Source organism: Anabrus simplex, chromosome 11 (genome assembly GCF_040414725.1).
Source record: "Anabrus simplex isolate iqAnaSimp1 chromosome 11, ASM4041472v1, whole genome shotgun sequence".
NCBI lineage: Eukaryota > Metazoa > Arthropoda > Insecta > Orthoptera > Tettigoniidae > Anabrus > Anabrus simplex.
In genome coordinates this window covers 110099681-110171769 of record NC_090275.1, presented here as the reverse complement: position 1 = coordinate 110171769, position 72089 = coordinate 110099681, and the positions used below count along the sequence as shown (strand labels likewise).

The 72089-nt window shown below is 41.1% G+C and overlaps 1 pseudogene; it reads right to left on the bottom strand.

The window, feature by feature from the left end:
• Positions 1 to 23091: 23091 nt before the first annotated feature.
• Positions 23092 to 46365, bottom strand: LOC136883166 (uncharacterized; annotated as a pseudogene).
• Positions 46366 to 72089: the final 25724 nt, after the last annotated feature.

Below are 72089 nucleotides of genomic sequence, written 5' to 3'. Positions count from 1 at the left end.
ACTTTCAGGTACGGGAATGGTCTTCAACACTACCCCTTCACAGCCTTTTCCTACTTTTAGGTACCGGTGTGGCCTTCAACGCTACCCGTTCACTCTCTTCCCCTACTTATAGGAGCCGGAGTGGCCTTCAACACTACCCGTTCACTCTCTTCCCATACTTTTAGGTACCGGAGTGGTCTTCAACAGTACCCCTTCACACCCTTTCCCTACTTTTAGGTACCGGAGTGGCCTTTAGCACTATCCGTTCACTCTCTTCCCCTACTTTTAGGTACCGGAGTGGCTTTTAGCACTATCCGTTCACTCTCTTTCCCTACTTTTAGGTACCGGAGTGGCCTTTAGCACTATCCGTTCACTCTCTTCCCCTACTTTTAGGTACCGGAATGGCCTTTAGCACTATCCGTTCACACTCTTTCCCTACTTTTAGGTACCGGAGTGGTTCTCAACAGTTCCCGTTCACTCTCTTCCCCTACTTTCAGGTATCTGAGTGGTCTTCAACACTACCCCTTCACACCCTTCCCCTACTTTTAGGTACCGGAGTGGTCTTCAATATTACCCCTTCATACTCTTCCCCTACTTTTAGGTACCGGTGTAGTCTTCAACACTACCCCTTCACTCCCGTTCCATACTTCTAAATACCGGAGTGGTCTTTAACACTACCCGTTCACTCCCTTCCCCTAATTTTAGGTACCGGAGTGATCGTCAACACTACCCGTTCACACTCTTCCCCTACTTTTAGGTACCGGAGTGGCCTTTAGCACTAAGCGTTCACTCTCTTCCCCTACTTTTAGGTACCGGAATGGCCTTTAGCACTATCCGTTCACACTCTTTCCCTACTTTTAGGTACCGGAGTGGTCTTCAACAGTTCCCGTTCACTCTCTTCCCCTACTTTCAGGTATCTGAGTGGTCTTCAACACTACCCCTTCACACCCTTCCCCTACTTTTAGGTACCGGAGTGGTCTTCCATACTACCCCTTCACACTCTTCCCCTAATTTTAGGTACCGGAGTAGTCTTCAACACTACCCCTTCACTCCCGTTCCATACTTCTAAATACCGGAGTGGTCTTTAACACTACCCGTTCACTCCCTTCCCCTAATTTTAGGTACCGGAGTGGTCTTCAACACAACCCGTTCACACTCTTCCCCTACTTTTAGGTACCGGAGAGGCCTTTAGCACCATGCGTTCACTCTCTTCCCCTACTTTTAGGTACCGGAATGGCCTTTGGCACTATCCGTTCACACTCTTTCCCTACTTTTAGGTACCGGAGTGGTCTTCAACAGTTCCCGTTCACTCTCTTCCCCTACTTTCAGGTATCTGAGTGGTCTTCAACACTACCCCTTCACACCCTTCCCCTACTTTTAGGTACCGGAGTGGTCTTTAACACTACCCGTTCACTCCCTTCCCCTAATTTTAGGTACCGGAGTGGTCTTCAATACTACCCGTTCACTCCCTTCCCTTACTTTTAGATACCGGAGTGGCCTTTAGCACTAAGCGTTCACTCTCTTCCCCTACTTTTAGGTACCGGAATGGCCTTTAGCACTACCCGTTCACACTCTTCCCTTACTTTTAGATACCGGAGTGGCCTTTAGCACTATGCGTTCACTCTCTACCCCTACTTTTAGGTACCGGAATGGCCTTTAGCACTATCCGTTCACACTCTTTCCCTACTTTTAGGTACCGGAGTGGTCTTCAACAGTTCCCGTTCACTCTCTTCCCCTACTTTCAGGTATCTGAGTAGTCTTCAACACTACCCCTTCACTCCCGTTCCATACTTCTAAATACCGGAGTGGTCTTTAACACTACCCGTTCACTCCCTTCCCCTAATTTTAGGTACCGGAGTGGTCTTCAACACTACCCGTTCACACTCTTCCCCTACTTTTAGGTACCGGAGAGGCCTTTAGCACCATGCGTTCACTCTCTTCCCCTACTTTTAGGTACCGGAATGGCCTTTAGCACTATCCGTTCACACTCTTTCCCTACTTTTAGGTACCGGAGTGGTCTTCAACAGTTCCCGTTCACTCTCTTCCCCTACTTTCAGGTATCTGAGTGGTCTTCAACACTACCCCTTCACACCCTTCCCCTACTTTTAGGTACCGGAGTGGTCTTTAACACTACCCGTTCACTCCCTTCCCCTAATTTTAGGTACCGGAGTGGTCTTCAATACTACCCGTTCACACTCTTCCCCTACTTTTAGATACCGGAGTGGCCTTTAGCACTATGCGTTCACTCTCTACCCCTACTTTTAGGTACCGGAATGGCCTTTAGCACTATCCGTTCACACTCTTTCCCTACTTTTAGGTACCGGAGTGGTCTTCAACAGTTCCCGTTCACTCTCTTCCCCTACTTTCAGGTATCTGAGTAGTCTTCAACACTACCCCTTCACTCCCGTTCCATACTTCTAAATACCGGAGTGGTCTTTAACACTACCCGTTCACTCCCTTCCCCTAATTTTAGGTACCGGAGTGGTCTTCAACACTACCCGTTCACACTCTTCCCCTACTTTTAGGTACCGGAGAGGCCTTTAGCACCATGCGTTCACTCTCTTCCCCTACTTTTAGGTACCGGAATGGCCTTTAGCACTATCCGTTCACACTCTTTCCCTACTTTTAGGTACCGGAGTGGTCTTCAACAGTTCCCGTTCACTCTCTTCCCCTACTTTCAGGTATCTGAGTGGTCTTCAACACTACCCCTTCACACCCTTCCCCTACTTTTAGGTACCGGAGTGGTCTTTAACACTACCCGTTCACTCCCTTCCCCTAATTTTAGGTACCGGAGTGGTCTTCAATACTACCCGTTCACACTCTTCCCCTACTGTAAGGTACCGGAGTGGCCTTTAGCACTATGCGTTCACTCTGTACCCCTACTTTTAGGTACCGGAATGGCCTTTAGCACTATCCGTTCACACTCTTTCCCTACTTTTAGGTACCGGAGTGGTCTTCAACAGTTCCCGTTCACTCTCTTCCCCTACTTTCAGGTATCTGAGTAGTCTTCAACACTACCTCTTCACTCTCTTCCCGTACTTTTAGGTACCGGAGTGGTCTTTAACACTACCTCTTCACTCCCTTTCCCTACTTTTAGGTACCGGAGTGGTCTTCAACACTACCCGTTCTCGCCCTTCTCCTACTTTTAGGTACTGGAGTTGTCTTCAACACTACCTCTTCACTCCCTTTCCCTACTTTTAGGTACGGGAGTGGTCTTCAACACTACCTCTTCACTCCCTTTCCCTACTTTTAGGTATCTGAGTGGTCTTCAACACTACCCCTTCACACCCTTCCCCTAATTTTAGGTACCGGAGTGGTCTTCAACACTACCCATAACTCCCTCCCCTAATTTTGGGTACCGGAGTGGTCTTCAACACTACCTCTTCACACTCTTTCCCTACTTTTAGGTAACGGAGTGGCCTTTAGCACTATGCGTTCACTCTCTTCCCCTACTTTCAGGTATCTGAGTGGTCTTCAACACTACCCCTTCACACCCTTCCCTTACTTTTAGGTACCGGAGTGGTCTTCAACACTACCTCTTCACTCTCTTCCCGTACTTTTAGGTACCGGAGTGGTCTTCAAGACTACCTCTTCACTCCCTTTCCCTACTTTTAGGTACCGGAGTGGTCTTCAACACTACCCGTTCTCGCCCTTCTCCTACTTTTAGGTACTGGAGTTGTCTTCAACACCACCCGTTCAGTCCTATTTCGTACTTTTAGGTACCGGAGTGGTCTCAACACTATCCGTTCCCTCCTTTCCCCTACTTTTAGGTACCGGAGTGGTCTTCAACACTACCCGTTCCCTCCTTTCCCCTACTTTTAGGTACCGGAGTGGTCTTCAACACTACCCCTTCCCACCCTTCTCCTACTTTTAGGTACCGGATTGGTTTTCAACACTGCCCCTTCACACCCTTCCCTTACTTTTAGGTACCGAAGTGGTCTTTAACACTACCCGTTCACTCCCTTTCCCTACTTTTAGGTACCGGAGTGGTCTTCAACACTACCCGTTCACTCCCTTCCCCTACTTTTAGGTACCGGAGTGGTCTTCAACAGTACCCGTTCCCTCCCTTCCCCTACTTTTAGATACTGGAGTGATCCCAAATACTTTAATACACCAATACCGGACAGCTCTATCTCAACAGCATTGAGTCGAGTGCGAACAGAGATGGTGGTGACATCTAGCGTGTTGGTGTGAACTGCATACTCGTCTATGCTACAGCTGAGAGGAATGCACTACACTCATTGGAAATATTTTTGTTAAAATAATAAATTGATTAATCATAATAATTAAGAATGACATTTTAAAATATGAAATGCCTCTTTCATAAACCTCCAAAAGAGCATTATGTTAGCCGTGCCTTTCGCTATGTCTTGAAAATTAAAAGCAGCATTTGTTTGAGGATCCAACCATCCTCTGGGGGAAATATTTAACAACTACCTACTCTCCCCAGTTTGTTCTAGCCTGGCGAAGGACGTTGTATGGACTTAGCCTAGTTTTGCGGCCGGATGCCTTTCCTACCACCAATCATATGTGGAGGGATATATATTCACTACCTCGTGTTTCTGTGGTTGTTTCTCGTGTGATGTGTTGTATATATTTGAAGATGCGTATGAACACGAACACAAACCCGTAGCCCCCGATCTACAGGAATTAACAGACGCGAATAAAATCTCCGACTCAGTCGGGAATCGTACCAGGGTCCTCTGAACCGAAGGCCAGTACGCTGACCTTTCCGTGGTGGTGATTTTTTTTTAAGAGGAAGTACAACTGGCCAGCCATCCTCTATTAACACTAATCAGAAGGGAAATGGAAGAGATCCAACACTCCGAAGAATGAAGGTATCATAAAAACGGGGGGCACGAAGCGCTAACCATTCAGCCAAAGCGCCAGAGCGGGCAGATAACTTAACAACATCCATGATTTATTACAATTTTGGGAAAGAGAAGCTGTAATTAAGGAACAGGAGTTTTGATCCATTATTTTGACTTCTTCTTCTTCTTCTTCTTCTTCCTCGATACGGCCGATCTTCCCGAATGCTACAGGAGAACTCAGCTCACGATGCTCTCTCGTTTTTGCTGTAACTTACTTTGAATTTTCTGTTTTACCTGATTACCTCTGAAGACAGAAATACATAATATGTATAATACATTGGGGTTACGGTGAGTGAACTAGGATGTTCTTGACAAGGAAGAAGTGTTCAGAATTTCCTAAAGTCTCTTTCACAAATTTAGGCATGAAGCATTACCATACACACGTATTAAATTAGTTGGACTGGTGCTCAAGCCTATGCCTGTAATACACTGAAATAATTGTCTTGCCCGCTTCTGTGGTGTAGTGGTTCATATCATTAGCTAATACCCCGGAGGCTCGGGTTCGATTCCAGGCTCTGCCACGATAATGAAAAGTGGTACGAGGGCTGGAACGGGGTTCTCTCAGCCTCGGGAGGTCAACTGAATAGAGGTGGGTTCGATTTCCACCTCAGCCATCCTGGAAGTGGCCATCCTTCTCCAGGCAAATGCCGGATGGTACCTAACTTAAGGCCACGGCCGCTTCCTTTCCTCTTCCTTGTCCATCCCTTCCAATCTCCCCATGCCCCCGCAACGCCCCTGTTCAGCATAGCAGGTGAGGCCGCCTGGGCGAGGTACTGGTCATCCTCCCCAGTTATATCCCCCGACCCAGATTCTGAAGCTCCAGGAAACTGCCCTTGAGGCGGTAGAGGTGGGATCCATGGCTGAGTCCGAGGGAAAAACCGACCCTGGAGGGTAAACAGATAAAGAAGAAGAAGAATTTTCTTACGCCGGACTGAGTGGCTCAGACGGTTGATGCGATGGCCTTCCGATCCAATTTTGGCAGGTTCGATCCTGGCTCAGTCCGGTGGTATTTGAAGGTGCTCAAATACGTCAGCCTCGTGTAGGTAGATTTACTGGCATGTAAAAGAATTCCTGGGGGACTATATTCCGGCACCTCGGCGTCTCCGAAAACCGTAAAAGTACTTAGTGGGACGTAAAGAAAATTATTATTGTACCGGGCGGTACACCTCCACTCCGCTAATTTAAAATTTGCGCCAGTTGAAACTCCTCTGCTGGAGGAAGTCTGAACTTTATCTACGCTATTAATTCTTTACCTTCTCAGATGTCACCACGTGGAAAATTTTGAGTTTTTGAACTGTGTCATTTTTGATGTGTTTTTGTTTCGCTTGAAGTAAGAAGTGTGAACTTTCTCTTCTAGAGGACACTACTGAAGATCAACAATAGTGCACCCTAGTGCGAAGTCAAAGAACTATTTTGTTGGAGAAATTTTTATTTCAAATGTTTGTCTTTGCTAAATTTTTTTCAGTTATTGTATAAGTTGGCTGTATACCCCTCTCTCTCCCCTTGTTTTGCATTTAACCAATCCTGAATTTCTTTGAGTTATTTCCGACCAATCCGATGTATCTTCCCCCAACTTGGATATGTTTCTGTACCCGAGCCAATAAAAAGTTTGTGGGAGGATGTTTTCATTCCCCTAACGCCTAGAACCTTCCGCGAGAGGATATAAACTGCTGATTTTAGGGTCTCCGGGCCACTTCTGTTACATCTTTCAGTGTATAAAGTACATAGCAGGAGGCGGGAAGCGCCTCTTTCCTCGGCAGCGGTCATCAATAAGGTAATGGCCGATTAATAAATTCTTTCTTTGCTAGCTCAGCAGTTTAACTCTCGGGGCGGGTGCGAAGCGTTCCTCCATGTAACCTTTTCCTAAAATGTAACGATCTTTTCTTCTATTCTCTTTTAAGCTGCATATTGGGATAGAGAGTGCTAACCCTCTCGAGCTCCCACTCACATTGTCTTGAGGTGAACTTATTTTCTCAACCTATTCTTCGTTAATGTAAAACAAATTGTTCTTTTCTTAAGTCACCTCTTTAGCATGGGATTAGCCCTTGTATTAACGGCCTAGTGCCAAGTAGGTCTTAATCAAAGTGTATTAGGAGTGCAAGTTCGCCTCCTCTCAAATTGTTATTTTAGAGGTCATTTAATTAACCTGCTTTTCATTTAATAGACCTCAGTAGATTGGGTATTTTACCCCTGTGTTTATGTCCGTTGAGGACAACTTGAAGGTGGAGTTTGGTGTGGCCTGGGAGAGGCTTAAATTTTGAGAGCGAGTGGCTCTTTTGAAAAAAAAAAGGTGTTGTATGCCTCGTGGAGGCTTTTCTGTGTAATTTGGAGCAAGGGCTCCTAGGTATGAATGGGGTTTTCTGCCCCTCTGTTAAAACTCGTGTTTGGGGTAAAATTGAGCTGATTGCCCAAACAGTGTAAAATCAGGGCGCGAAGCCCAAATCCTGTAAATATTGTAACTACCCTTTTTGATTTGCTACCTTGTACCTGCCATGCTTGTATTTCTTTGTTTTAAAAAAGAAAATATAACCTTATTAAATTTTAAATTAATTTTGCTTTCGTAGCTGGAGACCTATTCACACCCGCACCTTCTTTCACCTCTACCTACCACGGAAAAGCTCCGTAACAATTATTATTATTATTATTATTATTATTATTATTATTATTATTATTATTATTATTATTATTATTATTATTATTATTATTATCTTACAGTAAAAAACTGACTGGATTCGAAACTCGTGGCCTTCAATTTTCAATTTCAAGACTACCGCAATAACCGTTACGCTACAGGCCCACAAGTTTTCGTTTGTGAAATTTATGGTACTGTTTAACAATGTGGACCCTCAAGTTTGAGTATATTAGAGTTCCATATATGTTAATATTATTGTTTTTACGTCCCACTAACATTTCAGTAGAGTATTTGATTGGTTTTCTTAATATAAGGGTCATGGAATGTAACCTCAACACAGATGTGAGGTCATAACTTTTTTAATACTTGCTGTCCTTATCAGTTCCCATGCCCATTAGCTTGTGGGTAATTTGTTCAGCGCATAACACTTTTCTTGGAATATAACTGCAATGTAAGATTATTTAGTGACAAACACTGATACATTATAAACAACACGGCAGTGCGCCAAGAATCATACAGATGGCAATATGTCATTGAAGAGTTGGTCACACCAAGCCATGCAGGTAGCAGCATTATCGACTTTCTCACTGAAAACAGCAAGCTGTCCGGTATTATCATATTAAAGTATTTGGTGATCCTCAGCACTACCTGTTCACTCCATCCCCTCCTTTTCAATACTGGATCGGGGCAGTGTTGATTGTTTATGTCGGGACACCATTTCTGCGCATGCGTGTACAAGTGTATCTCAGAAGCTGCAGGATATAATCGGACGTTGGAATAGATATCATAAAATACTGCCGAAATTAATGTGGATTTAAACGCAACTTCTCAATTCCCTGTTCTCTGATCTGTCTGTATTAATCGCCTTGAGTTTCTGGCTGAATATATAATAATATTTAGCCGCATTACTACTTTCAAGATATGCCCATTTACGATACTTCGACAGAGACATCTTGACAACACACTGTAGAAGCTGCGATTAGATTCAGTAAACTCTAAGACACTGGGCAGTCTTCTGTTATCTGTGCACAGCACCGCTCGACTAGGGCCTATAAACACTAAGCACTCTCCGCTTTCCTGTTCTCGCTCTTCGCCGCTCCATTATAAACGCAGACTAACGTATTTGAGCATCTGAGCCGGGATCGAATCTACCCGAGGCCACCACTCTACCGTCCTTGCTACTCAGCCCGGCATTCATTCAATTCGTGTCGATGGCATGCGAATGTGAAGGCCTCCCTTCTCAACCGGGTGAGGAACGACACAATTCGGCAACAAATCTGTGTCGCGTCAATTTGGGAACACATGAGACAGAAGAGCCGTCGATGGTACAGCTACCTGTCTTCTCCGTCCTTAATTTCGTCGTGGAACGCTCTGTGATCGTACTTCAGATACTTTATTCGAAAGTCGAGAGTAGTTTCTGTCTGTCTGTGTTTTACGAAATCAACAAGAAAATAGTCCAGGAATAACTGGGTTATGTCTACGCTATATATATATTGTAATTTGCTTTATGTCGCACGACACAGATAGGTCTTATGGCGACGATGGGATAGGAAAGGCCGAGGACAGGGAAGGAAGCGGCCGTGGCCTTAATAAAGGTACAGCCCGAGCATTTGCCTGGTGTGAAAATGGGAAACCACGGAAAACCACCTTCAGGGCTGCGGACAATGGGATTCGAACCCACTATGTCCCGGATGCAAGCTCACAGCCGCACGGCCAACTCGCCCGGTACTCTATTTATTACCGGTATCTGATTTATGTATACTTTATCTCTGAATCCGTTTCCCCTCCAGGGTTGGTATTTCTCTCAGACTCAGCGAGGGATATCACTCCTACCACCTCAAGGGCAGTGGCCTGGAGCGTGAGACATTGGGTCGGGGATACAAGTGGGAAGGATGACTAGTACCTCGCCCAGGCGGTCACACTTGCTATGCTGAACAGGGTCCTCGTGTTGGGGATGAGAAGATTGGAAGGGATAGGCAAGGAAGCGGTCGTGGTCTTAAGTTAGCTACCATCCAGGAGGAGAAGTGGGAACCACGGAAAACCACTTCGAGGATGGCTGAGGTGGAAATCGAACCTCCCTCTACTCAGTTTACCTCCCGAGGCAGAGTGGACCACTTCCAGCCCTCGTACCACTTTTTAAATTTCGTGACAGAGCCGGGAATCGAACCCGGGCCTCCGGGGGTGGCAACTAATCACGCTAACCACTACAGTATAGAGGCGGACTGATCCTATTTACTATCTACAAAGTATTTGGAAATTCTAAATGGACTATGAATATATCTTATGAATAAAAGTTACACTTTCCAAGTTTTATATGGCATTCGAATCGAATCGAAACAGGTATTATAGCCATACTGAGTGCAGCTGTGGCTCGGAGTTGTACTTTGACGTCTAAGGATCTGCGTACTCTCGAGGACACTACATACAACTGTCCAAAACGAATCGCCATCAACAGCGACATATTCCCTCACTCCATATGAGCACTTCGGAGACGTTTGAAATTTAATCCAAGTTTTTGGTGATTAGTGATTACAAATTGTATAACATCACCTCCCCTACTCTGCTGGCCAACATTCTGACGGTTAAAAAATTTTCAATGAGCGGGACTCGAACCGGCTTACCACGGTGTCAGATCATATCAGCCTAGACTCACCGCCGTTTCGATCCTCTCATACTACCTGCTCTATGCCACTAGTTTCACCGTGTATAATAGCGTAAGCAACGAGTTTAACACAGGAAGGCACGACTACCAATACTTCTTCAAGTCGCCGCAAGAGTGCAGTCGTAGCCGCACAATCTTCGCGGTCAGTGTGGGTGTTGCATTGTGTTATTGATGCATGCGTATGTGTGAAAAGATGAGTAAACTTGCCTGTTTACTTTCGTTTGTACAAGTGATATTTTGTATAGAACTGTGAAATGAATTAATCATGTTACGGAAAACTACCTCACTCCTCATTTCCCTGGTACGCCTCTTCAGTGATGCTTAGGCCATCTATGACACCTGATGGCGGAGGTGTTGAGGATCCAGCCAGCCTTAGGGCTGAAGATTGAACATACACACATACATATGCTTATAGATATTTTAAAAGTTGTTTTAAAGTGCACTTGTTTTCTTCCGTTTGTGCAAATTCACACCGAAATGTTCAATTGTTTTGTACCATTTTAAAAATCTCGGCAAGGTGATTCGCAGTCAAAAGAGATACGATTCCATGAAATACCGTCTAGAAGGTAATTATGAGAAAAGTGGCTGTCGGCTATATCTAGGCAAGGTCCTAATAAAGGAAGTAGTTGAATATCCTCAGATTACTCTCGCATCTGTAGCCTTTACACCTTATTTCAAAAGTCGTGTCCTCTTCTCGGCCCCATGGCTAAATGGTTAGCGTGCTGGCCTTTGGTCACAGGGGTCCTGAGTTCGATTCCCGGTAGGGTCGGGAATTATAACCACAAAACTGGTTGATTCCGTCGGCAGGGGGCTGGGTGTATAGTCGTCTTCATCATCATTTCATCCTCACCATGACGCGCAGGTCACCTACGGGTGTCAAATCAAAAGACCTGCATCTGGCGAGCCGAGCTTGGCCTCAGACACTCCCGGCACTAAAAGCCATTTCATTAAACTTATTTCAGAAGTGATTAAAGTCATGGAGGATAGTGGATTCCTTGTGATAAGAATTGTGACGGACAATCACAAAACAAACGTCTTCATGTTTAGACATTTTGGACAACTTCAAATATCCAAATGATATGCCCCAGTCAATCTACAAACCGAAAATCAAATCCTAATTTGCGGGTACTTGGCTCGTGTTCTTGAAGAGAGAATGGAGTGTGACGTTTGCGTCAGCAACATCTCATTGCCTAGAGGTTCGACACCGCTAAATGGAACGAGGACTTCGATACCCAAAATCTTGTTTTGTTGCTCTGATGAAGCATCTGCAAGAGTTTGCTGAATCTGCTGTGCCCTACTGTCGGAAGTCCTCAAACGTACGAGCGTAATACGAGTACTTGCTACTTCTTCTCTTTCAGAATGCGTTCTGTTACAGTGTGAGGTCAAAGAATATCAGCAAACTGTTAGTGATATTATCTGTACCGGGGGTACACCTCCTCCGTTCATTTGAACTGCGCGCCTTCTGGAAGGTCATCTGTGCTGTGAATTATAAACTATGTGTTACGGGGATACCCGTGGAATGCAGAGGTGAAAGAAGGTGCGGGCTGGAATGAGTCTAACTACAAGTCCGAAAGATGAATTAAAATTTCAATAAAGGTTATATTTTCAAAACAGCCAAACTTAACGGGTTTGATATAGACTTTGAACATACAACAAATAACAACAAGTTAACAAATCAGGTACAAGACCAGGAAATTCAAGATATAGAGATATTTTAACGATCTGGGCTTCGAGCCCCACCTTTTACAATTCCTGAGCTATCAGCTCACAACCACAAATCACCAAAGGGCAGAAAACCCCTAATTACATGGAGCACTTGCTCCCACCTGGTGATGTCAAGCCTCCTAGAGGCACCTTTCAAAACACCAGAAAGAGCTGACTCGCTCTCAATCTTTCAAGCCTATTAAAGGCAACAACCAACATTACTATCAACTGCTCTCAAGGCACATCTACAAAGAAACAGGGGTATCTTGTACCCAACCTACTGGGCCTCAGTGGAAAGGAACAGAATAATTAAATGGCCCAAAATACCAAGATGAATGGAGGCGTTGCTTGCACTCCTACATGAAACCTTATAAAACCTAAGGGGCACTAGGCCGATTAAACAGGGGATATTCCCACACTAGGGAGGTGACTCGTATAAGAAAATTTTAATACATTAAGAGTAGAAAATCGGTTATGAAAACGTCGTCACCTCAAATCAAAATGAAGGGGAGCTCGAGAGGGTAAAGCACTCTCCATCCCCGATTTACAGTTAAAGTAATAAGAAAATTTTACATAAACCGGCACTAAGTTACATTTTTAGACAGGTAGGTTACATTGAAAAGGTTTCGGACGTTCCCCGACGGTTAAACTGCTGAGCTAGCAAGAAATAAAGATGTTAAATGGCCATTACCTTTGTTGAAGAGCTGCTGCCCGAAGGAAGTGGCGCTACCCGCCCCCTGCTATACTTCCATACACTAAGCTAGACGTTGTTGAAGTGGCGGAGAGGCAGGAAAATCAGCAGTTTTTATACTCTCGGGGAAATTTCGAGACCTTTCATGAATAATTAAGACACACCCCCCCGTCGTTTATTGGGTAGCTTACAGTAACACATCAAAATTTGGAGAAGAAAGACACAATTGGCTGAAAACTAATGACAGAAATTATTGACTGGCTTACTTCAAAACTGGCGGAAAGAAAAGATTTATATTGCCAACCCACAAATGAAAGAACGAAATTTAGTAAGGAACAAACTTATGAATACAAAATTTCTTCAAATAAAGTTCTACCACTTCGCACCAGGGTGCATGGTCATAGTTTTTGTAGAGTCATCTATCAGAGAATGTCCACACTCCTTGATTATTAGTAAACAAAAGCAGTTTGAAATTAACACAGTGACATCTTCTGAGAAACTGTTGAGATAATTCAGTTTTTTAAAGTTCCGAGTTTCTGCTGTAGGGGAGTACTTTAAGGCGGAAAATTCAAAATTGCGGCGTAGAGGTGTACCAACCGGTACACTATGTATCACAAGATACTTGGACCTTTAATCTTTAGATGTCTCTACTATCGGCTTATGTGCTCCCTCTGACGGGAGGACGGACAGTTAAGTTTTTAAAGGGAATGTCTATTGTCTGGGAGGACGGTCAGTTAAATTTTTACAGATAATTTTCTATTATCTATGTTTGTAAAGCTTACGTGTTTCTCAATTGTTTTTTATGTGCTGAGGTTGTTAGCACTACTACGGCTTCCTTCTTCTTTAATTTATTAACCAATCAGGAATTTTTGTGTATTTTTTCCCTAGGCAAATTGAAATTGGGGGTGTGTACAGGCGTTCTGCCTAGCTCAAGAGAGTTCTGGAACTTTCCGATCTGAGTTGCTATAAAAGCTGGGAGCTTTGGAGCCGTATTGTCACCTTCATCGCTCCGGTCTAAGTGTGTGTACGGTGTAATAGGAGGCGGGCACAACAACCCAAGGTAATGACAGACATCTTTTAACACGTGCTAGCTCCAGGCAGTTAACTTGAGGGGAACGTTTCAAACTTCTTGCATTAACGCACAGTTCTAAAGACTTAGTTTATATATAAATTTTCGGCAAGTCTGAGGACTTTGTTCAAATCCCTGCTGGGAAACATGTAATTTAGGAAATGAAGAGTGTTCACGCTCTATTAATTCCCATTCAGCTTGGTATGGTGGGGGGAGGGGTGTCTAAGATTTTCTAAATCTCTAAATTCTTCACTCTACTTTGGAACTTAATATTTTGCAGCTAGTCACCTCCTTAGCCTCTGCAACTTCCGGCCATCAGCCCATGTAGGATCTTAAGTGTCTTTCAAAAGGACTGCAAGTGTTTCGCCTCCTACCATTGTGTTCATGGCTGATCGTCTTGGACCTTAAGGCCGTTTAGAATGGCCACCCATTGCCCCTGTTTAAAATGTCATTATTTATCGACGAGTGTGGAGCAGAAATGACAGTAAACACAGTTTTTGAAGTTTATCTAGTGTAAATTTGTGTAAGAAACGGGTGTCTCCAAGAGGCTGGATTGTATTAACGTTTGAAGCTCAAATACTATGAAATAGTGTACCTTTAGAGCTATATTACTCATCCCTTGTAAATTTTTCCACTTGTACCTGATTTTAGACTTTAATCGTTATTTTTATGATGACTCACAAGCTCATATTTAACTCTTACTTGTTGTTGTTGGTTCAGATTTTATAACTACCAAATTTTAAAATCAAAGAAAAACATAACATAAATAAAATTTCAGAAATTAGTGCTTTAATTTATACTCTGATCATTTCACTGTCCACCCATTCACCTCGGCACTTTCTTACACCGCTGTGGTCGACAAAAGCACGGTAACATTATCCTAAACAAATTCGTAAATCTTCTATTAATTGATGTTGCGCTGGCAAGAACACAAAATGTTAGCCGCCCGGAGTATAGCTCCAAGCCTTCGTCCAGGAAAATCTTTAAATTGACATGAAGAAGTCAACTACGACTTCATAAAGGTAATATTACCGATATTTAATATTACTGATGTAATTTACGAAGTTCAGTGAATATGTGACTATACTGCACAGTGTTTTGTTGGCTGTCGTCATAATAATGCGTTAAGAACTGCCATCTAGCGGAGAATTTTTGTCGCATCCTATTCGCCTCTCATAGAGCAGGTAGTATAGGAAGATCGAGACGGCGGTGCCTAGACTTGAAGCGTTAACGATCATGGCCACCAGATAGGCTGCTCTATCTCGTGTTTATCAATGATCAATATAGAATAGAAGTGTAACTGCTACATCTGTCACTGCTACAATAAAGTAACTGTGAAATGTAGCAGTTTAAAATAACTTCCAACGTTACTCACCTTTTATTGGTCACAGCCTGGTCACGGCTTCAAGCTTGTCTCCTTACAGCACATGCGCGCACGCATCACTACACTGTTGAAAGTCGGTGCAGCAAAACACGCATTCCTACTCGCAATAAAGTTAACGAGAGGCAGACAACGGATGAAATGAGAAGACAACATAGCGTCTTTTCTGAAATCTAGAGGAGTGAGTTTGACAATGTCCCGATCAAGGATAGAAGACAAGAAAACATGATGATCTGTCTGCCAAACCTCGACACAAATCGGTACAAGGGGATCGATTAAGTAAAATGAAGTAATGTTATGTTATCTATAATTTTGTCCGTTCAGCTATGTTCTGGCATATCTAGTCATAAAAAAGTAATTAAAATATTTCGCTCAGTTGTGTTTTCCCTAAAAACTCTCCCTTTACATCACGACGGAATTTTGGATCAATGCGGGACTTTCTTTGTCCATTTTCAGTATAAGTTAACGAAGAACTTTCACTGGTTGGATTGTAATCAGTATTATCGTCACAACTGTCACTGTCATGAACGCTACTTGAACTGGAATAGAACACGTGTTGTCTCCTTTGCGACTGCTGAACATTCGCATCAGCTACGCCCGAACCCTTTACATTCGAGCCTGCAGTGCTTACTCCAGGTAAGTTCCTGTCTCTTACGAATTCTCCTTCGGCAGAACTTACTTCACTAATATCACTATTCTCCCCACTAAATTCCAACATTTCATTCATCATAACCCGTAAATCATCTTCCTCTAACGGTGAGGGCTGGTAATTTTAGCGGAAAAAATGTAAGAAAAAGGATTAAATAGAATCCTGGTCTCTGCAGTTTAGACGGAAATCATGAATTGAGCCTCTATTACGAATGGGTACGATAATAAATGTTGTGTAACTCGCGGTAAACACACACTCCAGTCGTGAAGGAAGAACTCAGGACTGGGGATAATGAATCAGGTCACAGTTCTGAAATGTCATCAGAGAAGTTTGTTCAGTATCATAATCTCTAGAAATCCCTTCTAGAGCAATATTATTACATCCAAGGGACGATTAGGCGACAAGCTAAAGCTTCACCGCGAGGCTATTAGGCTTTAGGTCGTTCTTGCCCGGACGTAGCTGCGTTCTTTATGATGCAACTCATGGATGACACGCTGGTATTGGGAGAACATAATTGAAAAAAATTACATCAAAGGGCAGACTCATCCAGAGTACGCTGCTGAAAAGGAAATAAACCTCTGCAGGCAGGCAACTGAGAAAAAAAAATTTGAATTGGCGGTTAAATCCGCGTTCCCCGCCGAGCGTGCGACTTGTAGTCGCGGATCTCGCCGCATCGCCCACCGAACGGGTTAAAAGTTCCCATTGTATGTCAAAACTCACCATGGGGAAGTATGACTGTCAGCATTGTAGGCAATACTAACGCTGTAAGTCTTCAAGGCGATTTCTGGCTTACACAAGCTTTTAATTTGCTCTGATGTAAACTATAAAAGTGCTAGTTACGATAATATTGCTCTAAACCGTCGAAGTATGCCATAGCATTTCACATCGAGGTTCCAACTCTTCTGATGGAGGGTAGAATTTAGAGAGTTGGAGAGGAAGGACGCAGAAGAACTAGCACCCTGCCTCGGCAAGGGAGCACAGCAGTGGAGAGCATCTTAAAACAGAACCGAGATTGGATTAAGGAGTTGCCACAAGTTTGGCGACTGCACACCCACAAGTTCCGATGTAGGGAGAGTACCGACAGGCACGCAATTGGGGGTCACTTTATCTAACTTCAGCTTTGTATCTTCATAACTGACGAGATTTGGTAAGCGACAAGCCTTCACTTATCAGTGTTTATGCCGGCGGGGACGATTGTTTTAAGATGAAGTACAATTCGGCAATCCTCTACACACCAAAAGAGTTTCCTAAAAGCAGATTTGGCAAATCTCGCTGACCGTTTTACTGGGCCGATTTGTTTCATTTTTACTTTATTCTCTCCGGATTGCCTGAGACACTGATAGGTCTCTAAGTTCTGCCAACTTGACTAATCTATACTAATATATAAAGGGGTAAAGTTTGTTTGTACGTAATGCCTAATCTCAGGAACTGCTGGACCAATTCTAAAAATTCTTTTAATAATGTAAATATTCGTTATCTCTGAGGGACATGGACTGTATTTTATTTTCAAAACAATTCGAGGGGCACACAGGGGGAAGATATAAAAATAATAGGCTAATATAGACAAAATATCGAATTTGTCGTACAAGAACGAGACAAGATCAGTTTAAGCCCCTCGACGCAAAGAATAAAATTCGGTAAGTCCTACGGGCCCGAAAACCATGTTTTAATGCCCTAAAACCAACCGTTATGGAGAAATTGGCACTACACTACCCCTGCTCTAGGAATCGGATAAAGAAATGAACTACAAAACCATGGCAACGCCAGCTCCAGGATTCTACAGCAGCGAAAAAATTATCTATACTTAATATCAGAAAAAGGAAAAAATTGTATATTTGTTTGTAACGGATAGACTCAAAAACTGCTGAACCGATTTTAAAAATTACTTCACCTATTTAAAGCTACATTGCCAGTGAGTAACATGGGCTGTATTTTATTTTCAAAACAATTGGGGGGGGGGAGGGGCGACGGATGGAGATATAAAAATAATAGGCTAATATAGGCGAAATCGAATTTGTCGTACAAGGACGAGACAAAGCTCATTTTAAACCCCTTGACGCAAAGAACAAAACTCGGTAAGCCCTACGGGCCCGGAAACCACGTTTCAAGGCCCTAAAACCAATCGTTATGGAGATATTGGCACTACACTACCCCTGCTCTAGGAATCGGATAAGAAAATGAACTGTTGTAACCATGGCAACGTCTGCTCCAGGATTCTACAGTAGCGAGATTATCTACAATACATCACAAAAACCTAACATGTTATAGACGTTAAAATTGGTACTTAGAATCCCCTTTAAAAATAAATGAACACACATTTTTGGAAAATCCACTTAACGGGATGAAATTAAAAAACGGGTGAATTTTTAAAATGAGTATCTTCTTCTTCTTCTTCTACCACTGATTTTCCCACACCTGTGGGCTCGCTGGTGCGAACGGTGTCGCAAATGTGGATTTGACCCTGTTTTACGACTGGATGCCCTTCCTGACGCCGACCCTATGTGTAGGGATGTAATTACTATTGCGTGTTCCTCTTGTGGTTGGCGAAGTGGTGTGTTGAGTGATAGAAGAGGAGAGTCTTGGGACGAGCACAAACAACCTGTCCCCGAGCCAGAAGAATTAATCACACCCGATTTAATTCCCCGACTCAGCCAGGAATCGAACCTGGAACCCTGTGAACCGAAGGCCTCAACCCTGACCACTCAGCCAATGAGTGGGGTGGTTTTTAAAATGACGTTTTTCTGACTATTTGCTTTACGTCGCCCCGACACAGTTAGGTCTTATGGCGACGATGGGACAGGAAAGGGCTGGGAGTGGGAAGGAAGCGGCCGTGGCCTTAATTAAGGTACAGCCCCAGCATTTACCTGGTGTGAAAATGGGAAACCACGGAAAACCATCTTCAGGGCTGTCGACAGTGGGGTTCGAACCCACCATCTCCCGGATACAAGCTCACAGCTGCGCGGCCCTGACCACATGGCTAACTCAGCCGGCGTGTTACAGACGTGAAAAAGTGGTATTTGTAGTCTCCTTTAAAAATAAAGGAACACGTACTTTTTGTTTTCGAAAAATCAACTTAAGCTGGAGATCGAAGGAGTTGAATTCTCTTTATGAGGATAATTATATCTCAAAAACTCAGATGTTACAGGCATGAAAATTGGTATTTGGAATCTCCTTTAGAAATAAGAAAACTTTTTCTTCGACATAAAAGAGGACGGTCTCTCACATTATAGAGTTCCATGTCGCATGTTCCAGATTTAGGTCTGCCAGTAGCCTGGCCATCTTAGCCCCAAAAGACAAAACCACCAACGTGGTTTACAAAGAGGTTCTGGGGTAAATGAAATGCAATTTTTCGGTGAGTTTTTATACTTTAGGTCTTTACAGATAATGTCTTAGTGCAGTACCGAGCAACAAGTAATTTTTGTCAAATTAGGAAATCCTCTCGAGCGAAGCCGTGGGTAACAGCTAGTCATAAAATAAAATCATTAAATGATCACTCCAGTAATTGCAGGTGAAGGCTTACCCTAACCCGCAATACATTCTGTACTTAGCAGGTTGCTAAGCGACTAACACTTTCATTAATATTCTGATATATACGATTTTCATCCTTAGTAATGTCATTGCATGCAGCCATGTTTGATTACTACCTGTCAAGCCAGAGAGTACACACTTCCTCTGATCACGGAAGAATACTATTCCCTGATAGATACTCTTTGATTCTCTAACCTTTCCCAGCTTCGAAATTTAGTCAATAGATGGCAGAGCGTTACTAATAAGTAATAACTTACATAGTGCTAAGAGAAAAAATCTACACGTACAGACCCCATCATGACATACGCCTTAGACTTTATCTGGGAACACCTAGCGAAGGATAATCTAGCTACACTATAAAGAGTCACATTCATGCATCTTAAAACAAAAAACAAAACACGCTCCTTCGAGACTAACCTATGAGCTTACAAGGCAACCGTTCTATATAGAACTGCAATTAAAATACCATGGCCCTCTACGCCTCACTACCGAGCTTTACACCAAGAATTGCAGGATTAAAAAAAAAGCGAATGTACGGATAGATTTTTACCAAACACTGACATGATGACGTCAGAATGGATAAATCCTGACTACTAACTGCGCATACAATAACGCGATTCTTATTGCATGTGCATAAATGGCAGGCAAAACAATATGACTACGACGGACATACAAAGACGAGTTATCTGACTCTAATGTGGCAGGTCTCAGTCGCACCCTGTATTAGTTATCTTAGTTGTCATTAATGTTAAAATACATCTTTGTGTATTTTAAAACAATATGATAGAATCTAATTTGTGAGCTACAAGAGAGGTGTTGTTTGGACCAGGTCCTTCGGATCGGAAACGTGTGCTCAAGTGATGCCGTACCGTAGCGTGCTACATTTTAACGTATTGTTATCAGTAGTGGCTGGTAATATCTGAATCTGTGAGTTGCATCAACATTTTCAATGTCACATTTTTATATGAGAAGCTTACATAAATAACCAGAAACTCTGTTATCATTAAAGGGAGTCGGAAACCAAAAAATTAAAAAAATGACTTTTTCCAAATGTTGCCCCATTCAATTATTTGGACTCTGCTGATTAAAATGGTGTATAATTTATTTTTATACGACACATGGAATCATTTAAAAGAAATATTTTAAAATATCAATGCATAAGTGTCAAATAGGGCAACTTAAACATGTTTCGTTTTGAAAATATAAATATCTGGAACCCTTTAATCTAGAAGGCTGTGGTTTTCACTGTTCTTTTCCTGAATGTTATGCACAAAGATTTCCGCACTGCCATAACAAACATTTCCATAGTTTCTATTAAATAGAGTTGCATTTTAGGCACTGTTGTGAGTAAATGTGTGCGTGAACATTCTGTTTACTTTGAAATCATATTCTGAAAAATGACTTTTTTCCACATGTTTGACCCATTATCTCAGAAACTACACTGGATAGGCAGTTCATTGTTTGCAGGGAGTCACCTTGTGCCATGATACAGCTACTGAACCAGATAAAAGCACTTCACATGTATAGTTTCTGATTTACATATATTTTTAATGACTTTTTTGTAAACAAATTTGGAACTTAATAAACAAACACATAACTTTACAATCGTTAGCTCCAACCATTCCATCCTGGTTCAGTACTTATGGAAAGGGTGTAAATATAAGTAGTAAAAATGTCAAAGCTCTGAACTTATACTTCCTGAGATAACGGGGCATCTTTTCTGTCAAATTAACATTATCAAGATAGGGCTTTCCGACTCCCCTTAAGTAATGAACTACATTCTTATTAAAAGGACGTAACAAGCTAATTATACAGTGTAACTACAGTTATTCTTACCTCACTTGAATTGAAAATTTGGCCTCCTGTTTTGCATTAGTATAAAATGTTTGTATTATTGTGGATGGACCAGAATGGCGCACCCTAGTAGTGTGGAGAAGAAATTATAGTTGCGAGAGGAGAGAAGTCAGGAATGAATCATCTCCGCAAAGTGGTGCAATCCAACGGGGACGTTTGGAATTGTTACTCGATAGAGAGTTTGCTGGTCTCGTGCAACACCCAAGGACCGATAGTAGGGAGCGTCCTATCTGATGCTAAAATAACCTTAGGCTTACCGCTTGGGAGTTGCCGTAAGAAAGAAAACCCCCTGAATTCCATTCGAAGCCGGCAGAGTTTATTGGTCCATTACGAAGCATTAGTGTATCCAACGACAAAATATGATTACTTTTAACATATTTTAGAATATATGCTAGGTTTATTAGACTGAAAAATTAGAAGAAAAGGGGAAAATGAAGTGTAAAAGGATTGGGAGTCGCGCAACACTGAAACAATACCATGCACCGCCCCTGATTATTATTACATCAGAACGATTTCTCCACACATGAATGGAGGTGGACCTAATACATTTCTCTGTGATTTAGTTTGTCCATAATTAAGCCTACAAACATAGGCGTACCGAATAAGACACGGGCCTACCTGCAGAAATTATAATTGGGCCCCTCTAAGAAATTGTATACAACCTATCAATAACACACATAGGGCTGAATTAAAGTGCAGGAAATAAAAACAAAATTTTAATGCAAACACTATCCCAGTAACAGAGTGTGTGCGAAAGACTTACTATCGAGCTCCATAGCTACAGTCGCTTAAGTGCTTATCCAGTATTCGGATTCGCTGTTTTGGTTTCCCAAATAAATAAATATTGGGTTGGCAGCTCTGAAGATGGATTTCCGTGGTTTCCTATTTTCACACCAGGCAAATGCTTGGGCTGTACCTTAATTAAGGCCATGGATGCTTCCTTTCAGCTCCTAGCCCTTTCCTGTTCCTGACCCTATCTGTATCGGTTCGACGAAAAGCAACTTCTAAACAAAACAAAACTTACCACAAGATTACAAAACTAATTGTAATTCATAGACTTTGTTAAAAAAATTAAATATTTTGTAGGGATTAAAACACATCTACTTCTAGCTTTTATTTTTAGATTTTTAAAACTGTTCTGTCTCCACATGATACTGGGCCAAATGGCGTGCTTTCTAGGATGTAAAAGTATTGATGATTTCACTGACATCAGTGGATTTCACATTCGATGCTGAGGACGCTGGTTACAGTGAGTCTGTCCTTGGTCATATCATTTCATAGTTCTAGTTTCTAAAACGATCGAAGCAGTAATAGAAAGAGTTAGTTAGAGACTGGTAAAACGTTGTGCGTAAATTTCTGTCACTTGCAGCTATGATTGAGTTATCTACTACTAAGGTTTATTAAGCCAGTTACTGCAGACTGTAAGGCCCCCTACACACGGAGCTACTGTATGGTGACGGATACTTCCTAATTAGCCATTTGTAAAGTTTGGCGCGGACTCGCTAGATCGCTTTTTAACTTTGCTAGAATGTCAACCACTGACTCAAGTGACGAAGAAGATATGATTGTGTTTCATTATTTCCGGAGAAAAAATAGAAGAAAGTATTGGGTTCACCCATATTTTGAAAAGAATATCCACTGCAGATTATTCATAGCAGTAAAGGATCTCGAACAAACGGATGCTAAATGTATTTCTTTTTATCGTATGACCAAACACAGTTATATGGACTTGGTGCAGCTTACTGCGCCTACCATTCGACAGCGAAATACAAATATGAGAGAATGTGTGAGTGCTGAGGAAAGAGTGCTAATAACTCTCAGGTAAGAAAAGTGAACTTTATTTTTACAAAAAAATTAAAAGCTTAGAAAATAATTTCAAAAGAAAACAATTTTATCGTAATGCATGTTGCATGATATTTCTATTAGCATTTCACTTTTGCTCAGTATGAAGGTTCATAGGTATCGGTAAGAGTATTGCCAACTGCTTTATAATATCCTCTTGAATCCTGTGTTGGTTCGGTCACACTTGGTTCACAATGAAAACTGTGTGAGGTTAGGCTGAGACGAAAGGTCATCCAGAAGAAGGGGAGAAAGATGGAAGTGAAGTTGTGGATGCTGGGTTACTAGAGAGGCGGGGAGGTAGCAACAGTATCTCGTCAATAGTTTCAGGACATTTTCTTTTAAACTGCCTCACTCGAATATCAGTCATTGGCTCGAGATCTGGCAGCATACTTAGTGAAAACATTTTCAGAGCCTCACTTCTTGGATTGTTACTTGTATCCCCCTGTGTAGTCGTAAAAAATTTCGCTTTTTTGGCTTGAAAATATTCAATGAATGTGTTATCAACTGCATCGTTTCGTACGACACGCTTCTTTAGATTCTTTGATGCTGGCTTAGTGTGTCGTTCACTCGATCCTCCAGGTTGTTGAGGTTTCACAGGTGGTGGAGTTGGAGGAAGTGGCCGTGGTGGTGGTTGTGAAGGCTCAAATCACCCTGGAGATACAGAGTTTTGTACAACGACACTGTCCTCGTTATCACTATCATCAATATCTAAACATCTTTCCCCCTGGGGTACTTCAGGCAAGTTCCCCGAAGACTTACACAATGCCTTGATAAATGGAAGAGTGAACTGCATCGCTTCTGCCAAATAGTGTGGCTTCTTATGTTTGGACCCAGAACCACTCGGACCAGGTTTCATGTGACGTACGTAGACAGCCCGCACGTTCTTTCATCTTTCCTTAGATTCAGGCACTGTAACAAAAGCTATTTCCTCAAAATTAAAACAGGGTATTCTAGGTGTATTTTAATGAAGAAATACATATAATTATAATTTATGTAAAATAAGTAAAGATGAGTAGTGTTAGGATTCCATAGCTTTCTTTTATTTATTTTCAGGTATTTAGTAACTGGAGAAACGTTTGGGTCTCTTTCACTATACTTCTGCAGAGTAGAGAGTACAGTTGGGTGCATTGTAGCGGAGACTACAACAATCACTTAGAACAATTTGAATGAAGAATACTTGAGTGTGCCGAATCATCAACAATGGCAAACTATTGCTCATCGATTTGAGTCATTGTGGAATCTTCCAAACTGCATAGGGGCACTCGACGGAGAACACGTTAGAATAGAGAAATTTCCCAGTACAGGTTCCACTAATGGTTACATCGCGCATTCCTATCTACGAAATGCCACTGTAAAATTTGTCACAAATGGAACATAATAATTGCTTTTACTTAAATGAAGTGAAAAATCTGCGGTAAATGAAGAAATACCGTCGTTATTAGAGAAATATGAATACATACTTAAGGCCTGCAGGCAAGACTCCTTTATGTGGTATTCCGCTGCTGGTGCCGTCTTTTGTTAATTTCTTGAGGTCCAGGGCTAGCACCGAGGAATGGGATAATTGCGTTTACTTAAACGAAGTGAAAAATCTGCGGTAAATTAAGAAATACCGTCGTTATTAGAGAAATAAATAAGGCTTGTTGACAAGACTCCTTTATGTCGTATTCCGCTGCTGGTCCTGTCTTTTGTTAATTTCTTGAGGTCCAGGGCTAGCACCGAGGAATGGGAGTGCTATGTCTGTGGATTCTCATTATCTTTGTCCATATGACTAGAGTGGCCAGTTCAAACAGCAAAATGGAGGTCAACAGCATTCACGCTGTTATTTCGTTCTTCAATGAGGCAAATGACCATGTTATAGTGATGTGACTGGAACTCTACGGAAAAACAACTAAGGACGCATTCAACAACTTGGTGCTGCACATTACAGAGAAATATCGCAGGTACCACAAAAATGATTTTTGTTGAAAGAAAAATAGCATGATCTCTGGACCAATAAATCATTAGTCCACAGAATATTCTTCTTATGTACATTGGCCATAGCTTTTTGTCGCCTATTAAATCTTGCATATCGCGATACAATTCAGGAAATGATGTCATTGACAACTGAAGCAATAAAACGAAAGCAAAGAACTTCAGTGAACACAGACATCACACACGAAATTGTTGAAAGTGTAAGACAAACGACATACGTGTGTAACTGTGGGCGTAGCACCAAAAGTACTTGTAAAGTAGTAAAGTAGGTGTACATAATATTCTCCAAAAATAAAATATTTCTTAATTTACCGCAGATTTTAGACTTCAACTGTGTAAAAGCAATTATTATGTTCCATTTGTGACAAATTTTACAGTGACATTTCGTAGATAGAAATGCGCGACGTAACCCCACTAATTTTAATTACAAATCATACAAATCGATTATATTATTGGCTTCCTGCGATGCCGATGGTTTATTCACGACTATAGAAACTGGATTTGCTGGGAGAAACAGTGATGGAGTCATATTTCGTGTTTCTGCAATGAGACACTGGATCATGCATGGCCTTCACCATTAAGATACGACGAGAAAGGCTGTCCTTTTCCCTACTACTTTGCAGCAGATGAAGCATTCCCATGATCACGTTTCCTGATGCGGCCCTATCCACAAAAGTTGTTAGATAATGTGAAAAGAATCTTCAATTACAGATTAAGCCGAGGAAGGAAAACTATTGAGTGTGCTTTTGGAATGGCGGCTGAGAAGTTTGCAGTTTTAAATGGCTCTGTACGCTGCCGAGATCCGGAGAAGGTAAACGAAATAATTAAAGCTGCTTGTGTTCTCCACAACTACGTCCGTAAACGTAAAACTACAGAGCACCGTGCTGCCCTCTTTATCGCAGTAGCTGCAAATTCGTCACCTGTCATCCGCAGTGCTGCCATCTTGGCGGGCCTAAACCTTAGTGTTACCAACTTAACCTCACTATCGCGAGATTTGAATCGGTAAACAAATCCACGTGCTTTTTTGATACCTGTCATCCGCCATCTTTAATCTATAGAGCACAGTGCTGCCCTCTTTAGCTACTTACCTTTGAAATGTGGTGGCGGATAATTTGAAAAATGCTTTTTGACAGCAGCCATCTTTGAACACCGTGCTGCTCTCTTTAGCTAGATACCTTAGAAATGTGGTGGCAGTCAATTCCACGTGACAGCAGCCATCTTTAATCAAGAGAGCACCGTGCTGCCCTCTTTGTGGTGGCGGCAAATGGCAAATTCCACGTGCTCTTGTTTGGAAACAAACTCACGTGCTTTTTTCTGACAGCTGTCATCCGCCATCTTGCATCACAAACCTCAGTGCTGCACCCTTTAGCTAGATATCTTTGAAATGTGGTGGCGGCAATTTGAAAAATTCTTTGTGCTGTTGTTTGGAAACAAAGCCACGTGCTTTTTTGACAGCTGTCATCCGCCATCTTTAATCAATAGAGCACTGTGCTGCTATCATGCGGGCAATTTCGTCAGCTGTCATCCGCCATCTTAAATCCACAGAGCACCGTGCTGCCCTCTTTATGACATGTAGTAGCGGGCAATTTGAAAAGTTCTGTTAGCTGTCATCCGCCATCTTTAATCAAGAGAGCACCGTGCTGCCATCTTTAGCTTAATACCTTTGAAATGTGGTGGCGGCAGATTGAAAAATTCCACGTGCTCTTGTTTAGTAAACAAACTCACGCGCTTTTTTGTCAGATGTCATCCGCCATCTTACATCGCAAACCTCAGTGCTACACTCTTTAGGTACATACCTTTGAAATATGGTGGCGGATAATTTAAAAAGAAAAATTCTACAGCAGCCATCTCTCGACGCTAATTGCACAAGATGGTGGCTATACATGACTCCTTAAAGGTGCTTATGCAAGATGGCCGCTATACATAGGTTCTTATGAGACTCTCTTGGGATGCTTGCGCAAGATGGCGGTTATACAAGGCTCCTTATGAGACTCCCTAGGGATGCTTGCGCAAGATGGCGGTTGCTCTTATGAGGCGGCTTAAGGGCCCTTGCACAAGATGGCTAGAGACGCCCTAAGGATGCTTGCGCAAGATGGCGGACGCAAGATGGCGGCTATACACGACTCCTTATGAGACGCCTTAAGGGTGCTTGTGCAAGATGGCTACTGCTCTTATGAAGAAAGCTAGCTTAGAGGCTAACGGGTCGTGCTAGTTCGATTCATTAAATTTGGGGCTTAAATGCAAAATGTTAAATATCTCGAAAACGGTGCATCGTAGAGCAAAACGGGCAAAATTGGTTCTGCCCAATACCTCGGTTCGCAGTATGAGGAACATGATAGCATAAGAAAAACATAGTCTAATGATGAGATCAACGGTTCGGTTCCTACTTAGGCCCTTTGGCATTCGCTCTGTTTTAGCTTGTATTGAAGCAAGTCTTCGTAACATGATGAGGTCTAGCTATGGTAGAGAGTATAACGTGCCGTGCAGGTTCGATTCATTAAATTTGGGGCTTAAATGCAAAATGTTAAATATCTCGAAAACGGTGCATCGTAGAGCAAAACGGACAAAATGTTTCCACCTAATACCTAGGTTTGCAGTATCAGGAACATGATAGCATAAGAAAAACATAGTCTAATGATGAGATCGACAGTTCGATTCCTACTTAGGACCTTTGGTATTGGCAGCTATCTAATTCTACAAGATGGCGGCTATACATAGCTTTTTATGAGACAGCTTAAGAGCGCTTGCACAAGATGGCTGCTGCTCTTATGAGACGCCCTAGGGGTGCTTGCGCAAGGTAGCAGCGACAACACGGTGACTATACACAGCTCCTTATGATACGGCCTAGAGGTGCTCACACAAGATGGTGGCTGCTCTGATGAAGAAAGCTAGCTTTGCATCGTGCAGGTATCTTTACAGCACTAAACCTCATACCTTTGAAATGTGGTGGCGGGTAATTTGAAAAATTCTACGTGCTTTTTTTCTTAACAGCAGCTATCTTTAAACAATAGCGGCTATACATAAGCTATTAAGGCCTCCTCTTATGTCAAGGCATAGCTCTATCGGACAAGTTTAAACCTGCATCGGGATAGCTAGAGTAAGCACGTGCTGCAGTGATGACGTCATTATGCATGTTTAGACTTGCAAATCACTAAAGAAACATAACAAGACTAGAATCGAACACTGCACTCTACGCCGTTAACTTTATCATGTGATCGGAACATTGATTGAAGTGTTTAGAACACTAAATAAGTGATCAAGACTAAAATAGGACACTGTACTCGATACAACATGTGTTTAGAACATGTCAGGGGATACCTTTGTTCTAAGAAGATTAGATTACCGCACATTCCTTGTAGGGCTAATAGGCTAAAGGGCTAATGGGCAAAAGGGCTAAAGGGCTAATGGGCTAAAGGGCTAGGGTGCGTCTCCTCTCTTTATCTGGGCTTGAGACCGGCTCTACAACTAGAGGCGGAGTTAACACCCTAAGGAGGGGAGAATGTTGGGAAATAATCTATACGAATATAGCTACTCGATCGACTATATACTACAGATGGATGACTTAGGTGAGGGTAAGCGCTTACTTAATAATACCTACACGACGTAATTCATACTCTATTTCAAAAATATCTTCTTTGTACTTTGTGTAACCAGCATCATGATAGGCTCTTAGCAGTTGTAAACGTTTTACGAGTACGTTGGGGTCTTTACAATATCTTATATCTACATAGGGTAACAGAGGTTTGTTGTGAACTTTGAGTCTATATGCAGACAGTTGATGTGTAGGGACTTGTTTTGATGTAATACGTGCTTCAGCAGTAGCGTTTCTAGGTACAAACTTAACTTGTTTCGATAGCGATGAAGCGTTGAAATTTCCTTCTTCTTTATCTTGCATCTCTTCTTGAGATGTTTGCGCTGCGACAGAACGTGTAGTAGGCTTAGGAAATGAAGTAAAATCATCAAGCTGTAATGGCAATGAAACATTAAGATTTTCTTCTTCTTCTTCTTCTACTTTCCCTTTACTACTGTTTTGATCAACATCATTATCCTTATTATCATAATCATGATCTTGCCTCTCTTTATCTTGAAGTTTGTGCTTAGTAACAGAACTTGCAGCAGGCCTAGACAACAAGGGAGAATTAAAAATATCTCGCAGAGGTGTACTTTTTAAACATAAATCAGTGTTCGCTTGAATATGGTTAAGTTCTTTGTATTTTGTTCCCGATGAAGCTACATTACACGCGGCTTCATGACGTTGAGCGTTGTATGCGTTCTTGAACTCTCTTCTACAATGTTTGCATTTAAAAACTGTCCTACATGATATCTCATGACGTCTCTTGTGACAGCTTCGGGAAAATGCTTTTCCACACTCTTCGCAAATATACCTAGAAATAGGTTTTTCCATGACGGACTTTTATCTTCTGCTAACAGATTCTTCTTTAAATCTACTTGACATTTGTTACTCTCTACTTCGATGATGCAAACAGCTTAGTGATTAACAGTAAACTAACACAAAAGCGTATAACCAAGGTAGTAACAGTAAGGTTTAAGCCTATCAAGATGGCAAGAGTGAGGTTAGCGACGTTCTGTTGTCGGATTTTAAATTCCGCCTATAACATGCATAAGGTGGCAGCCTTGAGGTTTACCGCCGTAAAGATGGCAGCAGTGAGGTTAGCGACGCTCTATTGTCCTTCAATGTGAGGTTAGGGTCCGTCAAGAAGACAGCTGTCAAAAAAGCACGTAACCTTTAGGATTAATAATTTTAACAGTATTAACCTATGTAACATTCTCCGTAACTCTAAATTACGATAAATCGGTAATCAAAGTCAATATATTTTCCATAAAGAAGTATGCATTTCTACCGCAAATAGGTCGGCCGCCAGCGCCACGTGTCGAGCTGTGTAACTACTCCGATTACAGTGCGTGGACCCGATTGTCAAGGCCGGTAAGGAGCTAGCGAGAGCGACGCATCAAGTCGGCCGTGGCTAGTACGTTTCTCCGTTGAGTTAGATGTTGCCATCCAGTCACTGCAGGCGGATTCATGTGCTACATTTCCCGTGAGAGATGTACTAACGAGTCCAGTTGAAATTTTTTTATGTAGGGCTTGTGTAACACTTGCAGCGTTTTTTAGGTCGTTGCTACCTCCAAGTTGTCGGATGAAACTAAATAAGCTTTCTACTTCATCAGAAGAAAATTTTCTGGTTAGCACAAAATGGAAGCCATTATCAAGCAGGTGCTTGATACACAGGATGGAAGATTTTGTCGTCAGACAAGCTGCTTGATAAGTTTCTTTACTTATGTATTCCACCGGATTTGCTGATGCTTTCTCTCAGAGTTCCAGATAGGAAATGAAGTCGTTCTCCAGCCATTCCATTCATCATCAACTGAGAAGAAATGCACTGAGTCTTCATTCCGAGAGCGAATATGCTGCAAAGTGTTCTTCACGTTGAGGATGGTGAACCATTTATTAACTATCTTCAAGAACTCAATAGTACCTTCAGCATCCTAAAATTCTTTTATTCGAAACCGAGGCCCGTATTGCCTCAAGAAATCGAGCGCCGAAATGACATCTGAAGAGAAAATAACCACGGCTCTGTCCACGTGCATCTTCTCAAATGTTGTCGGGTAGACATGTTTGTGTGTCAGTCTTCTTACTGTGCGACTCGTTGGCTGAATGGTCAGCGTACTGGCCTTCGGTTCAGAGGGTCCCGGGTTCGATTCCCGACCGCGTCGGGGATTTTAACCTTCATTGGTTAATTCCAATGGCCCGGGAGCTGGGTGTTTGTGCTGTCCCCAACATCCCTGCAACTCACACACCACACATAACTCTATCCTCCACCACAATAACACTCAGTTACCTACACATGGCAGATGCCGCCCACTCTCATCAGAGGGTCTGCCTTACAAGGGCTGCACTCGGCTAGAAATAGCCTCACGAAATTAGTCTCAAAGTTCTCAAGTTCTCCGGACAAACACAGCATGTCAAAGAACGTCACAATGTAAGTCAGCATTCATATTCATCTAACCGGGCAAACGAACTAGCGGTCTTTAATTTTGCACCAGTGATTCTACAATGCGTATTTTCAACATTTTCAGTCATTCGACTAAGTCCCCTTGACCACTGGAAACAGCTTCGGCCAGGCAGCGCTTCCTCCTCTCTGTGTTGTTCTAGCTCGTTGAACCTGACTATACAATATTTTCGTGCGCTGCGCCAACGTCACAGCACTATTTTGTCGCGGCCACCAACTGCGCTGTCGTCAGATATGGGAACGGCGAAGCTACAAATGGTCGAGAGTCGCTTACCTCCGAGCACGAATTGCAGTGCTGTCTAGTTGAAGCCCATCCGCTCCAGGCAACCCGAGTCATTCCCTGTCATGCAGCTGCTGAGCTCGCACCGAAAGTGCTGTTAAAGATGGATAGTGAATGTGTTCAGCCTGGTGTTTCTTCGGGTCTGTCATCTGAAGAGGACGAAGTTTAGTGCGAGAAACGAACAAGAAACTCCTCTGAAGCGTCGTCGGTTGGAAGGGCTTAAGAAGAAGGATTTAACCAGCCGGACAAAATCCGTAATAGTGAATGTATTGCAATAAGTGCAGAAGTTGGCCGAATCAAATACTTTGCAGACTGTGAACTTCAAGAAAAGCCAAGAATTGACTGCAACAGTATGCAATGTTAGCCTTCGTTCAGTCCAGAGATGCGTTAATGAAGCGAAATATTCACCCAACCATAAAATACTTTCATCTCCAAGGAAAGACTTGATGAATTAGCTCTCTCTTGGGGCCATGAGGTAGTAAAGTTGCCACCTTACCACTGCCAGTACAACCCAATTGAATTGATTTGGGCTCAAGTCAAGAGAGGAGCGGCAGAGAGGAACAAGACATTCAAAATAAAGGATGTAGAAAAACTCACGTCAGAAGCCGTGACTGCTGCAGACTGGGAAAAGTGTTTCAATCGCCCGGAGAATCTTCAAGCAGACGATTGGGCCAAGGAAATAGTAAGGGACGAAAGAATGGAGCCATTAATCATCAGTGTAAATGACGACTCGACAGATAGTGAGATGAGTGATGACAGTAACTAAGAAATCTTAGACTGCCTTGAAGCTAGAAACCAATTCTTAATTCATTGTAATTTAATGTAAACCTATTCCATAAAGTAGTTATATTACTCAGTCCAATATACAGTATTCAAATATTTAAAGTTATAATGTAATAAAACTGATACAGATTAATATGTAATCCGAAAGTATTTACGGCGTCCTGCAGCCTGTGCTGGCGCGCGCGCCCCGAACTGCCTCAGCTAGCGACATTTACATGATGGCTTTCCGAGCCATTTTCCAGGAAAACTACAAGACTCACGGAAATATGTTTCAGGTAAAAAATATAAGTCAGACAATTTGTTACATTTTCCGCGCAGATAAAATTTTATTGGCTGAAGAAATAAAAACTTGGCCACTTACTGAAATTTTCAATACGTGATACTACGGATTTAAATTTACTCGTTCAAGATTTTATTTTTAATAATTATTTAAAGTGGTCTATATGAAAAATAGTTATACCACTGAAATCAGCAGTCATCTGTGAAGCTTGTAGTATATTTTCTTTCGAAACATTATATGAAGTAACGTCAGGAGCTTGAGAGAGAACAATCTGCCTCGCGCTCCGAAATCATGTGTTCAGTTAGACATTTCTTCGCCAGTTGCTACATAACCTTGGCAACAGCGTAATTTCTCTGACCCGCCTAATAGTTCACATTCTTTCCGCGGATTCACTCGCCTTGGTCGGGTAATACCAATGCATCCATATGTGATTGATGGGTTTTGCCTAATTCAATTTATTCAAAACATCCTTCATGACTGATCTAAACTCATTAAAGGTTAGCTGCCACTTAATTGGTCAGTGTCGGCACTAAATGTTTGACATCTTCCCTCTCGTCTGTCATATTATACTTAGTGCAGCATGGGAAAAAGATGAAATGGATAATTGGATATCTTCTGTCCTTCCACAGACGCAGATGAAATTCAGAGGCTTATATCATGGCTCTATCGAGAAAGGTGATGGTCGTGCTGACATGAAGAGGAGGTAGAACTAGGCAACCATCCCCTATGAAGACTAATTAGAGGGGAAAATGGAAGAAGTCTGACAATTCCAAGAATTAAGTTATCGATAAAAGAAAGAGAAGGGACACAGACGGTGTGAAAAACAAGGACTCCCTACGTGTAACAAACCAGATATAGTTGTGATGGGAAAAGAACAACAGTTGACTAAGAGATGTCTGATAGGATACATGGAAGTGACGAGCCTGGAACAATTAAGTGGAAGCAATGCCAGGACTCAGCTAAGAGCCCCGTGGCTATCAATTCACGCTCGCAATATGAGAGGCTCCGGCGCTCCTTTCAGCAATCTCTTACGACAGGCATCGGGTACCGTGACAAACAAGGACAGGGTATGTTCTTAAGAATAGGGTATGTGTGATATTGTGACGCGGCAACATGTCATATGTACTGGGATATTGTGCAACGAAAACAAACCTCACTGTAACAACCACTGCTTTGTGACTATAAACTACAAAGTAATTGTTCTCATGTCGTCTCGCTCGTTTGAAACACGCCTCATCAGCAGGCGCGGAATGCTTGCGATGCACTCACTGTCCGAGCACGCGTTTGACTTATTGTTGCTACCTGTTGTTTCACTTGTTTCAGGTACCATTTGAAAACTGAATAGATACGCACTCCACAAGAAGTGCTGACACATTACTTGTGGCGATGATTCCGAGTGAAAGTTGAATCTTGAGGTTAAACATGAGGGTCGAGGCCTGTGTCCCCGTAAATATTGTACACATATCTCTGAAATGTCGAAGAGGAATATTAAGCTCACCCGACAAAAAAATTAGTCACCCCTGAAAAAATCATTACAAGCATCACTGACTACCGTTTAACTCCGCCTCTGGACTTGATAACCGCCTGGATTCGGTTAGAAAGTGAGTCCACAAGGTTGTGCAGGTACGTCACATCCAGGTTAAGTCACTCGCTGAGGATTTGATCGCACAATTCCACCAAATTACGGAGATGCTGATGTCGGAGTTTTACCTGCTGTTTCAATGTGTCCCACAGATTTTCAAAGGGGTTCAAGTCAGGTGATTTTCCAGGCCAATCGAGATGTAGTAGAGTGGGGGAGTGTTCATAAAATCAGTCACAATTGCCCCCACCCCGATGAACTTTGCTGTTGTTATCATGAAACATTGGGGTATCAATCGCATGCTCATCATGCAGTTGTTGATTGAAAGGCATCCAGAATGTTTAAATAAACATGCTATTTCATGTTAGTGGTAACCCCAGTGCCCGGGCCCAATCAATGATACGATAAACACTCCCAAAACTTCACAGACCCACCTGCGGCTTGAACCTGACCTTGCACACATCCAGGATGAACTACTTCATTTGGCCTTCGGTGCATTTGACGACGTGCATCATTGGAATACAGGCGAAAATGTGATGTGTCAGACCACATTACGTTCCACCAGTCAGCTACTGTCCACGCTCGATGATTTTCAGCCCATTGAAAACGCGCAACTTTGTGTGTCTGTGTGAACAACGGGCTTTTGCGAGGTGATCAACTCCAAATGTTCATTGCATGCAATTCCCATCGCGATGTTCTCTCGCTAACAGGTTGGGATGGACGTTCTTTCGCTGACTGCAGCAATTCCTGTTGGGTTTGGAAGCGATTTTGATTCACAAGCCGTGAAACGCGTCTCCGGTCCCTCTTAGTCAGGATATTCTTCCGAGCACAATTCTGACGTCATGTTTCGTGGCCACGTTTAAGTAGACACGTTCAACAGTCCACTGCGAAACACGAACCATCTCACTGATCGCTACTGTCTTATGATCTGGTAGAGACAGTACGCGCGCGTTTGAGCATATGACTTAACGATCCATCTATGCGCGCGCACTAGGGTGACTGATTTTTCTGTCCGGCGAGCTTTTTGCCTAGCCAAACATGCGAGTGAAAAAATCATAGAGCTATCTCTATCCATCCAAGAGATATTCACCCAACAAGATGATTATAGTACGTCCGACATGACACGCGCCGTCGGCCAATACGGCTATGCTGATTGATTCCGTGACTTACCATCAAAATAGTTAAATTCGATACTTGCGTTTCACTTCCCTAGACTCGGCACGTGGACGTTGCGAGCGCGTCCTATACACAACCTACAACATTTTTTAAGAGCAGCTTCTTATCTCTTGAAAAAATATAATTTCTTTTATCACACAGGAGAGAATGTTAATAGCCTTCACAATTTAATTTCGTTACGCGAATAGAATCATTGTATTGAACCTCTTTTTTTTTTACACTGCCATGTCAACAAAACATAAAACACGTTGTGTTTTTAACATGCGTTCAGGTGCTAGTCATACCTCCCCCTGTACCATCGGCGGTTAGAGGGAGAGGAACATGTTTTAATTAAGGCCCGTGAGGGGGAGGATGGCTCTGCCGTCGACACTTTAGATAACTCCTAACAATGAGGTCTCGGTAATGGTCGTTGAATGATTTGTGGATATGGAGGGGCGCACTTCACTGAGGCAGGAAGAAATTAATATTCACGAGTAACTTGAAGCAGCAAACGCTGAGTGAAAGTAGACGATAATAATAATAATAATAATAATAATAATAATAATAATAATAATAATAATAATAATAATAATAATAATAATAATAATAATAATGAAAATTTGAAAATCCACAGCCTCTTACCAGTCATTCAAACGGGCCATGAATGGAATGAATGAAGCCCCCATCTAGCGGCGAGGATAGGAACTGTGCCGGCTGCCGAAGCCTGTCGCACTCCTCTGGGGCGACGATTAATGAATGGCAGATGAAATGAAATGGTATTGGAGAGTGTTGCTGGAATGCAATATGACAGGGAAAACCGGAGTACCCGGAGAAAAAACTGTCCCGCCTCCGCTTTGTCCAGCTCCAATCTCACATGGAGTGACCGGGATTTGTACCACGGAATCCAGCGGTGAGAGACCGGCGCGCTGCCGCCTTAGCCACGGAGGCTCAATAATAATAATAATAATAATAATAATAATAATAATAATAATAATAATAATAATAATAATAATAATAATAATGACGGAGTACATGAACATAAATACCATTGACCCAACCTGGACAATGAGGACGAAGTACGGTAACATCAAAAGAGATACAAAATTCAAGTACCTGGGAGAGATTTTGACTCCAAACATGAATGAGAAAGCAGCAGTTCAAGAACGTGCAAGAAAGATGGAAACTGCTTTTAGATTATGTCAGAACACATACAAATCTAAATCACTCTCCTACCAGGCCAAATTCAAGCACTACAGAACGATAGTCAAATCTGAATTTTAATACGCAGCTGAGACAATAGTCACGAAGGGACTCTCAGATTTGGAAAAGAAAGAAAGGAGGTTACTTAGAAAAATTCTTGGACCCATAAAATCATCAGTAAAGTTTATGTTTCGCATGAGACCAAGCCGAGAACTATACCAACAATTTGAAAACATCACCACCACAATGAAAAAGAGGAGATTGACGTTCTACGGACATATTAAAAGGATGGGATCGGAGAGACTCGCCAACAGGATCCTCACCTTCCAGGAGAACAGGAAAACACAAGTCGCATGGGTAAAAGAAGTCCACCGAGATTTAGAAAAATGTGGGATCACGGCAGAAGATATAACAAACTGAAAAATCTTCAGACAGAGTTTTGCGGAGGTGAAGGACCTAGCTGATGAGAAAACGAGGAAGAATAGAGTATTCTCGGCAGAAGAACGGGCACGAGCAAGCCAACGGATGAAAGAATACTGGCGAAAGAGGAAGGAGAAAGAACTTGAGAAAGCAATGGAAGTTGTGTAATCGCAGCCCATAGATGGCTGAAACGAAAATAATAATAATAATAATAATAATAATAATAATAATAATAATAATAATAATAATAATAATAATAATAATAATAATAATAATAATAATAATAATAATTGTACCGGACGGTACACCTCCACGCCGCTAATTCAAACATTGCGCCAGTTGAAACTCCTCTACTGGAGAAAGACTGAACTTTAACAACCACATTAATTCTAAGGTTTCTCAGAAGATGTCTTTACTGTAAATTTTGAAGTGTTCTGAACCGTTGCCTACGAGATACATAAGGCCGGGAAATAGGAAGCAATTTGCTGCTGAAAAAGCGGCCCGACCGTGTTCACGGCTTGGCCGCTAGATGTCAGGTTTCCGTTCTGTTCTTGGCGGACTTTTAACATTGCGATGTACGGACTAATAGTGATGATGTGTTGATTTTGTGCAATTTATTGTCAGTATTTTTTCTGTCGGTGTGTGTATGTGAGGTTGAGAAGATGGCGAACTGTTGTGTACCTCTGTGTACTTCCGATACTGCTAAAAAGCAAGAAAATGTGACGTTTCATAGCTTCCCTTCGGAATGCGGTTTAAGAGAGAAGTGGAGGCAAGCCATTTCCAGGCAAGGTGATAAACTAGGATGTCTTTAATTACCTAACAATTCTTATCGAGTGTGTAGCTCGCATTTTAATACGCCAGATTCACCGAGCTCGATAGGTGCAGTCGCTTAAGTGCGGCCAGTATCCAGTATTCGGGAGATAGTAGGTTCGAACTCCACTGTCGGCAGCCCTGAATATGGTTTTCTGTGGTTTCCCATTTTCACACCAGGAAAATGCTGGGGCTGTACCTTAATTAAGGCCACGGATGCTTCCTTTCCCACTCCTAGCCCTTTCCAGTCCTATCGTCGCCATAAGACATGTCTGTGTCTGTGCGACGTAAAGCAACTAGCAAAAAAAAAAAAAAAAAAAAGAAAGCAGATTTTAGTGTAAGCACATCAATCAAGCGAATTCTTCCCAACAAAGTTCCTTCTGTTTTTAGTGTGTACCCTGTTCATAAACAGAACAGTAACAAGCGCAGGAAGGATCCAGCTCCCAGAAATGACGTACCATCAAAATTTAGTAGAATTTCTGATTCAGATAATGATATATCTTCAACAAATAACGGCTCTACACCAGTCACAAACGAAAAAAGGTTACAAGTCTCGTTTCTATGTAAGAGAAAGTCTACGAGTAGCTCTTTTAAATCGAAATATTTATTGACGAGAAAGTCAAATACCAGATTAAGGGAAACAAGATTTAAATTGAGAAGTAGGATACGGGCAATGAAATCAGAAAAACGTCTTAAAAGATATCTGAACTTCATCGAAAATTTCCGATCAGGATGATGCGTTCAAGAATTTCCGAAGGAAATCCCTGAACCGCAAAGTGCTGAAATTTTGATAACTTTCTGCACCTCAGGTAAGTTAATCTTATGTATCGGTACGACATACATTATAGATAATATTCTATTAGATTAAATGAATTGTTTCTTGTGATCATTTGAACATTAATGCTGCTGATATGTATTTATCTTAATTGATCACGAAGTTTTCGTGAATTACTTATTTCGTCTTAACACAGTGTGAGACAAAGGCCTACGTTCTAGAAAATAAGTCATACAATTGCTCTTAGTCTATTTTTTTATCTTATATCTGTTTGGTGTCCTCTGAAATTACTAGTTTTAATTAAATTTTATAGTTTTTCGCAAACCAACGTGTTGCAATGAGCGCGCGAGACAGAATAGTAAAGAGAACTCTAGCGGCGCTTGTCGGAAGTATCTCGAGACAAGTTTAGAGTGCTGTATTTCCCGGCCTTGGTATATCTCGTAGGCAACGTCTGAACTATGTCGGTTTCGATTTGTTTTTGTTTTCTCTGTAGTAAGAAGTGTGAACATTCTCTTCTAGATGGCACTAGTTATGAACTACAATTGTGCACCCTAGTGCGAAGTGAAGGAACCTTTTTTTGAAGAAATTTGCTATTCATAAGTTTGTTCTTTGTTAAATTTCTTTCAGTCATTGTTTGGGTTGGCAGTATAACCCTTCTCTTTCCGCCAGTTTTGAATTTGACCAATGAGGAATTTCTGTAATTAATTTTCCACCAATAAGGTGTTTCTTCTTCGTCTGGTGTATTAGTTTTTGCTGTTATCCAATAAAATTTTGTGGGCGGGTTGTAATCATTCATGAAACGTCTCGAATTTTCCACGAGGATATATAAACTGCTGATTTTCTGGTCTCGGGGCCACTTCAGTAACATCTCTCCTAGTGTGATTATGTAGCAGGGGGCGGGAAGCGCCCCTTTCTTCGGGCAGCAGTTCATCCACAAGGTAATGGCCGTTTAATAACTTTATTTCTTGCTAGCTCAGCAGTGTAACCCTCGGGGCAGGTTCTAAACTTTTCTCATGTAACCTATCCTTAATATGTAATAGACATTTGGTAAAATTTTGGCTTTTTAACTATAAATTGGGATAGAGAGTGCCTAACCATCTCGAGCTCCCACTCATATTGTTCTGAGGTGACTACGTTTTCATTTCCTTTCTTTGTCTCCCTTCGTAATGTAAATAAGTTTTCTTATCGTGTCACCTCCGTAGTATGGGATTAGCCCTTGCATAAGCGGCCTAGTGCCAAATAGATTTTAAAAATGTATTAGGAGTGCAAGTTACACCTCCATTCAACTCAGAATTTTGGGCCATGTAATTGACCTGTTTCTTTACTGAATTGGCCTCAGTAGATTGGGTATTATTACCCCTGTTCTTGTGTGCCTGGAGGGCAGATTGAAGGTGGAGTTTGGTGTGGCCTTTGAATAGGCTTGATCTTTGAGAGCGGGGTTTGCTCTTTCTTAAAAGTGGATTTTCTGTGTGCCTCGAGGAGGCTTTACTGGGTAATTGGGAGCAAGTGTTCCTTGGCATGATTGGGGTTTTCTGCCCCTTTGTTGTACCTTGTATATAGGTAAAGTTGGGCTTATAGCTCAAGGATTGTGAGTCTGGGGCTCGAAGCCCAAATTCAGTAACAAACTGTAATTGTACTTTCTTAATTTGTTGATCTGCTACTTGGTACCTGTTATATTCTGTTATTTATCTTGAAAAGAAAATATAACCTTTGTTAAAGTTTTAAATTAACTTTAATTTCGTAAGTTGAGACCTATTCCACCCAGCACCTTCTTTCACCTCTGCTGTTCCACAGATACCTCGGAACAACAACAACAATAATAATGATAATAATAATAATAATAATAATAATAATAATAATAATAATAATAATAATAATAATAATAATAAGTGATGGAACCAACCAGAGGGAAAAATATTTTGGATGTGGCGCTGATAAAACCAGATGAGCTCTATAGGGAAACTGAAGTAATAGATGGTATTAGTGATCATGAAGCTGTTTTTGTGGTAGTTAAAAATAAATGTGATAGAAAGGAAGGTCTTAAAAGTAGGACTGTTAGGCAGTACCATATGGCTGATAAAGCAGGTATGAGGCAGTTTCTAAAAAGTAACTATGATCGGTGGAAAACGGTAAATAAAAATGTAAACAGACTCTGGGATGGGTTTAAAGAAATTGTTGAGGAATGCGAAAACAGGTTTGTACCTTTAAGGGTGGTAAGGAATGGTAAAGACCCACCTTATTATAATAGAGAAATAAAGAGACTAAGAAGGAGGTGCAGACTGGAAAGAAATAGAGTTAGAAATGGCTGTGGAAGTAAGGAGAAATTGAAGGAACTTACTAGAAAATTGAATCTAGCAAAGAAGGCAGCTAAGGATAACATGATGGCAAGCATAATTGGCAGTCATACAAATTTTAGTGAAAAATGGAAGGGTATGTACAGGTATTTTAAGGCAGAAACAGGTTCCAAGAAGGACATTCCAGGAATAATTAATGAACAAGGGGAGTGTGTATGTGAGGATCTTCAAAAGGCAGAAGTATTCAGTCAGCAGTATGTAAAGATTGTTGGTTACAAGGATAATGTCGAGATAGAGGAAGAGACTAAGGCCAAAGAAGTAATAAAATTTACGTATGATAACAATGACATTTACAATAAGATACAAAAGTTGAAAACTAGAAAAGCGGCTGGAATTGATCAGATTTCTGGGGATATACTAAAGACAATGGGTTGGGATATAGTACCATATCTGAAGTACTTATTTGATTATTGTTTGGCCGAAGGAGCTATACCAGATGAATGGAGAGTTGCTATAGTAGCCCCTGTGTATAAAGGAAAGGGTGATAGACATAAAGCTGAAAATTACAGGCCAGTAAGTTTGACATGCATTGTATGTAAGCTTTGGGAAGGCATTCTTTCTGATTATATTAGACATGTTTGTGAAATTAATAACTGGTTCGATAGAAGGCAATTCGGTTTTAGGAAAGGTCATTCCACTGAAGCTCAACTTGTAGGATTCCAGCAAGATATAGCAGATATCTTGGATTCTGGATGTCAAATGGACTGTATCGCGATTGACATGTCTAAAGCATTTGATAGGGTGGATCATGGGAGACTACTGGCAAAAATGAGTGCAATTGGACTAGACAAAAGAGTGACTGAATGGGTTGCTATATTTCTAGAAAATAGATCTCAGAGAGTTAGAGTAGGTGAAGCTTTGTCTGACCCTGTAATAGTTGAGAGGGGAGTTCCTCAGGGCAGTGTTATCGGACCTTTATGTTTTCTTATATATATAAATGATATGAGTAAAGGAGTGGAATCGGAGGTAAGGCTTTTTGCGGATGATGTTATTCTCTATAGAGTGATAAATAAGTTACAAGATTGTGAGCAACTGCAACGTGACCTCGAAAATATTGTGAGATGGACAGCAGGCAATGGTATGTTGATAAACGGGGCTAAACGTCAGGTTGTGAGTTTTACAAATAGGAAAAGTCCTCTCAGTTTTAATTACTGCGTTGATGGGGTGAAAGTTCCTTTTGGGGATCATTGTAAGTATCTAGGTGTTAATATAAGGAAAGATCTTCACTGGGGTAATCACATAAATGGGATTGTAAATAAAGGGTACCGATCTCTGCACATGGTTATGAGGGTGTTTAGGGGTTGTAGTAAGGATGTAAAGGAGAGTGCATATAAGTCTCTGGTAAGACCCCATCTAGAGTATGGCTCCAGTGTATGGGACCCTCACCAGGATTACCTGATTCAAGAACTGGAAAAAATCCAAAGAAAAGCAGCTCGATTTGTTCTGGGTGATTTCCGACAAAAGAGTAGCGTTACAAAAATGTTGCAATGTTTGGGTTGGGAAGAATTGAGAGAAAGAAGAAGAGCTGCTCGACTAAGTGGTATGTTCCGAGCTGTCAGCGGAGAGATGGCGTGGAATGACATTAGTAGACGAATAGGTTTGAATGGCGTCTATAAAAGTAGGAAAGATCACAATATGAAGATAAAGTTGGAATTCAAGAGGACAAACTGGGGCAAATATTCATTTATAGGAAGGGGAGTTAGGGATTGGAATAACTTACCAAGGGAGATGTTCAATAAATTTCCAATTTCTTTGAAATCATTTCGGAAAAGGCTAGGAAAGCAACAGATAGGGAATCTGCCACCTGGGCGACTGCCCTAAATGCAGATCAGTATTGATTGAAAAAAAAATAATAATAATAATGCTGTGGAATGCAAAGCAATGCAATCCAGGAAAAATAAGCTTGACTGGCCTTCCAACTAACAAAAGATACAACAAGAAATCCCAATCCAATCCAAAATTAAACATTGTAAAACAGTCATTAAACCAGAAGCACTACACGCAGCAGAAACACTAAACATGAATTTTAAATGCCAGATGAAGAAACTCGAGCTGAAAGAAAGGAAAATTTTAAGAAAGATCATGGGATCAAAATTTCAGGATCGTAAGATAATATGGATCAAGAATGGAACATTCTACAATAAAAATGCAAAACTCTCAGATACTGTACTAAAGAGAAGGATATTTATGGTCATCTTCTCAGAATCCTTCACTTCTTCCGTAGCCGCAAAACAAAATCGAACTGGTTGAAACCGAAAAAGACCTAGTAGAATTAAAAATGGCGTACAAATCACTATTCGATCGAACAGGTAAAGTAATAACTAAAGACGAAAATGTAAGGTTCTAAGACAAATCTACATTGAAAGCGAAATCTATGAACTCGGAAGACGAGAGGAAAGGAAGATCAGACATAATGATGGGCACTGAGGAAAGAACAACACACACAGGGAAGTGATTGATTGAACTTCCCCCGGAGAAGTGACCATCACTTTCCAAGAAAATCGCTCTATGAAAGAATAAACAATTAAGTACTTGCGAGAAGTAATTCAAATTAACAGCTTAGACAAAGAAGCAAATACATCAAGAGCAAGGACATTGGAACAAGCTTACCAACTGACCAAGGATACCTGTAATAAGAAGAGTCTCTCTATCAAAACTAAAGTCAGGCACAACAACGCTGTAATTAAACCAGCATGTCTCTATGCTACAGAGTGTATTGCTAATAATAATAATAATAATAATAATAATAATAATAATAATAATAATAATAATAATAATAATAATAATAATAATAATAATAATTCTTACGAGGTTACCCGTGGAGCAGAAAGACGTTAAAGAAGGTGCCGGGTTGAATGGGTCTATCTACAATATCAAGAACTGAAATAAAATTGTAGAAGGTTATATTTTTCTTTTAGAACTTCAAACTTAACAATCTTTTACTGAGTGAACACAATAATATATCAGGTACAATGAAAATCTTGAAACAAGTTAAGGAAAATACAAAATTAATGAATCCTACAGGTACTGGGCTTCAAGCCACTCGCTTTACAATTCTTGAGCTCCCAGCTCAAATTTAAAAAACAGCACAAATTTATTCAAGGGCTGAAATCCCCTATTTCACAGAGCACTTGCTCCCTAAATACAAAGTCTGGCCTTCCAGAGGCACTCTTTACAGTTACGAAATTTTGAAAAAGTGCTAACAGGCTCTCAGTTTTCCAAGCCTACTCGAGACAACATCAATTTACAATCACTGGCCTCTCAAGGCACAACTTACATGAACGGAACAGGTTAAATAACTGGCCCAAATACAAAAGGAATTGAGGTATACACTGCGCTCCAAGACAATGAAAAATTAAACCCTACAGGGATCTAGGCCGATGAAACAGGGGCTATTCCCAAACTACTGAGGTGACTCGCATAGAAATTACTTTAACACATTACAGAAGGAAAAACAGGTACAAAACGTAGTCACCTCAAACCAAGATGAAGGGGACCTCGATTGGGTGCATCACTCTCTATCCCCGATTTACAGTTAAAGATTTTATGAAAGTTTTACATTAGCCGGAAGAAGTTACATTTTAGAAACGTAGGTTACATGGTTAAAGATTCGGACCTTTCCCTCGGATTAAACTGCGGAGTTAGCAAGAAAGAATAAAGTTATGTGGCCATTACCTTGTATGATGTTCTAGCAGCCGACGAAATAGGCCACCCGCCTCCTGCTTAACACACACACACTCAGAAAGACGACGATCAATTGGCCAAGAAACGTGAAAAGCCGCAGTTTATAAACCCTCAGGGAAGGTTTGAGATCATTCAAGACTAAACTAGCCACACCCTCTCAATTTAATTGGTTAATTTGAAAGTTACACTCAGAATCGAACAAGAAGCCTGTGATAGGTTGAAAATTAATTACAGAAATTTTTCATTGGCCAGATTCAAAACTGGCGGAAATAAAAAGGTTAAATATTGCCTTTGGAAGGCCGGTGTGGTATAATGTTTGGAGAGCAGTCTCGAAGATAATTTTGTGGAGCAAAAGGGGCTCTTGAAAAATTTTATATTTAGAATGCTCTGTAAAAGAAATTGGGAGGTTCGTCTCGTTGACTGGTTTTTTGAAAGGAGCCGCAGCGCTGATTGAGCTTCAAGCTCAAGGTTCTTGTTATTCGATATTCTAAAACTGTTACCCTATCTTATGAACTTTTGTACCTGAATTATGAAGCTTGTCTTGCAAAAAACCAAAAGAGAACCGAGAAAAGAAATATTTGGTTATTTTTAAAGTTTTTAATTAATCTTTTGACTGTTCACTTTTACGTCCCACTGACTACCCTCACGGTTTTCGGAGACCTCCGATCGGCCAGAATCTCGCGCCGGAGGAGTTCTTTTACATGCCGACAAATCTACCGACATGTGGCCGACGTATCTGAGCACGAGGATCGAACCTGAGCATGTTAACATGGGTTCAGTAGGCCAGTTTTTCTACCGTCGGAGCTAATAAATCCGGCACATAGATAGATAGGAGTGATGACAATCGCGCTGCATTCGCCGTGTCGACAATCCAACAATATCAATACTTATGTTCTCAAACAGAATACGTAACATGTTGGGGAATTTGGGTGATAGATGCTGTTAGCCGACTATTTTGTCGAGAAACAAGTTTGTCTGTGGAGTATGCCCAGGCCCCGATTTCAAGTAGTTAGCGCCCTGGGCAAACAATATTTAGCCGCCCGCCCTCTGCTTGTTTTCCTGTTCCTCTAGAAAATAAATGTTTACAAATTAAATATTACAGTTTTCAAGATTACAAGTTTTAAAACAGCACATTATGCAAACACAATTAATTTTCACAATTAAACTTATTAAGCCAAATAAGGATGAGGCTGTTTTTATTTTTATTTAAAAAGGCGTTGATTCAGTTTGATAGTTTGTATGTAAGTAAATGATTTTAGAAATAAGACACATTTTCTACATAAAATTTAAATACATAGTTAAATTCAGGTTTTAAAGTTAGAATAGTTTAATGTGTCTTATATAGTCTAATAAAATAATTGGAATAATTTGTGCAATGTAAAAGTAATTTGAGTGTAATGAATTTAAGACGTAATTCACACAGGCCATAATTACTCGATCCGCCGGCCGCCGCCCCTCAAAAACTGGCGCCCTGGGCAAATGCCCAGTCCGCCCATTTGTAAATCGGGGCCTGAGTATGCCGTACTAGAGATGTGGTACTGGCTTTGTCGTAGATGAAAATCCTCAGTAAAATAATGATTCGTTCATTCCAAGCTCATTCCAAGTTCTCACGTAGCTGAATAAACCCCATCGAACGGAGGGAATGAAAAAGTCAATGCGACAATGTGGGGGAATCCAAATGGCCATAAAAAGATTACTGTGGTTTATTGGAACGTAAAAAAGCACAAATTGCGAGAATGACAATGAGGTTTGATAGGGTTAGTAGTGGACGAGAGAAGCTACTTACAAACACAGGACACGTAGCAGGTTTATTTGAGCAGATCGGAAACGAAGTTCTAGCCACACGTTTGTGTATGCAATGTGCCCCGCGTCGTGGAGCGAATCGTTAATGTCACGGCTGACGAGGCTGTGCGAGGGATGTTTGATCCAATGAGGTCACATCCACAAGGACTCTGCTGGTAATCAGAGGAATATGGCCACTACTGGTTCCGTCTGTAAAAGTCCGTGTGTCCGAATAAAACTATACATCAGACATCTTCAGTGATTCCAAAAGTATGAAAGCCACCAAAAATATAATAACTGACCTGGAAATAGCAAGATCCGAGGAGTCTAGCTTTCAAAGCTAGATGACGGAATGGAGACACGAAGCGGTGTAGACTGGACGGCTGCGATCGCCGCGACATCTTGCGGTTAACTTTTTTAAAATCTTCAGCTGTGCAATGGCAGAGCCGGTAAAGGCGTGCTCGGTTCACCCGGAAGGACGTGGGTTCGAATCCCCAGGAAGTTGTAAAATTTAAGAAACGAGATTTCCATTTCGGGGGTGCACATGGCCCTGAGGTTCACTCAGCCTACACCAAAAATGAGTACCAGGTTAATTCCTGGGGACCGAGCGAGTTGGCCGTGCGCGTAGAGGCGCGTGGCTGTGAGCTTGCATCAGGGAGATAGTAGGTTCGAATCCCACTATCGGCAGCCCTGAAAATGGTTTTCCGTGGTTTCCCATTTTCACACCAGGCAAATGCTGGGGCTGTACCTTAATTAAGGCCACGGCCGCTTCCTTCCAACTCCTAGGCCTTTCCTATCCCATCGTCGCCATAAGACCTATCTGTGTCGGTGCGACGTAAAGCCCCTAGCAAAAAAAAAAAAAATGCTGGGGGAAAAGGCAAGGCGGCCGGGCGTAGAGCTGACCACTCTACCCCACCAAGTGCCGAGGTTACGGATACTGGAAACCTTTACCTTCCACACCTCCAAGGGCCTTCATGGCCTGTACGCAATTGACTTTGCTTTGCTTTTTTCGTGCAATGGCCGTAAGGGACGTGTCTCTGAACAGCTGTTTTCTAGCGGTGTAAAGTACGCGAAACTTTTAGTGATACCTGGTTTTACGGGCTTGAGGAGTAAGGAGGGAGCTCTCCCGGTTCCAACTGCCAACTGAATGGAAATGAAATCTGAATTGAATCGATAGTGTGATCGATCGATATGAATTTTCTAAGGCTTTATTATCTTAAGCCAACAATTGTGTCGCACACACATTATATAATATTTCTCGATGTCATTCTTGTTCCTAGCATGAATTCTATACTTTGGCTTTGTTGTGTAAACAACAGCAGTACTAGTATGTAAAGTTACACCAGATGTCTCACGGCGATTGATAGTTTGTGTTTCAAGGGTTGCCAATACAAATCTCGAAGGTAACACAGGTCCACCGATTCAGCACTAGGGAGCCCAGCTATCACTAAAAGTTTCGCGTACCGCTACTGTACTTATAAAAAGCGCACCATGATAAAGACGTGTAATCACATATTTCCTTGCTTTGTACAACAACATTTTATAAAAAATCCCGTTCGGAACAGTTGAATGTACAAAATATATTGTTTATACCTTCTTTTATCCGCCACCGTAGCGTAATGGTTAGTGTTATTGGCGGCCGTCCTCGAGGCTCGTGTTCGATTCCCGGTACTGCCAGAAATTTAAGGCTAGTATGTGGTTGAAATGGTACATGCAGCTCACCTTCACTGGGGTTGTGCCTGAAAAGAGCTGCACCACCAGGGATGAGGATACGAGTTTACTTTAATCTCCTTTTTAATGAGTGCACATATTTTGTGTGAAGGGAGGAGATTAGGATAAATGGGATACAACCAATGTTACTTTCTTTGTACAAATAGAGTATAGTATTTAATAATATTCATTAAAATAAGAACACTGTACTGAAACACGTCCATGTAAGCTAGATGTACAGTATTTAATAAAACCTTTCATTGAAATAAATAAATAAATAAATAAATAAATAAATAAATAAATAAATAAATAAATAAATAAATAAATAAATAAATAAATAAATAAATAAATAAATAAATAGTCCGCCTCTGTGGTGTAGTGCTTAGTGAGATTAGCTGCCACCCCCGGAGGCCCTGGTTCGATTCCCGGCTCTGCCACGAAATTTGAAAACTGGTACGAGGGCTGGAACGGGCTCCACTCAGCCTCGGGAGGTCATGTGAGTAGAGGTGGGTTCGATTCCCACCTCAGCCATACTGGAAGTGTTTTTCCGTGGTTTCCCATTTCTCCTCCAGGCAAATGCCGTGATCGTACCTAAATTAAGGCCACGGTCGTTTCCTTCCCTATTCCTTGTCTAGCCCTTCCATTCTTCCCATCCCCCACGAAGGCTCCTGTTTAGCATAGCAGGTGAGGCCGCCTGGGCGAGGTACTGGTCATCTTCCCCAGTTGTATCCCCCGACCGAATGTGTCACGCTCCAGGACACTGCCCTTGAGCCGGTAGATGTGAGATCCCTCGCCGAGTCCGAGGGAAGAACCAACCCTGGAGAGTAAGCAAATAAATAAATAAATAAATAAATAAATAAATAAATAAATAAATAAATAAATGGCGAGTGACCTCTGGAGAGACCTGGTGCAGGTCTTTCGATTTGACACCTAGCAGGTGACCTGCCCTTCTCTGAGAATGGAGCCATACCTATCATGAATTCTAATGCTCAAGCCGGCACACACACCCCGACCCCGAACCATCGGGATTAATCAATGAAGGTTTTATGATGACCGTGGGATAGGAAAGGGCTAGGAGCAGGAAGGAAGCGGAAATGTCATACACTGGAAATTGTTTATATAAGATGCATCTGAACTATAGTCTACAGAAAAAAAATCACGGATGATCTTCGTGTTGTGTTAATTACGATGGTGCAATCGGATTGGCGGAAACAAATTCTTTTCGAGAAAGTGAGCTTACTGTACTTTGTTATTTCCTGGCCCGCGATTCAAATTGACGAATTCGCCGTGCTTGGTATACCAGAGCACAAGCCGCTGTCCTGCTTCAGAGAAGAGAAGGGGAAGTGACGTGTGTGATGGAGACAGAGATAATGCTTCGTTTACTAAACAGCCGTAACAGTACAAGAACACACCCGATCTTACTCCTCTTGTCTGTTGGTCGCAGTAACGCTGCTGCCCCACGATTGTGCATTCCTTCATCCACAACATTGTAAATGAAATGAGGTACTGAACGGAGGAAACCATAAGCCCAATGGTTTGATTACCCTAGACGTTCAATATGCCCCCTTCCTACTTCGATGAAAATTTCACAACGGTGTAGGAGTGACGTGTGGTGTGTGGCGAATGACCTGGAAAGCTGCCTGTATTCTTGGTACGAGTTCATCTTCTCCTTCTGTGGTGTTTCCATAGTAGTCAATTTGTGCAGGACAAACTGTACACTGCCTACTAGGGCTGGGAAGCGACTATGCGAAACGAACGACAAAACTTGTGCTTTCGCACCGAGCATTACTTCTGTCTCCCACTTCCCACTTCCCCTCCCTTCCCTTCTCTTCCGACCTCTGGCGCACGGCAACAGGCAGCGGCTGGCTCTCTGGAATAGCAAATACGGCAAGTTCGTCCCTTTGAATCACGCGCCCGGAAGTAACAAGGTAACCTCATTTTTTCAAAAAAAAAAAAAAAGATGAAATTTCTCAGCCAATCCGATTGCACCATCGTTCTTAACATAACATGAAGAACATCCCTGACATTTTTTTAGTCTGTATAGTTCAGACACATCCTGTATAATCTTTAATATCATTACAGAACTATTTAATATAGTTTACGTGAGTCCGCCTTGGCAATACACCTTATAATAATAGAACAGTATTTATTTTACCATACATGTTTCGGGGAATTCATCCATTTGCTTCATCAATGATGTCAGTTCCTGATGGAAATGGACGAATTCCCCGAAACATATAAGGTAAAATAAATACTTTTGTATCATTATAAGGTGTATTGACAAGGCGGACTCAAGTAAAACTATATTAAATATTTCTGTAATAGATTCAGACAAGTCAATACAGGATCAAAGATAATACCTATTATGGTTAAGTTTATCAACAGTAATATTTACCATACAACATATTTCATAAAAAATGGCATTACAACGCTCAATGAAATGTGACTTGCCGAACTGAGTAGCTCAGACGGTTGAGGCGCTGGCCTTCTGACCCCAACTTGGCAGGTTCGATCCTGGCTCAGTCCGGTGGTATTTGAAGGTGCTCAAATACGTCAGGTCGTGTCGGTAGATTTACTGGCACGTAAAAGAACTCCTGCGGGATTAAATTCCGGCACCTCGGTGTCTCCGAAAACCGTAAAAGTAGTTAGTGGGACGTAAAGCGAATAACATTATTATTATTATTATTATTATTATTATTATTATTATTATTATTATTATTAAAGATGTCACCACAGAAATATGATGTAATTTTGTTATTGTGCCGTTGCCTAAACAGTGAATTTCTCCTTGTTTTGTTTGCCATTCATCAAGAAGTTTGGGCATTGTTCCACAGATGACACCACTAAAAAACTATGATCATGCACCCTGGTGCGAAATGAAAGAACTTATAATTTAAAGAAGTTTTGTATTTCTATATTTTTGTAACTGATTGATGTTCATTTATTTTTGGGTTGGCAATATTTCCTTTTTATTTCCGCCAGTTTTGAATCTAGCCAATGAATAATTTCTGTAATTAATATTCCACCCATCACAGGCTTCTTGTTCGATTCTGAGTGTTACTTTTGAAATCTACCAATAAAATTGAGAGGGTGTCGCTAGTTTAGTCTTGAATGATCTCGAACCTTCCCTGAGGGTTTATAAGCTGCGGCTTTTTACGGTTCTTGGCCAATTGATCGTCATCTTCCTGAGTGTGTGTGTTAAGCCGTAGGCGGGCGGCCTCTTTCGTCGGCAACCAGAACAGGTACAAGGTAATGGCCACATAACTTTATTCTTTCTTGCTAACTCCGCAGTTTAATCCGAGGGAAAGGTCCGAATCTTTAACCATGTAACCTACGTTTCTAAAATGTAACTTCTTCCGGCTAATGTAAAACTTTCATAAAATCTTTAACTGTAAATCGGGGATAAAGAGTGATGTACCCTCTCGAGCTCCCCTTCATCTTTGTTTGAGGTGACTACGTTTTGTACCTGTTTTTCCTTCTGTGATGTGTTAAAGTAATATCTATGCGAGTCACCTCAGTAGTTTGGGAATAGCCCCTGTTTCATCGACCTAGAGCCCTGTAGGGTTTAATTTTTCATTGTCTTGGAGCGCAGTGTATGCCTCCATTCCTTTTGTATTTGGGCTAGTTATTTAACCTGTTCTTATCATGAAGACCCCGTAGGTTGGGTATTAAATACTCCTGTATAAAGTTATTTTCAAATTGTAAGTTGTGCCTTGAGAGGCCAGTGATTATAAATTGATGTTGCCTCGAGTAGGCTTGGAAAATTGAGAGCCTGTTAGCTCTTTTTCAAGTGTTCTAATAGTAAAGAGTGCCTCTGGAAGGCTAGATATTTATATTTTGGAGAGCAAGTGCTCGTGAATTAGGGGATTTCTGCCCTTGAATAATTTGTACTATTTTGTAAATTTGAGCTGGGAGCTCAGGAAATGTAAAGCGAGGGGCTTGAAGCCCAGGATCTGTTAAGACCCCTTATCTTGTTTTTTCCTAGATTTGTTTTGAGATTATCACTGTACCTGATGTTTGATTGTTATGAAAAATTGTTAAGTTTGAAGTTCTGAAAATATAACATTCAGTTCAAGTTTTAAATTAATTTTGATATTGTAGTTAGACCCATTCAAGTCCGCACCTTCTTTCATCACCTCTGCTTTCCACAGATACCCCGGAACAATATTTATTATTATTATTATTGAAATGTGAATGATTAGTCAGTATGCAGGACACGTTCAATATGCCCACCTTCTCGACCGAGATGAACTTGCATGTTTGTGACCGCCCCATGAAGTCTGTCCCCACTCAACTCTCGGAAGAAATTCAGAACGGTCTCTTGCAACTGCAGTGCATTTTTTGGTTTGTGTCGGTAGATTATCTCCTTTAAATATCCCCACAAGGGAACCGAGGTCACCAACCTGCGGTAGCAAGTTGAACCTCCCGGGACCCCTTTTAGTTACCTCTTACGTGGTCAGCAGATACCACTCCCACCCACAGGGGGACATATTTGAAAGGAAGGTGACTTATAAAGTATCCCCTATCAGTAGTAAAACTCTACTAAAAGGCACTGTCATTATAGTGACCTCACGGCTCTTAGCTGAGCCTAACATTGCATCCACTTACTTATCCCATTCTCTCAGATTTCATTTGTCTATCCGATCTCCGTTGGTATATTTTTACGTAATAATAATAATAATAATAATAATAATAATAATAATAATAATAATAATAATAATAATAATAATAAAGCTACCAAGAGGGACTGAACAATAACAGCAGGAGGATTAACACCACTGCAATGTGGGGCCCTCTTAACGATGCCATAATAGCAACGGCTCAGGAGACGATTCCCTATTGACCTAAGGGAAATAAGCATCCACGGAGGTCCAGCGAATGCGATGCGGCAATAGAGGCCAGACGACTAGCATGGGTCAAATGGAACCAACATAAGAACAAAACCAATCTACAAGCCTTTGTTGCACAAAGGATCACCACTTAAAGTATCATAAGCGGGGCAAAGAGGAATCAAAACAAAGAACTGATCAAGCAAGCAGAGGGAGACTTTGGAAGGAACAACTATAGAGACCTATACAAGGGCCTCAAACAACAGACGACCCAGTTCGTTCCCCCTACCTTATATCTCCAGGGAGCGGACGGATCACTGTGACTCAACGACAGTGAATGCACTAAGACCCTAGCTGACTGCTTCCAAGCACTCCTAAATGATGGAGACCTGCCCAACGACTCCCAGTTAGAGAACCCGCTAATTCTAACACCGAGTACGTTCCTCCTCCAACATACGAGGAAGTCAAAGTAATAGTAACACTCCTTAAGAACAACAAAGCCTGTGGAGAAGAAGGGTTGGTAGCAAAAATAATAGCAGGGATAGTAGCAAGCCGGAGAACACACCTTCAGGCACATAGATCCTTGACATATGGGCTAGTGAGAGGCTCCCAGATGACTGAAGCTCAGCCGTTATCCACCCGATCCACAAGAAACGGAGTAAAACAGACCCCGGCAACTACAGAGGAATATTACTCCTCGAGGTCGCATGTAGGGTAAAATATTTTCCAAGATCCTAGAACGGCATGTAACGCGACAGCTTAACAACGAGTTAGGAGATAACCAAGCGGGGTTCAGAGCATCGAGATCCTGTATTGAACAGATGCAAAACCTCAAGACCATCCTGCATTATAGCAAAAAGCGAGCCAGAGAGTGGGTAGTTACCTTTGCCGATTTCCAGAAGGCATACGACTCCGTGGATAGAACAACACCTTTTAAAACCCTAAGGGAACTAGGACTCAACGAGAAAATAAATAGGTTGGCGCAAGCCTTCTTACGAAGCACAATTTCCAAAGTAAAGTTTACTGGACAGCTCTGAGGGAGCTTCCCAATCAAAAGATGGGATCTCATGTATACTATTTAAGTGTATCCTGGAAAAGATCATCAGGGAATGGACCAGATCTCTACCACTGAGCACCAGATTAAGAATGAGGGTCAAAGCAGACAATCTAAGGATCCCATGCCTGGCCTTTGCTGATGACCTGACCTTATTAGCAAACGACTTGCATGAGGCTACATCGCAGCTCAAAACATTACACTCAATAGCGGCTAAAACAGGCCTCCTGATCAACATCGCCAAGACTGAGTTCATGATCAGTGACACCAAGGATATCAAGAAAGGAAAAACTGTGAAGTATCTTTGAGAGTGGATTACGGTTGCTCTCGAACAGAGGAGAATCAAACTTGACAAGGTATACCATGCCTTCTGAAAACTGTATGCCTAAAAACACCTATCGATAAATGTCAAACTAAGTCAGACCGTCAGTCCTCTACTTAGCAGAGTGCCTATTTCTAACTAAGAAGACTCCACTACGAACCCTCAAACTACAAGAAAGGAAGTTTCCGGAAAGGATATTAGGACCAAGGATCCTATCAGATGGGAGGGGATGGTACAGACGAAACCGTGAACTCTACGGACACCAAGAAACCCTCACAAATTCCATCAGAAGAAAACGGCTGGCTTTCTACGGACTCCTCTATAGAATGGATTCCCATAGACTGTCCTATAAAATCTTCAAAGTAATCAGTAGGGGTAAAGTCAATGGATCGCTGTGGATCCAGCAGGTAGAGAGAAGGATTTGGCAGAACTTAAAATTTAATGCCATAACAATTAACAGAAGCAACTACCGTTGAACTCTCAAAAACAGATCCTTCCTAACACCCCTTACAGAAGCTAACCACAATGAGACGAGGAAATGGCCTGAGGAACGCAAAATAGAGTTCAGCAACAAAATGAAGGATTACTGGGCCAAAAGAAAAGGTCAAGGTACCAAGAAGAAAGTAGCAGGCAAACCTACCGTGAAGATCACCAAAAGCGGCAAAAATCAACAACACAGCTAAAGCACAAGCACCGTGGTCCTCGGGCGCCAAAACGAACTAACAATTTAAAAAATTACTATACTCGAGTCGAAAACATAAAAATTTACAGTTAATGTACAAGTCAGTTTAATCTATACGGAACATAACATGTGAGATCATATTACACATGGCCAGTATTTTACAATGTCCAATGCACTCTGAGTGGCTTGTAGGAGATAGAGATGTTGGGCACTGAAGCATGTGGCTTGTGGTTTCTTATTGACCACGCTCACACCTTGTATCACTTGTGCTGAACCTCCATTTCTTCAAGTTATCTCTGAATCTTCCCATTCTTGTTCGGGGACTTCCAGACCAGCCAGCAACTGCTCAGCTGCTGGCATCCACCCACAGCTCGAGCCTTGCCTTCTCTGGTGAAAGAGTAAGCACCTCAGATGTCCTCAGGAAGCTCTTCTGGTATCTCAGCCGTTGCTGAAGAGGACTGTGTCTATGCAGCGAGTAGGCGCTGTTCTGTTCCACATTAAAACTGTCCCTATCGGCAACTACTGTACTTCTCTACGGACACAGAGTAGCGCTATTCCAGCTTATCTGTCCGAGTAGGCTTTAAGAAACCTCTAATAATAATAATAATAATAATAATAATAATAATAATAATAATAATAATAATAATAATAATAATAAAATGAACATAAATAACACTGACCCAACCTGGACAATGAGGACGAAGTACGGTAACATCAAAAGAGCTACAAAATTCAAGTACCTAGGAGAGATTTTGACTCCAAACATGAATGAGAAAGCAGAAATTCAAGAACGTGCAAGAAAGATGGAAACTGCGTTTAGATTATGTCAGAACACCTATAAATCTAAGTCACTCTCCTACCAGGCCAAATTCAAGCACTTCAGCACGATAGTCAAACCTGAATGTTTATACGCAGCTGAGACAATAGCCACGAAGGGACTCTCAGATTTGGAAAAGAAAGAAAGGAGGTTCCTTAGAAAGATTCTTGGACCCATAAAATCATCAGACAAGTTTACGTTTCGCATGAGACCAAACCGAGAACTATACCGACAATTTGAAAACATCACCACCACAATGAAAAAGAGGAGATTGACGTTCTACGGACATATAAAAGGATGGGATCGGAGAGACTCGCCAACAGGATCCTCACCTTCCAGGAGAACAGGAAAACACAAGTCGCATGGGTAAAAGAAGTCCTCCGAGATTTAGAAAAATGTGGGATCAGGGCAGAAGATATAACAAACAGAAAAATCTTCAGGCAGAGAGTTGCGGAGGTGAAGGACCTAGCTGATGAGAAAACGAGGAAGAATAGAGTATTCTCGGCAGAAGAACGGGCACGAGCAAGCCAACGGATGAAAGAATACTGGCGAAAGAGGAAGGAGAAAGAACTTGAGAAAGCAATGATGGAAGTTGTGTAATCGCAGCCTATAGATGGCTGAAACGATAATAATAATAATAATAATAATAATAATAATAATAATAATAATAATAATAACAATAATAATAATAATAATAATAATAATAATAATAATAATAATAATAATAATAATAATAATAGACTACTTCATGAAATAGCGGCAAAAACAAGTTTGAAAATTTCATATGAAATGACAAAGTATATGGAAGGTAAAAAATCAGGATTTAACAACCATCCTCTAATCACTAGATATGGTAAAATCTCCCAAGTAGATAAATTCAAATACCTAGGCGAAATTATATAACCAAACGGAATAAATCACCAAGCAAACAAAGAAAGAATTACAAAATTACAAAAAAATACAAAACTGTCTGGAGCAGATACAACAAAAAATCTATATCCCAAAACGCAAAATTACGACACTACAACACAATTGTCAAACCAGAAACCCTTTATGCATCAGAAACTCTGATACTTGATGAGAGATCAAAAATAAAAAAAATCCAAAAACAAGAGAGGAAAATTCTCAGGAAAATTCTAGGACCTAAATGCGAAAATGGTATTTGGATGAAAAGGAAATCACAGGAAATCTATCAAATCGCAGAAAAAAAAATCACAAACACCATTAGGAAAAGAAGATTAAAATTCTATGGTCACCTGATCAGGATGGATAACAATAGGCTAATAAAGAAAATACTAAATCTCGGAGTATCTCTGAAAAATCACAACTGGCTTACAGAAATAAACGAGGACCTTCAGGAAATTGGTATAAATGAAGAAATCTTGCAAGACTGAAAAAATTTCACAAATCTCATAAACAAATTCAAATTTGCTGATCAACCTAAGACAAGCTACAGGATGGACGGAAGAACGCAAAAAAGAAGCACAGCGAAAGGTTTGGGAGGCCATCCCTCATTGTTCGAAGAGTGATAACAATTAAGTGACTCCGTGCTAGGTCATGAGTACGGATACTTGCTCCATGCTCATATGGCACCATGAAAGTTTATGCGATTATAGAGAAACCGCAAAAGCCGATGGCGATGCCAAAATGAGGTGAGAGGTGAGTTAGTTTGCTGTTGTTTTCTCCACATCATATTTAAATGACCGTAGCTCAGGCTCAACCACAAGTTAGTAACTTATTCTTTGCCTTTTCCCCAGCCTATTGCTATCGGCATTTGGCAGGGATGTGGCCCAGTTTTACGGACTGATGCCCTTACCGACGTCAACCCTATGTGGGAGAATGCTGACAGTGTGCTGTGTTGTATGTACATGAAGGAAAATCTATTAAGACGAGCAAAAACAACCAGTCCCCGAGACAGAAGAATCAACCACGTTGACGCGGCCAGGAATCGAACCCGGAACCGTCTGATCCGAGGGCCAAACAACGTCCGGCTCCACTCCTCCAGGCCGTACCGACATTAGGGATGTCCCCTCTCATACCAAGTTTATAAGTGGATCCCACTGACTTGGTGGATAATAGTTGAAGGAATGGATTGTGTGTAGCTCTTTCATTTGTGATTTCATTCTATCGTGTTATTACCATGTTGAAATGAAGGATTTTAATATTTTCGTTTTGTTTATGAATTTGGCCAACTGTGGATCGCATAGAACTTGAAGTTTCGTCGCCTTTCCTTTCTCCTCTTCCCAGAAGCTCGTCATTCTTTTTCTTCTCATCTTTCTTTCCTCTTCGGAAATGGTCTGTTTGCGTCTGCTTTTTAGTGGTTTCTTTTCAAATGATTTTAGACTATCGACTTTTCTACTGAACTCTCTTCTATTGTGGATTGTCTCTACTGCAATTTCAACTTCTTTTTCATCCCTCTTGACCTCTTGTACACACTTGGAGGTGGGCAGTCGTTTGTCATCCCTTCTTACCACGTGTCCAGCCTTCGTTTTCGTGATCTTTTCAGTGTATATTTCTTGTTAAAAATGAAACCGTATTTTTCAGTGTCGATTTAGTTTATGTAACTTTAAGGCTTTTCACTCTGTCGAAAACACTAACTACAACATACCTGTAAAAAAAAAATACACACTGTTAAACAAAGAATGACATGTTTCGTTCTACAAGTACATCCTCAGGTTCTATCAAATCACTTTAAATAATGCGAATATTGTTTAAGTTGCGTAAACTTGTCGATGGTTGAGTGTTGGTGATCTTATGAACAGGTAACAACAAACACCGATAATGATTGTATTACTATTCATCCGTCACCTTATTAACTTGTAGGCATGTTTCTGTACTTATGTAAGCTGTTAACTTAATTACAGTTACGAACTTACACACTTTATTTAAATATAATTTCCTCATAAATGATCAACTCTTTTGTTCCTAGTTCAAAAACTCAGATGATGTTAAAGAATAATCGATTGTCGTCATGGAGTAGTACACACATACCGTGATCATGTGGTTCCCTACAAATGTTTTCGACGGACTGCAAAGCCTTAAAGGTACCTTACACTTTTCAGTGTACTTGTGGAGCTCCTCACTTCTTTTTTTCCAAGACCCATCAGTAGTCTTCTGCATCCCAGAAATTTTCTCAGTATTTACTTTCCTTTTTCTCGACTCCTTGCAGCTCTTCTCTTTTATTTAAAGACAGTCTGAGTTACAATGTGGGATATTGCTCCTGTTCTTAGCTTGTAGGCCAGAACTTCTTCTTCTGTGTGAATGTATTACTTAGAATCGCGCAGAATCAACATTAATTTGTTGAGCTTTCCTCTTTGCCCAACAGTTCTTCATTTATATTGTTGTAATTTCTCTTCCTCCCACCAAATACGTCGTGTTAGCTTCTTCTCATCTTCCTCAAATAATATGAATATTATTAATCACGCATTCTCGACTCTTTCCTAGCAGTTTCTTCGTATTCAAAACACTGCAGACATATGAAAGGGGTCGTCAGTGAAAGCTGCAGAAGACATTTTACTGCCATAAACCTACCTCATTGTCACCTTGGTCTGGGGAACCCTTTTTCACGTCTTCCCTCGCCGTAGTCTTTGATTGCATCATAACTCATTACATTAGGGCTCTGGAAGCTTTAGATCGCCCTTTAATACATTCTTGAGGGCTGAGGAGTTGCGAGGGTGAAGCTCCATCGGTCCCCTCGCCACCAACTTTTATATCTTCACGGTCTATGAAGTTCTGAATCCCTTTAGTGGTAATTATTGAATAATGAATAGATGATACTTGAAGAGCGAATTATTATTCTTGGGCTTATCTGATAACTAGCGACTATCACCTTTTTCAAACTTCTAAAATAATAATAATAATAATAATAATAATAATAATAATAATAATAATAATAATAGGGCTACAAAGACCCTGTTTAAGACTTATCTCCTGCCTATCATCACGTATAGTCTGGAGAGTTGCATCATACATGAAAGAGAAGTAAGTTCCTTAGATCAGCTGTACAGAAAATAAGGAAGGACAGAATTAGGAATGATCAGATACGAAGAGACCTTCAGGTCAACCTAACCATAGAAGAGAGGCTGAGTGTTGCAAAGCTGAAGTGGCTAGGACACATTAAGCGGATGCAGGAGACTCGAACACTAAGTAAGTATTTTGAAAAGATAGTTCCTGGACGAAGACCAATTGTACACCCTAGAAGATGGTGGATAGATCAGATAACAGAAGACCTAGAGAAGAGAGGAGAATCATGGGATGCCCTGGAGAGACGAGAAGCATACCAGACCGTAATAAATGGAGGCACATAGTTCTTAAACGTCCTACCCGGCTCACTGGAAAGAACTGATATTGGCAATGGATAATAATAATAATAATAATAATAATAATAATAATAATAATAATAATAATACACCATTGGTGAATAACAGGGGGGATTTCGGCGAGGACGGTCCTGCACCGAGCAGATCTTCAACCTGAAAACAATTCTCCAATAGTTGAGGGGCGTGAACATCACCGTGGTATTCGTCGATTTCATAAAGGTTTATGACACTATTGACCGCCAGAAACTCTTCTCAGCGCTGCAAGAATGAGGAGTGGATTACAACACACGCACCCTCATCGAACAGACCTCACAGACACCTCCGGCAAGGTAAAATTCAGATAAGAACTGTTTCAGAGTTTCAATATCACAACTGGTGCGAGACAAGATCGCCTATTCTCTTCAATCTAGTGTTCGATAAAGTCATAAACACCTGGGAACTTACACTTAGCAATCTGGGAATCAAACCTGTTACCATTGGAGCCGGAACAAGGAAGATCGAGATCAGGAGCCTGGCCTTCGCTGATGACATCGGCGAAAACAGGAGTACAAAGTATCATGCGAAAAGACGAAATACTTCGAGAGTAAGCACACCGGGAAAGCCCCTTTAACGACCATCTATGCAAAGATTAGAAAAGTCGATCGATTTCGGTATCTCGGCGAATGGGTCCACCCCAATGGTAGAGACGGAGCCTCCATCTTAGACAGATGTGCTAAACTCAACGCAGTGTACCAACTGTCGCAAAACTGTTACAACAGGAGGGGCATTTGGAATAACACCAAAATATGGCATTATAAAACGGTTATCAGACCTCAGTTCTTATATGTTACAGAGACGTTATAGATGAACAGGCAAGGCACCATGAAAGACCCGGAAAATGTCGAAAATTCATGGACCAAGAGTTTTTCCGGATCATATGTCTTTGATATTTTAGCCACCTCTACTCTAGAGAAGTAAATTATGGTACCATATTCAAATCACCCTAAACCTTGATCTCTAACAGGTGCCATTGGAGCAATAACAGCAACTACAGGAATAATCAAATACATTCTTAGGACTAACTTTAATTACTTTAACTATAATCCAATGATGACGCGACCTCACACGAGAAGGAACATACCAGTCAGCAGGGGTTTACGATGAGGAATAATTTTATTTATTGTTTCTGAAGTATTCTTCTTTATCTCTATTTTCTGAGCATTCTTCCGTAGAAGTCTCTCACCTAGTATTGAATTATGAAGTTTCTGACCTCCTTTAGGCTTTGATTTAGATCTTCTAATGATCCAATTAAAACGGAGGTAATGATGATTATGCCGATGAAGATGTGTATTTCACTAATGTAGGCTAGGAGTATTGTTTGTCAAGTTCTTAAAATAAAATAGTTCCTTCATCTTAATCCCTCTATTGTTCCTGGAAACCACAAATGGAACGGAGCGGTTCCCATTTTTAGTAACAACGCTGAACAAATTTAGGTTGGAAATATGGTTGTGTGAAAATGTAAATATGAGAATAATAGAGAAAAGTAACAAAGCTGAGGCAAGTGCTTGAACAAGGAAGTATTTCGGGATGAACGCGAACTCTGAACAGTACCAACGGTTGGAAACGGCTATCACTAGCGCCTGAAGTTTTACGGGCGCCTTCTGAGAATCAAAACCTACAAGACTGGAAGCTTGTAGCTTAAGGAAGTTAAAACGTCTTAGCTTCCGCTGGAATTTCTGATACCGATGTCTAAGACCGCCCTAAAGTTTGTAAATTGGTAAAGCAGTTAAATTCGCAAACCATTATTATTATTATTATTATTATTATTATTATTATTATTATTATTATTATTATTATTATTATTATTATTATTATTATTATTAACTGAGGGATTCAATCAGGCGATCCAAGATAAAGTGATTTCAACAGAGAGTTATAGGAAACACATCCTTAATGATCCTGCTGTTAAGAATGACGAGTGCAGAAACTGCAACAGCAGCCCAGAAAGCATTGAGCACATCATCAGCAACTAGCGCCAACATCGTACTCTGACAATGATGTAGCCAATGTTATACATCTGACCCGATCTTTGATGCAGAACAGAGTGCACTGCTACATAAATTCACCACAGAGTGTACTGGGAAAAGGAAACTTTAAACTCCACTGGGATTGAACGATACTAACAGCTAAAACAACTCCTCAGATAGACCAGACATAACATTAACAAATAGAAAGAATAAACACACAAATCTCATTGACGTCGCTATCCGCATGACCACAATACGAAACAGAAATACAGGGGGAAGATCGACAAATATACTCCTCTGGCTATGAAAGTAGCAATGGTCTGGAAACGAGACAAAGTGACAATTCTTCCTTTCCTCCCACTCCCCAGCCCCCAGTGGTCTCACATCAAAATCATTTCCAGAAACAGGGCCGCAATCATTGTGATACTGGCACGCTCGCCAAAATAAAAAATCGGGCCCCTGAAATAAAATTATGAATTTAATTTGTATAAATTAAATTACAGCAGGTAGAAATAATGCAATAGGCCCTATACAGTAAGTCACAATGTTATAGTTCAGCAAAATATTTCTTTGACCAACAAGTATATATTTTTTATTTCAAGATTGTTTTAATTCTGTTGTAACCAATACATAATTTTCTATCATACAGTTGAAAATTATCATAAATATATTTCATCTGCCAAGGAAATTAAAAAGCTTCTACTGTAACGTACGCGTAGGAGTGCTCTGTCTATATCTCGCAGAAGCCACATAACTGGTAGCATATTTGTCCTGCAAGTGTGTACTAAGTGATCTTGTACAAGTGTGGTTCGAGTTGGACATAAATAACAACAGATATGTCCATCCAGAAAGTTAATAAGCGGATTAATGCTTTTGAAGCAACGATGAAGGACTTTGAGACGCGCCTTCAGTTGTTAACCAGCTCTGCCAACCCCAGGGAAGAGTCCCTAGACTCGCTGAGTCAGGATTTTCGAGACTTCCGAGGCGCCATCTCCTCCGAACTTGCCGTGCTGAAAGAAGAGCTGTGCAAGTTAGCACGGCAGCTCGACCATCAAGAAGCACTCATTGATGAAGGAGAGCAGTACAGCCGTAGAAACTGCCTCCTAATCCATGGAGTCTCCGAGGAACCGCGGGAGGACATTTATGGAAAAGTGAGGGAAACCTTCCGAACGAAGTTGAACGTGGACTTCACGATGGAGAGCTTCGACCGGTGCCACAGGATTGGGCAGCCTCAGCGCTCAGCAGCTGACGTGGTATCTACAGGCAGGCGCCCAATAATAGTTAAATTTACCCGTTACCACGAACGTGACCGAGTGTGGAAGGCGAAGCGGCTCCTGAAGGGCACAAAGATACTCATCACAGAGTCCCTCACCAAAACCCGAAAGTGCATATTAAACCTGGCTAGGGATCACTTCGGGCCATCCCGTGTATGGACCCAAGACGGACGCACCGTATTTCACCTGTCTAATGGGACGAAAAGATCCATCACCACTGTCGCGGAACTGGATAACATAAAAAATCTGCGAGATAACTGTGACAATTAAAATGGAACAGCACAGCTCGATAGTGCATCTGCTTGTTATTCATAAGTGTTTTTGTAAGTGTATTATGTGTGTGTCTGTGTGTGTGTTAGTGACAGTCAGTGTAAACATTTATCAGGATGTCGAGGTAAGTTGCATGCTATTTCTGTTCTACTATTTCGTTAACATTCCGTTATTCAGCTGATCCAGAGCTCTGTACCTGACACTGACCTTGGCAACATTCAAATATCTTTGGCATAAGAAGTCAACAGCAAGCTGGATTCATGAAGTCAAGAAAGATTTAGAAAGAAACAATATACGGGAAGAAGAAGCAAGAGAGAGAAAGTGCTAAAAATGGAAGGATTCCAAGGTCGGGAGGGAACGAAATAGGCAGAGGAAAGGAAAAGGAGGGACAATGAGCAGATGAAGGAGTATTGGAGGAGGAAGAAGGAACAACAAAGGACGAAGCGTTGAAATTGTCACGTGGTCCCTAGAAGACCCTAACGGAGAAAGGAATAATATTGCTTGTTTTTTCGTGTTATTATTTGCAAACCTTTTCTTTTTTACAATTTGGGTTACGTCGCACCGACACAGATTTTATGGCGACGATGGGATAGGAAAGGACTAGGAGTGGGAAGGAAGCGGCCGTGGCCTTAATTAAGGCACAGCCGCAGCATTTGCCTGGCGTGAAAGTGGGAAACCACGGAAAACCATCTTCAGGGCTGTCGATAGTGAGGTTGAAACCCACTACCTTCCCGAATTAATTTTAAGTGTCTGCATTTTATAACTCTTGAGTAAAACACGCATCAGTTTTACCTGGTTTATGAAACCCTCCTGAACTGATATTAAGTACTTTATTCCGATGTATCATTTGCGTTGTTTTCGAGGAACGAAGTTAATCTGCTGACTGTGACACTGCTCATCTATTCAAATCGGCTGGCAACTTACGTGCTCCTGGGGGCACGGTAATCAAACAGAGCCCTGTGCTCCCCGTACAGTCAATATTGGGAGAGCACACTGCCATAATGAGTTCCGAACCGAGTTGACTCGATGTGTCTGGAGGTCGCTCCCTCGCATGCTTCAGCGAGGTTTAGACCTTGTCCTCCTCCTCTTTAAACATTGTCGCTACGTGACGGAGTGATCTTCTAAACGTTGGCTTGTGTGTCTCTTTCTTGGTTTTTCTCGATTGTAATCCAATCGATAGGTTCCATAAACAGTTACCTCCACGAAATCTAATTTTACATGAGAGAAATGAATAAACATTTTCAATCTACAACATCTCACACAGGATGCCATCAATGTTTTGTAACAAGACTGTTTAGGCACAGAATACCACACGCGGCGACATCAGCGGTAGGCCACATAGGAGTCAAGAGACACACATTCACGTGGGACGTACTGGAGAACTTCAATCCTGTGTGGCTTATTGGAATTCTCATTGCATTTTTTACAGTAGTTCTAACTCCCTTGTGCAGAACATGATATTATTACGAATAAAATACTCTATGTTTTATCGCTCTAATTTATTTCAGGTTGGCCACTCACAATTCTATTCAACACTCAGTAATTATCTTGTAATGTTCTCTTACCTTCTCTTACCTTGTTGTGCTCAAGTTGGATGGACTGAAATTTTGTATTATGACTACTTACATAAACATGATACCTTTCTCCGTTTCAACACTTCTCCTTTTTTTAAATGATCAGATCTCTTCTAATTGTGTATTCTGTATTTAAATTGTCTTACCTTTCTAAATTTAAAGAAGGAAAGTTGATGTTTCGTGTTTTTGTTGCACACGTTTCTAACCTTACTTTGCATTTGTTTCTTTCTTCCCCGGATTTCTACACTTCTGCATATGCTAATCGCGTCTTTTCAACTTCTATTATATTCTCGAACTTTCCAGTCTCTTTCCTCTCTCGCCCCTGCAATTACGTCTGCATACGTCACTCTTTTCTCGCTATAAATTCTCACTTCGCACTTGGTCACTGGGCTACGGATCAGTTCGAGGCCGGATTTCGTCTCCATGACGACGCTATTTCACTTCATTACAGCCGAAATGTCTTCCGTGACTCAGGTAAGGGGAGAGACTTTTCTTCCCAGTTCTGTTTTTTATAAAGTTTCATTTCGAGATTGAAGTACTAGATGATCCATGATGGACTTCTAAATGTTTCTGCTCCCTTTCCTTGTCATCTTGGGTTCGTGGTTTGGATTTTGCCTGTCGTGCCGATGCGGTGAACGTAGTGAGCTCCCTTTTTTAATGGAACCTTTAGAACACTTGAGTCTGTTGTGCTCAAGTTGACTCGACTGAAATTTTGTGTCATGGCTACTTATAAAAACAATGTACCTTTCACCATTTGAACACTCCTCTTTTTTAAAATTTTCATATCTTAGATCTCTTCTAATTCTGTGTTTGTATATACTGCGCGTATTTTAATTGTATTAACTTTCTAATTTGAAGAAGGAAAGTTACCGTCTGTCTACCTATTGATGTTTCTTGTTTTCGGTGCCTAGGTTGTAATTCTAGTCCTGTTTAAGTTCTATTTTGTATTTTCCTTTTAGATTTTCAAATATTGCTTGATCGAAGGTTGTCGTTGTTTAATACATGTATCCTCCCCGTGGGGTTAGTTTTTTATTTTTTTTTACAGATTTACGTTATAACTATTTTAAATGTCGTGTTGCTATCCCAGCTATAAAAAGCGATCTTACTATAGTGTTAAACACACCAAGGAGTGTGATTAGTTAAATAAAACACTCCTTGAAACACTTGTTTCATTTATTAATCTGTACGTCCACAGACCCCTCTCAGGTGAAGGCCCAAAATCGTTAGATGCTTCCACCGTTTTTATGAATACTCCTGCAAGTTATCTGATTATTCTATCGTGCACATGTCCCTATATGGCATATCATTCATGGTACGTCATTTTCTATTTACAAGTCTCTGTCCGGCTCGTTGGTATTACCTGAGAGTTCCCCTTACTTTCACTTTTGCTGACAAACTCAGCGCATACAGCAGTTGCGTGTAGACGGATGGGTTTGAACACAGGGCTGCCCCCACAGCACCCGACGACTGTTCCTTGGTTCCAGATATAGTCCAGTAATTCACACAGTCAAACACAGTGAACAACTAACCAACAACAACAACAATACTCCTCACAATAACGACCATTAACAGGGTTCCAATTACAATCACAACAGCTGCTCCACACGCTGACTCCACGGCGGTTCTCAGTCCACGGTAGTACACACGCAGTACTCCAAGCCAGTACAATCTTCAGTACACGACGATACTCTGACTCCGGCGGTGCACAGACGACAACCAGCACTTCTACCGTCAAGCTCCAATTGCTCACTTCACGTCGGTATACGTACATCATATAAGTCAGTACTCCAAGGTAGTACACAGCTAATACTCTGTTCAGTTTACCACAATACTCTGACTCCGGCGGTGCACAGACGATAACCAACACTTCTACCGTCAAGCTTCAGTTGCTCACTTCACGTCGGTATACGTACATCATATAAGTCAGTACTCCAAGGTAGTACACAGCTAATACTCTGCTCAGTTTACCACAATACTCTGACTCCGGCGGGGCACAGACGATAACCAACACTTCTACCGTCAAGCTTCAATTGCTCACTTCACGTCGGTATACGTACATCACATAAGTCAGTACACAGCTAATACTCTGCTCAGTTTACCGACGATACTCTGACTCCGGCGGTGCACAGACGATAACCAACACTTCTACCGTCAAGCTTCAATCACTCTCTCCACGTGGGTACACGTACATCACATAAGTCAGTACTCCAAGGCAGTACACACACCGTACTCCTCTCAGGTACTCTGACACTGGTGCGACTGCTGTTGACCCAGTTCAACTATGGAACTGCAACACTGAGTGATGGAACACCCAATACACACTCGACCCTCAAACAATACAACACTCGTTCGCGGCGGTTTTGTATGTATATCTCGATGATGGGTTACTGGAATATTGAAGGCTCGGCTAGAGACGGAACATTCCTGTTTCACCTTTCAGAAAGCACACGAGGTAACCAGACGAAGAGAACAATACATGGAAAGGCTTGTTGGGGCCTGCCCGATCTGACTCACTAGTCCCTTCCAGAAAGTACCGAAAGGGATTACGGCAGTGCTGGCACGTAACAATATAGTAATTATATCTTTTAATTAAGACCCGTCGCTACATAAGTTCCGTTTTGAGTCGACACGACATGAATCCAAGGGCAAATGAAGTTTCATGGAGTAGTTAACTTTAGTTTAATGTAAGAGAGCGCTTCATAGCCGTAACTACAACCGGCAAATAAATAAATAAATAAATAAATAAATAAATAAATAAATAAATAAATAAATAAATAAATAAATAAATAAATAAATAAATAAATAAATAAATAAATAAATAAATAAATAAATAAATAAATACCTTTATTCAGTCCTGGAGGAAATGGGTTTGGATAACAAAATATCTAATATAATAAAAGCGACTATCACAAATACGTTTCCGAAAGTTAAATTCATGGGTGAACTGTCAGATTCCTTCGAAATAAGAACGGGAGTAGGACAGGGGTGTGGTCTCTCACCGTTGTTGTTCAACTGTGCTCTTGATAAAGTTGTTAGAGAACGGAACAAAAATATGAAGAGTGGAATTAGACTGCGTTCCAAAAAGAAGAACCTTAAAATCGACTGTATTGCTTTTGCAGATGATATGGCCTTGTTTGCTGAAACAATGGAGGAATAAAGGTAGCAAATTCTTGAACTAGAGAAGCAACTAGCTAAAATAGGTCTTCACATCACAATAAACAAAATTTTGTCAAACACAAATACCCACATAAATACCTCAAAGTCCAAGAACAAAAGATTAAAATAGTATAATAATTCAAATAACTCGGATAATGGATTCTTTGGAATGGTGTGGAATACAAAGCAATGGAATCCAGGAAAAATAAACTTAAACTGGGCTTCCAAGTAAAAAATATACATACAACAAGAAATCCCTTTCATGTGGCTCCAGAATTAAACATTATAAAACAGTGATTAGACGAGAAGCAGCTGAAACACTAAACATCAGTTTCAAAGGCCATATGGAGAAACTCGAGCTAAAAGAAAGGAAAAGTTTAAGAAAGATCATAGGACCAACATATTAGGATAATAATATAATATACATCAAGAATGAGACTCTCTACAAGAAAATGGAAAAACTTCTCAGATACTGTGCGAGAAAGGATACATTTTACGTTCATCTTCCCAGAATGAACTCTAATAGATTAACCAAACAAATCTTTGAATTTTTCCGTAACTGCGAAAAAAACCAAACTGGTTTAAAGAAAATGAAAAAGACCTAGTAGAATTCAAAATTACAGAAAATTCACTATTCGATCGAACAGCTGAAGGAATAACTAAAGATGAAAATATACGGTTCCAAGACAAATCTACCTGTTATCTCGGAAGACGAGAGGAAAGGAAAGGAAGATCAGAATGAAAGAAGAAATACTGGGCACTAAGCAAAGAACAACACACAGATAAATGATTGGTTCGACATACTCCAAATAGTGTGAAATGGAAGAATAAATAAATAAATAAATAAATAAATAAATAAATAAATAAATAAATAAATAAATAAATAAATAAATAAATAAATAAATGAATAAATGTAGCCCTAGCTTAGCCAACACATAAAGCATGAGCCAATTACCTGTAAGGTTATTATTAACGCTTGAATTCCCCTCCATAGTGCCCCTCTGGGGGCCTACATAAATATTTCAGCTTTCCACGTCTCCATGGAGGGCCTTTAAGCATCAGGTAAGCATTTTATTGAGTAATGTTTTACGAGACATCACGTAAAATTAATATTGAAGAATGTTGGAAATTTACCGAGTTTCACCCCCACTACGATCTTGCAAAAGCCAAGTGGAGCTTTGTGGAATATGGAGACGAGACAAGCCACCCCCTTTCTTGTCATAAACTTGTAGAGTGTAAGCCTTCTGTGTCTTCTAGACGAGACCGTCAGTTACTCCGTGAAGTTCATCAAAGTTGTGGAGGCTTGAGAATGTGTACTCTGGTAAGATCAATACAGGGCTCAGGTCTTGGCAGGAGTTGAAGTTGTTCTCTCAACTTAGAGTGTTCTAAAGCTTCTTAAACACGACTTATGATGTGATAACTTTACGTCATCTGCCGAGTTCTTTCTATTGAATTAGTTGTGGAGTTCGTATTTCTGAAGTATTGAATAGTGATACTCGATGCTATGACAGGAGGCACTAATTTCTTAACCGACTTCTTTTGATCTCAACTTCTGAAACAGAGCGCCTGTTAAGTCGTCTATTGCGGTTACGGCAAGCTCAAAGAATTCGGTGACAACAGCAGGTCGTGTCTATTTTTGTGAGTCACCCTCTGACGAAGGTTTTTATTTTGATAGGATCACGAGATACGGGACAAAAACAAGAATTTATACTATATTAAAATACTAATGACAATAATAATCGTAATCATAATAATGAAATGGTTTGGCGAAATCAAAACCGATTTGAAACAGGCGGGAATTACACCAGTAGATGTCCAAAACAGGGTAATCTTCAGATCCAAAATTCACAGTTGGCAAGTTGACCAAGAGGAAAGACCAAAGAAGACTGGAACAACCAGGTCTGAAGACAGGAAGGAAGCGCACAGTAAAAGAATGGAAGAAATATGGACGCATAGGAAGGCAAATGCGTGATTCTAAGTACTTTGCGTAGTCCTAATGGGCTTATTCGCATATAATAATAATAATAATAATAATAATAATAATAATAATAATAATAATAATAATAATAATAATAATAATAATTCCTATGAGATCAAAACAGGATTCAGACAAGACGATGGGCACTCTCCGATCCCTTTCAACTGCGTTCTTGAGAATATTATCCGGACCTGGCGAACGAGATTAGTGGAAACCGACTATAGCCCACTGAGAATGGGAACCAAATCCGAAGGAATCATGGTAGACCCTCTAGTTTTTGCCGATGACATCGCCATTCTGTTGAACGACATAGAAACCGCTAAGATTCAAATCGAACTGTTACAGGAAATCGCCCAACAAAGTGGCCTGCAGATATTGTTTGAAAAAGAAAACAAAAACAAAACAGAAGTAATGACTAACATCAAAGACGCACCAAAGACGGACGAAATACGGGGACATCAGGCGAGTAGAAAAATGTAAGTACCTGGGTGACATCATCATTTAAAATGAACTGGACAAGGAAGCACTTAGGGAACGAATACGCAAACTTGAAATAGCCTTCCAAACGTCACGTACGATCTACAACAAAAATATATCTTTCCAAAAACACTAAGATACGTCACTATGAAAAGGTTCTGAAGCCATTACTTATGAATACAGCCGAAACCCTATCCCTAAATAACAATAAAGGGCTTTTCGAAGAAATGGAGGAAAATGAGCGCAGAATAATTAGGGGAACCATGACAACCAACTACAAGAGTGTCATTCAAAAAGAATATGAGGCGTATAGTTTCAAACACGACCAAGTCCATCTTTTGCACGTTCTGACGTTTTGACTTCCATGGATTCCTCTTTACAAGATGAATACAATGAGAACGAAAGTGGGTTTCAAATCCGAACAGATCACATTTAATATTACAGCAAAGAATGAGGTTTCATATCAAAGTCGGCCAAGTCCCTGTTAACCCTGCGCTATCCAGTCACGTGTTGTCTTCGGTAAAATGGCTGACTGAAGTTTGTTCGAGTCACATGTGGTAGTTTTGTTTGCATGTATTTTTATAAACATCTTTTAAATAATATATATATATATATATATTGCACCCATAAGCGAATTTGCCTAATTAATTTACAATTAAAAGTTGAATATTTCGCATATGAGATACCACAGTTAGGCTGTGAAACTAGCAGTCACAAAGGAACTTTCTGGCGCCAGTCAGACGGCGAGAAGTATCCATGAAACTCTTCTCTAAGCACGACCAACTTGTAAACCAACCTAAGGGTTCCTTCCAATAAATTTTATGACACCGCGTAGGAGTGGCGATTTGCAGTTTGGTTCTCACGAGAAAAGCACGCGTTGAGGCCTGACCTACTTAGCTAGGACAGAAGGGACAACGACAATAACCGCCAATCCTTGGGAGGAAGTGGAAGTACCCACGTTTGGAAGAGCGCGAAAGTCTCAGCCAATCAGAAAATTCTAAATTTGAATGAACTGTCACAGCGGGAAATCTACAGTCAGTATTTCGCGATCTGAAGCCCGGTGTGGTAGCGAGAAACAGTGTCCCGATTTCTTTATAATATTTGGTGAATTATCAGTGCGAATCTATGGTTAATTAGTGCCTAATTAATAAAATTTAACTTCACACGGAGGAGTAAGAGGACCCAGAAGAATGAGCTGTCATGGCGGGATGAAGCCATCAACCGGAAGAAAATAACACCAGTGACGCGCGCCGTCGTGTGGATTATCCTGTGATCATTTCCCGCGGCGCAATATCACATGTCAGTCAGACAAAATTTAGGAAGTTCTGCATATAAATTTTGAAAACTATAACCTACGGATGTACGATAAAGCACTCCTAAGGACTAGATTATTACGCCACATCCCTTCCACGGAACTATTTTCCAGGTGGTGGGAGGACTCTTTACAAAACCCAGCGACCAGAGGGTTGAATTCTCAGTGTGTTTCTTGAATTTTCAGTTGTTCTGAGTATTCTCGATGTGTCTTCAGAATTCTCAGTGTTTCTTGAGTTTTCGCAGTGATTCTGTAATAGTCTCAGTGTATCTACGTTTGACAGAGTGACAGAGTGTGTCAGCAAATTCATTTAGTCAGCTTTACTTTTGGCTGGTAAGAAAGCGA